The sequence below is a fragment of the Taudactylus pleione genome, unplaced genomic scaffold, assembly GCF_031769625.1.
Source record: "Taudactylus pleione unplaced genomic scaffold, aTauple2 ptg000276l, whole genome shotgun sequence".
Taxonomy (NCBI): Eukaryota; Metazoa; Chordata; class Amphibia; order Anura; family Myobatrachidae; genus Taudactylus; species Taudactylus pleione.
This window is the reverse complement of record NW_028284678.1, coordinates 588,944-661,032: the sequence shown is the minus strand read 5'-3', so window position 1 is coordinate 661,032 and position 72,089 is coordinate 588,944. Positions and strand designations below refer to the sequence as shown.

Below are 72,089 nucleotides of genomic sequence, written 5' to 3'. Positions count from 1 at the left end.
TATCCCTTCATATAAACCTTATACACACAGCCTGAAAGTAATTTTATACAATATGTTCAATAATTTTGTGGTTCAAACAAAGTTTGTGTACATACATGAAATTAATTTATGTTTCATATTAGGGGTGAGCGGGTTCGGATTTCTGAAATCCGAACCCCCCCGATCCGAGGCAGATCCGAGTCAGGCTCGACTTTTCCCGCCTGACTCGGATCTGAAATCGAGGCAAAACGTCATCATCCCGCCTTCCGGGTCTCGCGGGTTTTGGATCCTATATAAGGTACCCGCGTCGGCGCCATTTTCTCACTCGGCTGTGGACAGTGAAGAGGGAGGGTGGAAGTTAGGGCTGGCTGGGCTGTGTAGTGTAGTGTAGTGCAGAGTAGTGTTGTGCTGTGCTGTGCTGCGCTGCTGTTGTCCATAGGGGCTGTGTCCACTACTTCAAAGTCCATAGGGGCTGGCTGTGTTGTGCTGTGCTGCTGTTGTTAATAGGGGCTGTGTCCACTACTTCAAAGTCCATAGGGGCTGGCTGGACTGTGTTGTGCAGTCAGTTCTCCATAGGGGCTGTGTCCACTCCAAAGTACTGTGCAGTGTCCCAGTCCTAAAGGGGTGCTGTAGTGTTGTCCAGGGGGTGCTCTGTCCATCAGGGGTGCTCCCCCCAAGTGCTAAAAAAATAATATTTTCTGTGTTTGTGAATTGTGTGCGCAGTAGCCGCACGTGCATCAACAAAGTAGTGCCAAGCGTGCGCCTGTGTCATAAGTAAAGGGCCGGCTGGCTTGACCGTTAAAGGGTGCTGTAACCTCCAAAGTACACTCCAGTCCAAACCAAATAAAAAAATATTTTCTGTGTTTGTGAATTGTGTGCGCAGTAGCCGTACGTGCATCAACAAAGTAGTGCCAAGCGTGCGCCTGTGTCATAAGTAAAGGGCCGGCTGGCTTGACCGTTAAAGGGTGCTGTAACCCCCAAAGTACACTCCAGTCCAAACCAAATAAAAAAATATTTTCTGTGTTTGTGAATTGTGTGCGCAGTAGCCGCACGTGCATCAACAAAGTAGTGCCAAGCGTGCGCCTGTGTCATAAGTAAAGGGCCGGCTGGCTTGACCGTTAAAGGGTGCTGTAACCCCCAAAGTACACTCCAGTCCAAAACAAATAAAAAAATATTTTCTGTGTTTGTGAATTGTGTGCGCAGTAGCCGCATGTGCATCAACAAAGTAGTGCCAAGCGTGCGCCTGTGTCATAAGTAAAGGGCCGGCTGGCTTGACCGTTAAAGGGTGCTGTAACCCCCAAAGAACACTCCAGTCCAAACCAAATAAAAAAATATTTTCTGTGTTTGTGAATTGTGTGCGCAGTAGCCGCACGTGCATCAACAAAGTAGTGCCAAGCGTGCGCCTGTGTCATAAGTAAAGGGCCGGCTGGCTTGACCGTTAAAGGGTGCTGTAACCTCCAAAGTACACTCCAGTCCAAACCAAATAAAAAAATATTTTCTGTGTTTGTGAATTGTGTGCGCAGTAGCCGTACGTGCATCAACAAAGTAGTGCCAAGCGTGCGCCTGTGTCATAAGTAAAGGGCCGGCTGGCTTGACCGTTAAAGGGTGCTGTAACCCCCAAAGTACACTCCAGTCCAAACCAAATAAAAAAATATTTTCTGTGTTTGTGAATTGTGTGCGCAGTAGCCGCACGTGCATCAACAAAGTAGTGCCAAGCATGCGCCTGTGTCATAAGTAAAGGGCCGGCTGGCTTGACCGTTAAAGGGTGCTGTAAACCCCAAAGTACACTCCAGTCCAAACCAAATAAAAAAATATTTTCTGTGTTTGTGAATTGTGTGCGCAGTAGCCGCACGTGCATCAACAAAGTAGTGCCAAGCGTGCGCCTGTGTCATAAGTAAAGGGCCGGCTGGCTTGACCGTTAAAGGGTGCTGTAACCCCCAAAGTACACTCCAGTCCAAACCAAATAAAAAAATATTTTCTGTGTTTGTGAATTGTGTGCACAGTAGCCGCACGTGCATCAACAAAGTAGTGCCAAGCGTGCGCCTGTGTCATAAGTAAAGGGGTGGCTGGCTTGACCGTTAAAGGGTGCTGTAACCTCCAAAGTACACTCCAGTCCAAACCAAATAAAAAAATATTTTCTGTGTTTGTGAATTGTGTGCGCAGTAGCCGTACGTGCATCAACAAAGTAGTGCCAAGCGTGCGCCTGTGTCATAAGTAAAGGGCCGGCTGGCTTGACCGTTAAAGGGTGCTGTAACCCCCAAAGTACACTCCAGTCCAAACCAAATAAAAAAATATTTTCTGTGTTTGTGAATTGTGTGCGCAGTAGCCGCACGTGCATCAACAAAGTAGTGCCAAGCGTGCGCCTGTGTCATAAGTAAAGGGCCGGCTGGCTTGACCGTTAAAGGGTGCTGTAACCTCCAAAGTACACTCCAGTCCAAACCAAATAAAAAATATTTTCTGTGTTTGTGAATTCTGTGCGCAGTAGCCGTACGTGCATCAACAAAGTAGTGCCAAGCGTGCGCCTGTGTCATAAGTAAAGGGCCGGCTGGCTTGACCGTTAAAGGGTGCTGTAACCCCCAAAGTACACTCCAGTCCAAACCAAATAAAAAAATATTTTCTGTGTTTGTGAATTGTGTGCGCAGTAGCCGCACGTGCATCAACAAAGTAGTGCCAAGCGTGCGCCTGTGTCATAAGTAAAGGGCCGGCTGGCTTGACCGTTAAAGGGTGCTGTAACCCCCAAAGTACACTCCAGTCCAAACCAAATAAAAAAATATTTTCTGTGTTTGTGAATTGTGTGCGCAGTAGCCGCACGTGCATCAACAAAGTAGTGCCAAGCGTGCGCCTGTGTCATAAGTAAAGGGCCGGCTGGCTTGACCGTTAAAGGGTGCTGTAACCCCCAAAGTACACTCCAGTCCAAACCAAATAAAAAAATATTTTCTGTGTTTGTGAATTGTGTGCGCAGTAGCCGCACGTGCATCAACAAAGTAGTGCCAAGCGTGCGCCTGTGTCATAAGTAAAGGGCCGGCTGACTTGACCGTTAAAGGATGCTGTAACCCACAAAGTACACTCCAGTCCAAACCAAATAAAAAAATATTTTCTGTGTTTGTGAATTGTGTGCGCAGTAGCCGCACGTGCATCAACAAAGTAGTGCCAAGCGTGCGCCTGTGTCATAAGTAAAGGGCCGGCTGGCTTGACCGTTAAAGGGTGCTGTAACCCCCAAAGTACACTCCAGTCCAAACCAAATAAAAAAATATTTTCTGTGTTTGTGAATTGTATGCGCAGTAGCCGCACGTGCATCAACAAAGTAGTGCCAAGCATGCGCCTGTGTCATAAGTAAAGGGCCGGCTGGCTTGACCGTTAAAGGGTGCTGTAACCCCCAAAGTACACTCCAAACCAAATAAAAAAATATTTTCTGTGTTTGTGAATTGTGTGCGCAGTAGCCGCACGTGCATCAACAAAGTAGTGCCAAGCGTGCGCCTGTGTCATAAGTAAAGGGCCGGCTGGCTTGACCATTAAAGGGTGCTGTAAACCCCAAAGTACACTCCAGTCCAAACCAAATAAAAAAATATTTTCTGTGTTTGTGAATTGTGTGCGCAGTAGCCGCACGTGCATCAACAAAGTAGTGCCAAGCGTGCGCCTGTGTCATAAGTAAAGGGCCGGCTGGCTTGACCATTAAAGGGTGCTGTAACCCCCAAAGTACACTCAAAACCAAATTAAAAAATATTTTCTGTGTTTGTGAATTGTGTGCACTGTGGCTGCACGTGCATCAACAAAGGAGCAGCGCCAAGCGTGCGCCTGTATCCCATAAGTAAAGAGCCGGCTGGCTCATTTCTTAAAGGGTGGTGTAACCCACAAAGTGCACTACTCTCCAGCAAAAATAAAAAAAATATTTTCTGTGTTTGTGTGCGCCTTAGCCGCACGTATATATCAATATAACATAAATGGAGGACCAAACTTTCTCCGATAAAAATAAAATAGGGAAAGATCAAGAACCACTTCCTCCTAGTGCTGTTGCTGCTGCTGGGAGTTGTTCATCATCCCAGAGAGGAAGTAGGAACACCACTACTTTTACTAAACAATTGACCCTCCAACAGTCCCTAGCGATGAGGATGAAGTACGACAGCAGTCATCCTGAAGCAAAACGTATAACTGAGGCCTTGACTGCTATGTTGGTGTTAAACGTGCGTCCGGTATCCGCCATTAGTGCAGTGGGATTTAGACAATTGATGGAGGTAGTGTGTCCCCGGTTCCAAATCCCGTCTAGATTCCACCTGCATCCTCAAAGCAGCAGCGACAAGCATGCGTCTGTCTGTTAAAGGGTGGTGTAACCCTCAAAGTGCGCTCCACAAACAATAAAAAAATTCTTCTTCTTTTTTTCTGTCTTTGTGAATTGTGTGGGCTGTACCCGCACTTGCATCCTCAAAGCAGCAGCGACAAGCGTGCGTCTGTCTGTTAAAGGGTGGTGTAACCCTCAAAGTGCGCTCCACAAATAATAAAAATATTCTTCTTTTTTTTCTGTCTTTGTGAAATGTGTGGGCTGTAGCCGCACCTGCATCCTTAAAGCAGCAGCGACAAGCATGCGTCTGTCTGTTAAAGGGTGGTGACACCTTCAAAGTGTGCTCCACAAACAATAAAAATATTCTTCTTTTTTTTTCTGTCTTTGTGAATTGTGTGGGCTGTAGCCGCACTTGCATCCTCAAAGCAGCAGCGACAAGCGTGCGTCTGTCTGTTAAAGGGTGGTGTAACCCTCAAAGTGCGCTCCACAAACAATACAAATATTCTTTTTTTTTCTGTCTTTGTGATTTTTGTGGGCTGTAGCCACACTTGCATCCTCAAAGCAGCAGCGACAAGCGTGCGTCTGTCTGTTAAAGGGTGGTGTAACCCTCAAAGTGCTCCAAAAAATAAAAAACTATTTTTTTTATGTGTTTGTGACTTGTGTGCGATGTAGCCGCACGTGCATCAACACAGTAGCAGCGCCAAGCGTGCGCCTGTAATAAGTAAAGGGCCGGTTTGGACATCTGGTCCGGACTGAAGGACGTGCCAACAATTTCTGACAAGTCTACTGTCACTGCATATGATACTGTCCTCAAAGCAGCAGCGACAAGCGTGCGTCTGTCTGTTAAAGGGTGGTGTAACCCTCAAAGTGCGCTCCACAAACAATAAAAATATTCTTCTTTTTTTTCTGTCTTTGTGAAATGTGTGGGCTGTAGCCGCACCTGCATCCTTAAAGCAGCAGCGACAAGCGTGCGTCTGTCTGTTAAAGGGTGGTGTAACCCTCAAAGTGCGCTCCACAAACAATAAAAATATTCTTCTTTTTTTTCTGTCTTTGTGAAATGTGTGGGCTGTAGCCGCACCTGCATCCTTAAAGCAGCAGCGACAAGCATGCGTCTGTCTGTTAAAGGGTGGTGACACCCTCAAAGTGTGCTCCACAAACAATAAAAATATTCTTCTTTTTTTTCTGTCTTTGTGAAATGTGTGGGCTGTAGCCGCACCTGCATCCTCAAAGCAGCAGCGACAAGCGTGCGTCTGTCTGTTAAAGGGTGGTGTAACCCTCAAAGTGCGCTCCACAAACAATAAAAAAATTCTTCTTTTTTTTTCTGTCTTTGTGAATTGTGTGGGCTGTAGCCGCACTTGCATCCTCAAAGCAGCAGCGACAAGCGTGCGTCTGTCTGTTAAAGGGTGGTGTAACCCTCAAAGTGCGCTCCACAAACAATACAAATATTCTTTTTTTTTCTGTCTTTGTGATTTTTGTGGGCTGTAGCCGCACTTGCATCCTCAAAGCAGCAGCGACAAGCGTGCGTCTGTCTGTTAAAGGGTGGTGTAACCCTCAAAGTGCTCCAAAAAATAAAAAACTATTTTTTTTATGTGTTTGTGACTTGTGTGCGATGTAGCCGCACGTGCATCAACACAGTAGCAGCGCCAAGCGTGCGCCTGTAATAAGTAAAGGGCCGGTTTGGACATCTGGTCCGGACTGAAGGACGTGCCAACAATTTCTGACAAGTCTACTGTCACTGCATATGATACTGTCCTCAAAGCAGCAGCGACAAGCGTGCGTCTGTCTGTTAAAGGGTGGTGTAACCCTCAAAGTGCGCTCCACAAACAATAAAAATATTCTTCTTTTTTTTCTGTCTTTGTGAAATGTGTGGGCTGTAGCCGCACCTGCATCCTTAAAGCAGCAGCGACAAGCGTGCGTCTGTCTGTTAAAGGGTGGTGTAACCCTCAAAGTGCGCTCCACAAACAATAAAAATATTCTTCTTTTTTTTCTGTCTTTGTGAAATGTGTGGGCTGTAGCCGCACCTGCATCCTTAAAGCAGCAGCGACAAGCATGCGTCTGTCTGTTAAAGGGTGGTGACACCCTCAAAGTGTGCTCCACAAACAATAAAAATATTCTTCTTTTTTTTCTGTCTTTGTGAAATGTGTGGGCTGTAGCCGCACCTGCATCCTCAAAGCAGCAGCGACAAGCGTGCGTCTGTCTGTTAAAGGGTGGTGTAACCCTCAAAGTGCGCTCCACAAACAATAAAAAAATTCTTCTTTTTTTTTCTGTCTTTGTGAATTGTGTGGGCTGTAGCCGCACTTGCATCCTCAAAGCAGCAGCGACAAGCGTGCGTCTGTCTGTTAAAGGGTGGTGTAACCCTCAAAGTGCGCTCCACAAACAATACAAATATTCTTTTTTTTTCTGTCTTTGTGATTTTTGTGGGCTGTAGCCGCACTTGCATCCTCAAAGCAGCAGCGACAAGCGTGCGTCTGTCTGTTAAAGGGTGGTGTAACCCTCAAAGTGCTCCAAAAAATAAAAAACTATTTTTTTTATGTGTTTGTGACTTGTGTGCGATGTAGCCGCACGTGCATCAACACAGTAGCAGCGCCAAGCGTGCGCCTGTAATAAGTAAAGGGCCGGTTTGGACATCTGGTCCGGACTGAAGGACGTGCCAACAATTTCTGACAAGTCTACTGTCACTGCATATGATACTGTCCTCAAAGCAGCAGCGACAAGCGTGCGTCTGTCTGTTAAAGGGTGGTGTAACCCTCAAAGTGCGCTCCACAAACAATAAAAATATTCTTCTTTTTTTTCTGTCTTTGTGAAATGTGTGGGCTGTAGCCGCACCTGCATCCTTAAAGCAGCAGCGACAAGCGTGCGTCTGTCTGTTAAAGGGTGGTGTAACCCTCAAAGTGCGCTCCACAAACAATAAAAATATTCTTCTTTTTTTTCTGTCTTTGTGAAATGTGTGGGCTGTAGCCGCACCTGCATCCTTAAAGCAGCAGCGACAAGCATGCGTCTGTCTGTTAAAGGGTGGTGACACCCTCAAAGTGTGCTCCACAAACAATAAAAATATTCTTCTTTTTTTTCTGTCTTTGTGAAATGTGTGGGCTGTAGCCGCACCTGCATCCTCAAAGCAGCAGCGACAAGCGTGCGTCTGTCTGTTAAAGGGTGGTGTAACCCTCAAAGTGCGCTCCACAAACAATAAAAAAATTCTTCTTTTTTTTTCTGTCTTTGTGAATTGTGTGGGCTGTAGCCGCACTTGCATCCTCAAAGCAGCAGCGACAAGCGTGTGTCTGTCTGTTAAAGGGTGGTGTAACCCTCAAAGTGCGCTCCACAAACAATAAAAAAATTCTTCTTTTTTTTTCTGTCTTTGTGAAATGTGTGGGCTGTAGCCGCACCTGCATCCTTAAAGCAGCAGCGACAAGTGTGCGTCTGTCTGTTAAAGGATTACATCGGTGACAGCATCCAAGTAGGTATGTCAGACAGTCCGTACCTGTATTGGCAGGAAAAAGAAGCAATTTGGAGGTCCCTGTACAAACTGGCTCTATTTTACCTGAGTTGCCCCCCCTCCAGTGTGTACTCCGAAAGAGTGTTTAGTGCAGCCGGGAACCCTGTCAGCGAAAGGTGTAGGAGGTTGCTTCCACAAAATGTGGAGAAGATGATGTTCATAAAATGAATTATCAACTCTTCCAGGGAGACCAGCCTCCAGAACATACAGAGGGACCTGTGGTTGTGGATTCCAGCGGGGACGAATTAATACTCTGTGAGGATGAGGATGTACACAACACTGAAGAGGGTGAGGAATCGGTGGATGAGGAGGATGAGGACGTCATCTTGCCTCCGTAGAGCCAGTTTGTGCAGGGACAGATTAATTGCCAGCTTGTTTTGTGGGGGCCCAAACGAACCAATCATTTCAGCCACAGTCGTGTGGCAGACCCTGGCGCTGAAATGTTTGGTTTGTTAAAGTGTGCATGTCCTGTTTATACAACATAAGGGTGGGTGGGAGGGCCCAAGGACAATTCCATCTTGCACCTCTTTTTTTTCTTTGAATTATGTACTGTTTGGGGCCTAGTTTTTCAAACTGCCATCCTGTCTGCCACTGCAATGTCACTCCTAGATGGACCACGTGTTTGTGCCGCCCACTCGTATCTCTTAGCATAGTCATCCAGCTACCTCGGTGCAACCTTTTGGATATAAAAACACTATTGTGAGGTGTGAGGTGTTCAGAATAGACTGGAAATGAGTGGAAATTAAGGTTATTGAGGTTAATAATAGCATAGGAGCAGAAAAACCCACAAATTCTGTGATTTTAGCTGTTTTTATGCTTTTTTTAAAAAAAAATACAGATCCAAAACACAAAACCCAGAACCCAAAACACGGAAGGGTGGTTTTGGCAAAACCAATCCAGATCCAAAACACGAAGAAAGATCCAGATCCAAAACACAAAACATGAAAAGTGGCCGGTGCACACCCCTATTTCATATACACATTATACACACAGCCAATAGGTCATGTTATACTTTATTTTTAATAATTTTGTGCCTTAAACAAAGTTTGTGTACATTGAAGCATCAAAAAGCAAAGGTTTCACTATCTCAGTCACTCTGAAAATATTCCGAATTTCGGAATTTTTGTATATGGGAGACTCGACCTGTATCTATATATATATATATATATATATATATATATATGTTGTTTTTTTTTAACACAAAAACTAATCTGCCACTCCACCTGTGCAAAGTCATTTTCACCTGAGGGGCTAAATGAGTATGGGGGGGCATGTAGAAGTTTTGCCTAGGGTGCCTACAAGTCTAGCACCGGCCCTGCCTGGCCCCTATTACAATGAGCCGCGACGGGTTGACATAGCAATAACCCCGGTTAAAGCGGCAGTGTAAAAGGGTATCAGTAGCATAGCACAGTCAGAAACAGGCATCTATTGCTCCAGGACTAGCAGTGGGTGGAGGAGATGCAAAATTACACTTACACCCTGGAACAATAAGTCACAAGGTGGGATATTTTCTTTATTCCCAACATTGCTCATGCAATACATAAGAAAGTGTTCTTTGCTTAAAATAAATACGTTACACATATAATAAGCAACAACTTCTAAAGGTAATATAGGTCAATAATCCCCCTGTCTGATAGGCGTTCCCCGATGTGTTGCTGGTGATGTGATGTACTGATGTAGCCTTTGTAATAGAACATATTGAGTGCTGCTATCACAGAGGTCTATTACACCCAGGGGCGCAGAGAAGGGGGGGCAAGTACTAAATACGCCGCCGTGTCCGATGCCGCCCCCCCTTTCCCTCTTACCTCACAGCAGCCAAGGACACTCTGCTGTGGGGGGGAGCAATCACACTTATCGCGCCCCCCTGGCTTTGCGCCGGTCTGAGGAGCACACAGCATCCCCCTCCCCAGCGCCGCTACAAAAAGAATTTGAAAAAAAAAACAATTATCCTAAGGGTGTGTGGCCACATCTCCTGCGAATAGGCCACACCCTCTTCCTCGGGCCCTACACGGCTCTCTACGACCCTGATGGCACCTCTCTACCCGGGTTGGGTATGGGATCTTGGCGGTCGGGTTGCCGGCGGTCAGAATACCAAGAGCGGCATCCCAACATTCAGAATCCCGATACAATTAGGCAAATGTCCTAACCCACCTTTCCCGCAGCATAAGCCTAACCCTAACCCTCCTCTCCCGCAGCCTAACCCTCCTCTCCTGCAGCCTAACCCTCCTCCCTCCTGCAGCCTAATCCTAATTCTCCCCCCCCAGCAGCCTCCTAACACTCCCCCTAGTGCTTAACCCCTAACCCTAACTCTCCCCCTAATACTTACCGTCGGGATGCTGGTGGTCGGGATTCTGAGTGCCGGCATCCTGACTGCCGGGATCAGGGGCATAGGGAAGGTGGTTCCACTGGAGCGCGAGCTCCAGGTGCCTTACTTACCAGAAGGCCCCCTGAAGTCGGACTCCGGAGCATCTGTCAAGTATCTGACAGCCTGTCGGTCCGCAGCAGCAGGAGCAGCGTCCTGTCCTGCCTTCCTGCTGGTCTAGTGAGACTCCGTGGACAGAGGAGCTTGTGATTAGCCCTGATTGGTGGAGCTCAGCACATGTTCATCTGACCCCTGCAGGGGGCAGGGCTACAGCAGCATGTCGACCAGGAAGAAGCTGCTGGATCCATATTAAGGTAAGAGAGGTTATACCACAGTTATGTCTGTCACCCTCCCTGCCTGTATGTACTGTATGTGTGTATGTATGTATGTATGTATGTATGATCCTGCCTGTATGTGTGTGTGTATGTATGATCCTGCCTGTATGTGTATGTATGTATGTATGATCCTGCCTGTATGTGTGTGTATGTATGTATGTGACCATGCCTGCATGTGTATGTATGTGTGACCATGCCTGCATGTGTATGTATGTATGTATGTGTGACCATGCCTACATGTGTATGTTTGTATGAATGTGTGACGCTGCATGCATGTGCGTATATGTATGTATTGAAAACGCGATGTGTTCTATATTTATTTATAAAACCTTACTTGTTATAAAGGATAATGAAATAATTCACACAGATTCTAAAATAAATGACAATGCTTTTATTTTTAGACAGCAGTCTCATACATGTATTTTGCCAGTGCAGAGTTACAACAAAAAAACATAACACTTAGGTTATTTTTAGAGATGAGCGGTTCGGATTCTGTGGAATCCGAACCGCTCCGAACATTGGGGATCCGAGTCCACCCAAACCATGTTCGGGTGTTCACCGCCTGACTCGTATCCCCGTTCGGGGCCGAACGGCGGCCGCCTGATGTCGGATTCTCACTAGAGAATCCGACATCAGGTCTCCTCGCGTGTAGGGCAGAGCGCAGTGATAGCGCTCTGCCCTACACAGACACAGACACACAGCCGCCAGCGGCAGCTGTGTGTTTGTCACAGCAGCCAATGAGAGTCACACAGACTCTCATTGGCTGCTGCACGGAGGGAGCCGGCTGGAGCTCACACATGAGCTCCGTCTTCCGGCTCCCTCCGCAGCGTGTGACAGCAGAGCGGCCGGCGCGGGAGCGGGGAATCAGGTAAGTTTTATTTTTTTATTTTTTTTACTTGTCAAAGGTCCGGGGGCGCTACTGGGGGGGCCTGCTACTGGGGGGGCCTGCTACTGGGGGGGGCTATACTACTGGGGGGGTCTGCTACTGGGGGGGCTATACTACTGGGGGGTCTGCTACTGGGGGTCCATACTATTGAGGGGCCTGCTACTGGGGGGGGCTATACTACTGGGGGGGTTTGCTACTGGGGGGGGTCTGCTACTGGGCGTCCATACTACTGAGGGGCCTGCTACTGGGGGGGGCTATACTACTGGGGGGGGTTTGCTACTGGGGGGGTCTGCTACTGGGGGGGCCATACTACTGAGGGGCCTGCTACTGGGGGGGCCATACTACTGGGGGGGTCTTACTACTACTGGGGGGGGCATACTACTGGGGGGGCTTACTACTACTGGGGGGGCCATGCTACAGGGGGGGCCATACTACAGGGGGGGCTACTACTGGGGCAGCCTACTACTGGGGGGGGCCTGCTACTGGGGGCAGCCTACTACAGGGGGGGGCATACTACTGGGGGGGCCATACTACTGGGGGGCCATACTACTGGGGGGCCATACTACTGAGGGGGCTGCTAATGGGGGGCATACTACTGGGGGGGCCTGCTAAAGGGGGGCATACTACTGGGTGGCATACTACTGGGGGGCCTGCTAATGGGGGGCATACTACTGGGGGGCATTCTACTGGGGGCACTGCATAGGGGACCCTACTACTAAGGGGACTGCATAGGGGGCACCACTGCTGGGGGCATTGTGTAAAGAACACCGCTTCTGTGGGCATTGTGTAAAAGGGGCACTACTGTGGGCATTGTGTAAAAGGGTCACTACTGTGGGCATTGTGTAAAAGGGGCACTACTGTGTGTCGTAACATAAATAAGAGACACTACTTTATGGTGTAATGTGAATCAGGCCCTACGTGCGGTGTAATGTGAATAAGATTGTGCACTGTGACTCCTTGGGCCGTAGCCCACTATGTAAACAAGTACTGTGACTCTGCTGGCCGTACCCCACTGGGTGGGTGCACTACTTTTCATTTCTGCCACTGCTGTGTGGCAATGTGTCATAGATGTACTTTATACTGTGGTGTCTGTGTCGTTGTGCCGCTGCTCTGTCGCTTAGGAACCAGTCAGCTCACTGCAACCTTTGGCCAATAATGTTGAAAACAATATTATGAGCTGTTATATGGTCTAAATTGACTGGAAATTAATGTTATTGAGGTTAATAATAGTCTAGGAAGAAAAAAAAGACCAATTTATGTGATTTTAGCTTTTTTTGTCAATTTTTGTAAAAAAATCCAAATCCAAATCCAAATCCAAAGCCAGTCACCGCAGTTTGGCAAATCCAAATCCAAATCCAAAGCCGGACGACGAATTAGAACCAAATCCAATTCCAAATCCGGCAAAAATGGTCCGGCGCACATCCCTAGTTATTTTAGCAGCAGTAGGAATACTTGTAAAATAAATTTATGACACCCAGTGCAGCATATCAATCAGCCAATTTCATACATACGTATCAGCACCCGTACCCAGCACCCCTCAGAGCCTCGATGTGCTCTCTCTCTCCCTCGTCCTCCGACTGCTCCACCCCCTCCCTCTCTCTCTCTCTCTGGGGTGTATTTTTATACTATAACTCGTCCATATATCTAATACATCCAAAATGGCAAATATTAATGTAATATTCATACGTGCCAGACACTTAATTGGTTATGTGTCTCTTAACCAAAATATTGACACTTATTCTGTTATCTCTTTCTGTTCCCATGTCTTAATTGGTCATCTAGCCTTCACCTCTGACTATTGCAGACAAATGTTATCTTGATTTTAACTCTTTTTGTTTATAAAATCTGAGACTTGCTGTCTCCTAGTTTGGCTAGTTTACTCACATTATAACTGACACATATTTAAACCTACTAATCTTTATTTCTGAACCATTAAAATAAATGGCTGCTTCATCAATTCTAACTTATCCATATCTCCGCAGTTATACATGCCTGCATAGAAAAAAACACTAATCTCTATACACTTATTAGTACATCATTTAAGATACCATTGGATACAATATTAAACAAAATGACTGATGCAACAGAGACCCATTTATTTATTTTGAAGAGGGGAGGGTAGGCCTCAATCCTCTCCAGGCCTGCGACCATTCAACAAACGCGACCCAGCTGCATCTCACACAACTATACTAGTACTGAATATCATCTTAAACATTTCTATATATTCTTCATTGCAATAAAAATAATAGTGATATACATAAGCATGCATATATTCGTGAATTGCTGAAGGAACACGTACATCCATATATTCCTGTGTTATCAGTATGTATGTATGACCCTGTCTGTATGGATGTATATACGAATGAATGTATGGATGTAACTATGAATGTGTGACCCTGCCTGTATATATGTATGTATGTATGTATGTATGCATGTGTGACCCTGTCTGTATGTGTGTATTATGTATGTGTGAGCCTGCCTGTATGTGTGACCCTGCCAGTCTGTATGTATGTAAATATGTATGTGTGACCCTGCTATGGATGTGTATATATATATATATATATATGTATATATATATATATATATATGTATATATACAGTCAGGTGCATAAATATTGGAACATTGACAGAATTTTCATATTTTGGCCTCTATTCACCACCACAATGGCTTTGAAATGAAACAAACAAGATGTGCTTTAACTGCAGACTTTCAGATTTAATTTGAGGGTAATTACATCCAAATCAGGTGAACGGTATAGGAATTACAACGGTTTCTATATGTGCCTCCCACTTTTTAAGGGGCCAAAAGTAATGGGACTATCAACTCAAAAGCTATTTCATGGACAGGTGTGGGCTATTCCCTCTTTATTTCATTATCAATTAAGCAGGTAAAAGGTCTGGAGTTGATTCTAGGCGTGACATTTGCAATTGGAATCAGTTGCTGTCGACTCTCAATATGAGATCCAAAGAGCTGTCACTATCAGTGAAGCAAGCCATCATTAGGCTGAAAAATCAAAACAAACCCATCAGAGAGATAGCAAAAACATTAGGTGTGGCCAAATCAACTGTTTGGAACATTCTTAAAAAGAAAGAATGCACCGGAGAGCTCAGCAACACCAAAAGACCCTGAAGACCACGGAAAACAACTGTGGTGGATGACAGAAGAATTATTTCCCTGGTGAAGAAAAACCCCTTCACAACAGTTGGCCAAATCAAGAACACTCTCCAGGAGGTAGGTGTATATGTGTCAAAGTCAACAATCAAGAGAAGACTTCACAAGAGTGAATATAGAGGGTTCACCACAAGATGTAAACCATTGGTGAGCCAAAAAAACAGGAACACCAGATTAGAGTTTGCCAAACAACATCTAAAAAAGCCATTACAGTTCTGGAACAACATCCTATGGACAGATGAGACAAAGATCAACTTGTACCAGAGTGATGGGAACAGAAGAGTATGGAGAAGGAAAGGAACTGCTGAAGTGTTTCGGTCAATATTATATGCTCATATTCAGTCAAATGCTTCAGAACTCATTGGACGGCGCTTCACAGTGCAGATGGACAATGACCCGAAGCATACTGCAAAAGCAACCAAAGAGTTTTTTAAGGCTAAAAAGTGGAATGTTATGCAATGGCCAAGTCAATCCCTTGACCTGAATCAGATTGAGCATGCATTTCACTTGATGAAGTCAAAACTGAAGGGAAAATTCCCCAAGATCAAGCAGGAACTGAAGACATTTGCAGTAGAGGCCTGGCAGAGCATCACCAGGGATGAAACCCAACGTCTGGTGATGTCTATGCGTTCCAGAGTTCAGGCTGTAATTGCCTGCAAAAGATTTGTAACAAAATATTAAAAAGTGAAAGTTAGATTTAGGATTGTTTAGTTTGTGCCATTACTTTTGGCCCCTTAAAAAGTGGGAGGCACATATAGAAACCGTTGTAATTCCTACACCGTTCACCTGATTTGGATGTAATTACCCTCAAATTGAATCTGAAAGTCTGCAGTTAAATCACATCTTGTTTGTTTCATTTCAAAGCCATTGTGGTGGTGAATAGAGGCCAAAATCTGAAAGTTCTGTCAATGTCCCAATATTTATGCACCTGACTGTATATATATATATATATATATATAGCGGTTATATCATATAGCACACACTGGGGGGGGGGTTTTAGGGGGGGAGTGGGCATGGTAGCACGCTCGTGCTCCGGGCACCCTGGCCACATGCTACACCTCTGGCTGGGATGGTGACTAAGAGCCTGATTCAGTTTGGATCGCTATTGCAATCGCAGCTACTACTACGCTCACAGTTCAACTGCGATGATATGCTAATCCTTGCTAATTCATTGCGATCAGCACTGCACAGGGACGCCCACTTTACCTTACACACATCCGTAATACAAGGCAGAACAATGAAACCATCTGTACAATCGAGTACCATCGCTGCCTCATGCACAGTTGTATAAGCCCTGACCTTAGTCAGAAATTGCTAACTTCCACGCACGCTATGAGTCCTCAAGCTAAGAATGGCATTGCAGTGGTTAATTTATGGACGCCCCTGAAACGGCATGTGAACGCACTGGCACGCCTGTATTTAAGTCACCACCCTCCCCGTCACCACCCACAAACGGTACATCCTGTCAATCACTTTGCGATGGGTCTGTGTAGCTTTGTGATCGCGGTTTCGATCACAGTGGCCCACTCGCGAATGCGCTCTGCGATGCGTACGCATGCGCAGAACGCAACAATTGGCCGATTGCATGCATATTAGCAACTGCGATCCAAGCTGAATCAGGCCCCAGACCTAACTAGTGTAGTACATACTACAGTATGGTGATGCGATCCAGCCATGGAGCGGAGGTGCCACTGGAGAAGTAATATACTTCTCCACAGTAACCGGCTCTTGTGAATAGCACTAAGCAGAGAAAAGCCCTGTTTACCACAACACAGGGCTTTTCTCTACTCTATGAATAGAGTCCACTGTGCTCATACTGTAGTGCCGGAAACTGTAGAGGAGACTATCAAAAAACACAAAAGACTCCTCCTGTGTGCACGGGATGTAATTTATTATTGAAAGCGCTGTCCCTGTAGAAATTGTTAATACATAGTGGGGGTAATCATGTAATAAATAATTATTCCCACCATGTGGACTGATAATAATCACGCCACTGGCAAATTTATTGATAAATAGGCCCCTATATGCCAGTTTTGTCCTCCCCAGAAGAGACCTTTACCCCAATGTAGGGCTGGCCATCGACCATTGATGATTCATAATAATCGATGGTTGATGACCAATGTTGAATGCTTTTACCATCGATGGGGGAGAACCAGATGGTTCCCTCCCATTGATGGAACAGCCTAAATGAATATATATTTTTTTTTTTTTACAAAGTGTCTGGTCAAGGGACATAGCCCCGCCCCCAGGTTCTGATTGGCCCATGGGCCAGTCAGTCAAAGAACGTGGACAACCATCAGTTAGTGAAACCATTGGTGGCCACCCTTTGCATAGTTGGTTACCATCGATGACCACTTGCTATATCGCCATCGATGGCAACCACCGATAGCCATCCCTGCCCCAATGTCCTGTCCCAGCATTACAAAAAATATAAATATGCCAAAATATGCTGCGAGAAAGGGACACATTTCTGGATGCAGTTCTACGATTCTTTTAAAATATTTATTGCATAGCGGCTTTCATCCACTATACTACGAAATGCAATATATTTTAAGACAAAAAAGATATATATATAAAGTTTGTTTAGTTTTAGACTATTAAAAAGAAAGAAAATGCCTAGAAAATGTGGGCGGGCGGGCTCAGAACACCAAGTGCCTGGGAGATTACGGGGAAGTGACACAATGTAACAACATCTTCGTTCTGTTACGTTCTGTAGACGGAATCATCCTGTAGGCGGGGCTACAGCCACTCTCTACCCCTCCCCGCTCTGCTTCAGAACGTCTCATTCTATGACGTAAGGAACAGCGTGTACTTTCCTGGGGACTATACAAAGCCGGACTGCACCACTCGCCATGGAGGATAGGGGACGCCACCGAAGGTAAAACCCTTATCGTCATGTAGTGTTCCTATAGCCGATCACGCAGTATTTCCTTAACGTAGACGTTCTGTTCCTGTGATAACTGAGCACAGATCCTCGTTGCCCCCCTGTATCTGCAATGGTTTAGTCCGTTACTCGGCATCAGTGCTGTATGATGTAGGTATTGGCGTGGGCTCTACCATAATTGCTAGGGGAATGAGAAAAGGCAAAGGTGTGTGTTATGCTCCTGATACTTTTTTTGTTTGAACGCTGCTCAGTGCCTTAGTGCTAGTATGAAGCAGAAAAATATGCGACAGTGTTTACTGTATACTTTGTTGCTGTTGGTTTTAGACCCCCATCCCCCCACAAACTGTGAGATGTTGGTATGATCCAGTGAGTGAGTGATCGGGTAGGGGATGTCCATGCTGGTATAGTAATAGTGTTGTGGTGGGGAGAAGACAATCAGCGAGGTAGGGAGAGAAAAGCTGGGAGCCTGGGACCATCTACATTTACTATAGGCTAAAGTGAGTATATTCTCTGCTGAGATGGAATATGTATTTGTTACATTACATACATGGTCACAAAACAGTATTTTAATTAATTTATTGTCCTTTATCATCAGAGGTCGCATACAGGCATAGTGGTCATCTGTAAAAGTTTGTTGACTAGATTACAAGTTATAATATCTACCAATGTATAGATGTTTTAGAAACCAGTTTATAACAAGTTTACTTTATGTATTTCCTATTTTTTTGTTGCTTTGTTGTCTTTTGTTATTTACTCCAGTTGTGCTGTAAATAGGTGATAGCTCAGGGGTATAGAAACATCCTGGGGGAGGGGGGCAAAAAGAGTCCATTGTTATTATGTTTGATCTTGCTGTCTTTATAATGTTTTGGGTGTGAAATTTATTTTAGTAGTATGCTCTATAAGTTATAATGCAATTTAGGGAGATGTAAACTCTCAACTAGCCAACATGGTAGTGGTACACCTAAGGTGTAATCAGATTACTTGTAAATACTTTAAGGTCTTTATCTCTTATTACTCATGTTACATTAATATGTCTTTTAGATGTGCTAATTAATTACCCCTAACGCCACACAGCAATGAGTCTCCTCCATGCTTCATGGTTCAGTTTACCAACAAAGAAGGTCTGCCTGGGGCCCCCTGAGGCTACATTACTTCCTGATTTTGTTCCAAAGAAACAAAGGATTTAGCTAAACATTAATGTAACTTGTTGGAGCACATTTTCTAGAGGAAGGAGGATTTGATAGTATGCGGTACATCATAGACCCCAATTCTGTATACTTATGGATGGTTGTGTCTCCTGACTTATATAGTTTTTAGTTTAGATCCTGACCTATATCGTTTTTAGTTAACTCCATCCTGATTAGTACTAAAAGTATATCGTGAAGTTGAAAAGTTATTACAGTCATCTGTATCATATTTGGCATTGGCTTTTTTTTTTTTTTTTTTAAGTTGTCAAATATATTTTGGTCCTATTCCACCTTCTGAGGTTTTTGAGGTCATCGGCTTTTATGGCTAGAAGCATTGTACAAATTGAATGAAGTTTGGTTTTTGCATGTTTCTTATTATGTCATGGTTCATATGACTGCGAATAGTTGTGTGACTTGTGTTACTTATTGCTTTCATAACCTAGCGCTGTACTTGGGCTTGTTAAATCTTTTAACAATGCACTTTATTTTTCCCCTGCCTGTCACATGTGACAACATGACACTCCTGTGTCAAAGGCAAATGTGTATTGACTGCTCAGAACAAAAATATTTATTACTGTTCATTTAATAAGGCTACAAAATAAAGCAGTCCTCATATTTTTGCACTTGACATTCCCACGTACTGAGAACCCCCAGGCTGGTAGGCTGCTCTCAGAATCCATAACGTTGGGTTTTTCTCTGTTCAACCACCATAAAAGTCAGCTGCCCCCAGCCATTGGGACATGGTTCATTGACGCGGATGTGTTAGAGGCTGTTGGAGCACTGCTAGCATTTTACGCTTGATTATTTCTCCAACGAGCTGTTTGAACTTAGCCTGACTTGCAAATTATACTCCCTTGCTTTGATCACAGGCCTCATCTTGTCATGCACAATGTGACTCTATTGCCATAACTCCCTTACACTTTAGAAAGCTTCTATAACTTTCAGAGACTTCCAGCTGATCCGCTTCCTGTGCCTGCTATTAATATGAAAATGACTTTTTTTTTTTTTTCTTGTAGTTGGTTTGTCGTTTATGGAACTATTGCAGCATTCAGTTGTTTTATTTCTAATTGTGCACTTGTAGGGGGTAATTTAGCATCTCGTGAACACTATTACCTGATAGAGCAATGTGTTATGGTGCATACACACGGTCAGGTTTCATGAACGATTTCTGACAGTATTAAAATGAATGAAATTGTCAAAATCTGACTGCAAACACAGTCGATGTCAGAGATCGTTATCTGACATCTGGGAACGCGCGTCGTTCGTCAATGCATGCCCTACATGTCAAAAAATGAACGATTTTTACAATCCTTATCATTCATATCTGATAAGAAATCTGACCGTGTGTATGCACCACTAGTCAACGTGATGTCTACTGGTCTGACTGTAACAAGTAATGCATTGTATCTGTATTTTGCCTGTCTCTTTGTATACCATCACAGGATAGATGTTGCAACAAAATGAGCATAGAATAATGTCCCTCACTGCCTTTAAAAAACAAAACTTGAGGGTGTTACAGCATGTGAACCTTTAAAAATAGCACCTATTGGTAAAATATTAATGGGCCACAGATTAATAGTGAATATTCCTTATAAGAACATTGCTTCAGCCTCCGCATTTGGCAGATCGGACGTACGTACACTTTAAAAAAAAATGTTAATTCTTAAAATATTAAGAAATTCACTCCTAGTACAGGTTCAATATTGTATATGTGTACTATTTATTAACACTTTATAAAGCGCACACATTTTCAGCAGTGCGTTACAGAAAATATACCTACCAGTGTGGTTTTGGGTTGTGGGGGGAAACCGAAGCACTGGGAGAAAAGCCAAGCACACACGGGGAGAGCATACAAACTCTACACAGACGGGGCCTTGGTGGGAATCAAATCCAGGAACTCAGTGCTGTGAGGCAGCAAGCAAATCATTGTGCCACCAGGCTGCCCATAGTTGTTTGTGTATATTGCAATATTTTGTCATCCTGTTGGAGCAATTATTTTAGATGTAGTTGTCCTCAGTGTAGACTGTAGACCAGTGGGGGGGAAATCAATTAGAAGCGAGGGGATAAAGCTCCCAGAATGAGTGCCTGGAGCTATTCAATTGCCTGCGCTGTAACACCAGCGACTAACAGATTTATGCGCAAACCCTTCTGAGGTGCAAGCAGAAATCTGCGCTAGCTAGTGCCCCGGGACTAGCGCGGAGTTACCATGGGGGGAATTCAATTCAACGCGATGTTGAATAGCCGCGGGAGGGAGCTCCCGCAGCTATTCAATTCACTGTGCTGTGTGGTCGGAGAATGCTGGTTATTGCGCCATAACAAGGGTGTTAACAACATCTTAACAACATGTGCGGTAACTGTATCACGCCCTGCACTTAAGTGGGAAAATGCAGTTTACAGTGACTGAGGGCCTGATTCAGAGCCGAACGCTCTGACCAGAGCGCTCGCTCTGAATCAGGGCCCTCCTCCCTCAACTTGGAGCGGCCTCATGGACGCTCGCATAGCTGTGTGTTACCACCCACAGCTATAGCGAGCGTCCAGGATGATGGTCGCGATGGTCAAGACCATCGCGACCATCGGGCTTGCGACGAGACCCTGCGGTAGGGTCTCGCTGCCGCAAACCCTGGAGTCATTTTGGCTCTATCAGAGCCAAAATCACTCCCACTGACATCACTACTGATGTCAGTGGGGCCGGACTCAGACGGTAGGCATTCCCATGGGAACGCCTCCGTCTGGCAGCCACGCCCCCGGTACGCCCACCAAAGGGGGTGTGCTGTCACTCACCATCGACAGCACGCCCCCTTTGGTGCGAGACCCATAACAACGGCTTGGCCTTCGTTATTCGGGTCTCGCGCATGCGCACGACGGAGCTCCCTCCGTCATGCGCATGCGCAATTCGGCACCATCTACCCGCTTGCAAGCGGGTCAGAATCAGGCCCTGAGCTCCAGGCATTAGCTGCGGTAAACTGCATCTCCCGACTTAAGTGCCGGGCGTGATGCAGTCATTGTAATATGTCCGAGTGCTTATCCTGGGAGCTACACCCCCTTGCTTCTAACTGAATTCCCCCCAATATCTGTGATGGGTTTTTATTATCACGCCTGTAAAATGTCCCTTTTTATCCTATTTTCTGTGGCTCCCAGCAGCAGTTTTTATTTGTGCATCTTTTGAAGTTGCAGTGCTAGGGAGAGAGGGGGCCACCAGCATGTATTGGTATGTGGGTTGAATTCTGATTTCACAGGCCTAAGAATTTAATCAAAGCTCACACAAAATGGAGTTTGAGGTATAAGTAGGTTGGTCTAAAGCTGGCCATACGAGGCACTACAGCGCAGCCGTCCAGCAAACAGGAGCGTCTGCCCAATAATCGGAGCACTTCCAAACACTACACAATGTACAGAGGAAATCTCTGTTCACAGCCTAGAGTTGGTTGAACAATACTTGGGGTGATCGGGCAGGTTTGCAAACCAGAACGAAGGGTTCAGGCCGTGAGCGATCATCCTTCAGTACCGTACACGGAACGATAATCTTTCAAACCAGGTGACCTGGTTTGCCTGAATATCGTGTAGTGTATGGCAAGCTTGAGACTGCATAGAAAGCATTTTTGACACTCGGCACAACCAAACTAAACCCTATAACACTGCAGTAGCTGGGATTAGTTACCATTTAGATTAGAATGATAAATAATTTGGCCTAATATATTTAATATAAACTTGTTTTGCAAGTGTCACTTGCCTTTTAAAGTAATTAATCTGGGTACTATAGCTAACTGCGATATTTTATGGTGCACAAAGTAGGGCTTCAACCTAAACCACCTACTTGAAACTAAAGAAAAGACTCTTTACTGTCATGTGAAAATTGTTTAGGACTAGTCTTTTTTTTTTTTTTTTTTTTTTTGGTATCAAGTCTATGAAGTTCTTTAGACTGTATGCAATAGTGCTCTTTTGGAATTATTGAGTCGTGTGATGTACCTTTAGGAGCTGCTTAACTAGCGGGGCGTCTACTCCCGCGTATTTAGCCCATTAGTAGTAGTTATTTCAGGCCTGGCCAACCTGTGGCTCTCCAGCTGTTGTGAAACTACAAGTCCCAACATGCCTTGCCACAGTTTTGCTATTAAGAAATGCTAAAACTCTGGCAAGGCATGCTGGGACTTGTAGTTCCACAACAGCTGGAGAGCCACCAGTTGGCCAGGCCTGAGTTATTTAGTTAAGCGCTGCACTTTGTTGTGTTGTGCATCTATTTATGCCCCAATTAGTGAATAGGAGTGAATATACACAGAAAGAGCACTATATATTTGAGATATATTTATTGTATTTGGAGTCACAGTGCTCCTGGAGTATTAACTTAAACCCTATGCTCATTAAAGAGTATGTAAAATAAAAATAGCAAAAACAAATAGAGAAAACAGATAGTAAGGGCCACAATAGCTCAGGGATGGGTTAAGTTCAAGTCTATGAACACAATTGGTGTAAAATAAAGTTTTCATCAGGCGGAAGACCCTTCCCAGGCATCAACGGAGATTCCAGTTCCGAGCAAAATTGTTTTAATTAGGGGAAATTATTTAGAGTTTAAATAGAGAAGAAAAAAAAAAACATACATCGGACTATAAATAGGTAACTGGATGTAGTTCTCATCCCTACGTGATGCCTTCAATTAGCCAAAGCAGATGTGTTTGCTTAGGACCATTATGTGTCTTCCTTTGGTGATGTGAACATCTCTCTGTCTGTCTCAGGGGCACCATGTCTGAAGAGGAGCAGTTTGTGAACATCGACTTGAATGATGACAATGTCTGTGGCATCTGCAAGCTGGGCACCGACATGGAGACCTTGTCATTTTGCCACATTTGCTTTGAGCTGAGCATTGAGGGTAAGATTGACTTGTCTGGTCACATTTGCATGATATGACATGGATGAACTCCGTTCCTGTCCAGAAATAACTATTTGCAGAATTCTGTTGGACATATTTATTCTTTGGGGCTAACCTTTATTATGAATATCTTTTTTTTACTTTTTTTTTTATTTTAAAGAGGTGGGGTTTGTAGTAGATCGCACTTGAACATAAATGTGAATTTGAAATTTGATTTTTAATAGAAGATGTGAGTTTTGTTGCAGTCCGGAGTTTGTAGACCATCAGGCAGATTTACTAAGCTTCTGGAAAAGGAAAGAGGAGGTTTTGCCCATGCAACCAATCAGATTTTAGCTATCATTTTTTTTAGATCTAGTACTAGGTAAATGATAGGTGTAATTTGATTGGTTGCTATAGGCAACATCTGCACTTTGGTTGGTGCTTTATATATCTCCCAATCAGCTCCTAACTACCAGTTCACAGTCTGTGTTTGAAAAATGTCAGTAAGAAAATGATTGGTTGGTACTTTCTCTCTCCACTTATCCAAGTTTTGATACATCTCCCCCTTTTCCTTTTCAGAAGTCTTAGTACGTTTTCCCCACATGTGTTGTCTGTACGGTGTTTAGCTAATGGGGCCCATACATCAGCAATCAGAAAATAATTATTCTGTGTTTTTGTTTCCCCTGATTTTAACGATTCTCCAATCCCCCAATCTGTGCTCATACATTGCAGATAGATTTCGGTGATTTGCAGATCTTTTTCAGCAAATAACACACCTGCCACTTGCGAAAGGCTCATCATTTTACTAATAACGGTCATCCAATCGGCTGATCATTACCATACACTAGCAATCTACAGCCCCGGTCGGTGAAATCCAACATGTTGGACAACCTGACTCACCGACTCCCATCACTGTTTGATCGGAAATCTGTGAAGCTCATACGTTGCAATCATCTGCAAATTGGGGAATTGCCACAATTGATTGCCGATGTATGGGCCTCATAACATTTTGTAATTGGCTGTATGTATGGTGCTGTACTGCCAATTATTGTCCTCTGGTCAAAATGTAACGATATAACTGTAGGCAGCGTTACATATTTGTCCATTTTGATACCACCCACTCTCTCCCCTTCTAAACAGATGTCTGATAAAAAAGGAGTAGTGTTCATGGAGGTGGGAGTGTATGTTAGCACACACTAGAAACAGTCTTCCCTGGGAAGGCCGTGCCAAAAATAATGGGCTGTTCTGCTGACACAATTACAGATTGTGAGTACGCATATGACAGCACTAGCAAAACTTACAATAATTATATCTGAAAACTTTGAAAATGTATAAATAAAATGCAGAACATTATGCAGCAAGAAAAAATAAACTATATTTATTAAGTTGAGATCATTAAGATCTATTTAATATTTTCAACATCGGGCTGGTTTTTTATAACAAATAGGACGTGACGATTTAATAAGTGGAAGATCAGATTAACTAAAGTGCCCAAAGAGTCATTAATGAGTGAGAGCGGAAATAATCCTCAGAACTGTAGCGATATGTATATATGGATGTTGATTAGTCCCTCTGGTCAAATAGTTTTCGATGTAGCTGTGTTTTGTGCCTTCCTCCTGGTGTAGAAAAAGCAGTCTGGCTAACTAATGATACTACCCCTTTCCCACAGAGATTAGGACCAAGGAGCTTGCCGGGGCATGCCGGCTCGACCTGGGTCCTCTCTCTGTATGAAAGTGTCCACATGGGTCTAAATTGCCAGGGCTTCAAACCTGGTCGCGACCAGGGTTGAAGCCTCGGGTGGACCCTTTCACACGGAGGACCTGGGTTGAGCTTACAATTGCCCTGGTCCATTTGCTTGACCCGGCAGTTTCATGTCTTGTGGAAAGGGGGCTAGGAGCTGTAACCCAGGTCTGTGTGAAAGAGGTTCTATTAGGCGGGGGGGAGGTGAATTCAATTAACTCGTCCCTAGAGTCTAGAGGTTGGGTCTAGCACTGGACTCGCATATTTTTGCTCACAGTCCTTTGGGGCTGGGTACAGAAACCAGTGGTACCGGAAGTGTGGCAGTCCCTGCCCACGCAAGTATGATTATAGTAATATTGGAGAGTGCCGCCTGTGTTTCCCCACCGGTTTCTGAGAGTGACTGTCTTTTGTACATAATGCTGGGGATGACCAGAGGGGCTCTATCCATTATCTAGAGTGCCAAACGGGTGGTTCTCTGTGTATGTATTAAATATATATTTTTCTGTACAGCGTGTCTGTCTGACATGCGCAGAGAGAGACGGACAGTGGCGCATGCTTGCACCATGCGCAGCCCCATACTGGAAGCTCCATAGAGTAGAAGATGGAGGTCCTGATGGAAGATGAACAGGGGGACCCCATAGTCTACCTTGCAGCCTGGATTTTTGGAAAGGGCAGACAGGCAGACTCCCACAAGAGAATGATTTGGTGGTGGAGGGTAGCGCAAAAAGGGAACGAGAGGGAGGGGAAACTGAGACAGACCAATATGTGTGCTCACAACTGGGTGAAAGATGTGTCCAAAATACTAGTTTTCTTGTGAGTGTTTAAATACATATATTCAAAATGTATATTGAGTATGTATATAATTACCATAGATTAAATAACAAAAGTTTATTTATATAAGGTGACTAGAACATCTGAAACATCATCTACAATCTACACTTGGACTTGGTGCTTTGATTCTAGCCTATAGCTGCACTTCCCTACTATGGTGCTGATGTAAAATAATTTGTTCCTGCAGTTCCTGTGACTATATGTACATTGTCGTATGTCAAACTGGTGACCAATGTAAACTTGAACTGGCAGACTAAGCAAAGGGCTGTGCTATTCATTACACGTGCTGGGAAAGCACATTTATCACTAGTGCCGGAGCCGTATTGCCGTATAAGTGATGTGATTAAGCTGATGAATAACCAAATTACATAACCAACTGCCTCTGGCAAAACAAACTCGATGTGTGTGTTATATACTGTAGCTTCTGATTTTTAATCGCTTAATATAATATACTGAAACACACTGTGTAGTGTTTGATGGCGCTAAGCTTAGAATGGACCTGTCATCATCTCCTTAGCTCAGTATTATCAGTCTTTCTGTCAATCATCAAATAACTATTGTTTTTCAGTTTGTTAAAACGAAAAAGTTAATTCTAATAAATATCCAAGGGTGTTTTCAAAGTTTGGACCTAGAAGAAGGTCCTGTAAGAGTCCTCTTGATCAGGGGCCTATCTATAATGGGTACAGGGTGTGCCGGTCTCATGGGCCCCTGGGTCCAGGGGGCCAACACCGCACCCCCTGTACCCATATTTTTAATACTCTCCTCTTTGGAGTCCCATGTCGGCGTTATCAGCGCTGTAGAAATCACCTGGAAAATGGCCACCGCTGCCATTTTCCCGGCGTTTTGCATATGTGCAATAGGGAAGTCAGCGGGAAAATGCTACGGCATGCGTTGGGCACAGACTAGTGCCTAGAGCAGTGATTCCCAACCTCGGTCCTCAACGCACACTGTCATTCCTGGTTTTAGTGATATCCATGTTTAAGCATAGATGGTTAAATCATAATATCTAAGGTACTAATTAAGTCACCTGTGCTCAACTATGGCTATCCTTAAAACCTGGACTGTTAGTGTGCCTTGAGGACCGTGGTTGGGAACCCCTGGCCTAGAGTCTACTGCTGTGGTGCTACGCTGAATGCGCTGGCGCTGGAGAGATATAGAAGGGGGCCCCAGACGGGGACAGCACACTGTCCCTCTCCTCTTAATACTCCCCTGCTTTTGATGTTCCAAGTTCATACAAGTACAAGACTCGGGCGTGTTTACAATCAGTGACTGGAACTTGCTAACCTCCTTCTGTTCTCATCATGGTCACTGGAGATTACTCGGCTTCATGCCAGCTTCCTGTTTCCCACATCTTCTACCTACATGTTTCTTTATCCATCTCGCACTTGCTGATATCTCTGCCAACTGCAGTTATGCATTATCTCTAAAAGTCATTTCTTCCGTTACCATCCCCAAAGGCAGATAATAGTCATTGAGTTGTTTGATCCTCTGATGGATCATGCTAAATGTTTTACTGCCGCTCACACTGTTTCTACAAATGTCAGTCTGGAATAAGCCATTTGACGGAAGACCTTGTGAGTCTTGTTTTCTGACATGTCTTTATAGTCTGACACCGCTGAGAAATAGAATTCCCGCCGGTCATGTACACCGCTCCGGATAACGCGTTTGAGCGTGGGAGTAGCCGATGGACCACAAAAGCTGAATTGCACATTCCTCTGCTTGATTTGAGAAGTGATCGCAATTCCGAATGCGGTCTGATCTTGCGACTTTAAGGAAACTGCGTATGCCACGCGGCACTGCGCACGCAGCTTAGAGCATTAACAAGCGATTTGGTCATACATACAGTCAGGTGCATAAATATTGGGACATTGACAGAATTTTCATATTTTGGCCTCTATTCACCACCACAATGGCTTTGAAATGAAACAAACAAGATGTGCTTTAACTGCAGACTTTCAGATTTAATTTGAGATTTAATATTGAGAGTCGACAGCAACTGATTCCAAATGCAAATGTCACACCTAGAATCAACTCCAGACCTTTTACCTGCTTAATTGATAATGAAATAATGAGGGAATAGTCCATACCTGTCCATTAAATAGCTTTTGAGTTGATAGTCCCATTACTTTTAGCCCCTTAAAAAGTGGGAGGCACATATAGAAACCATTGTAATTCCTACACCGTTCACCTGGTTTGGGGGTAATTACCCTCAAATTAAATCTGAAAGTCTGCAGTTAAAGCACATCTTGTTTGTTTCATTTCAAAGCCATTGTGGTGGTGAATAGAGACCAAAATATGAAAATTCTGTCAATGTCCCAATATTTATGCACCTGACTGTATCTTGGTCCTTTCTTATTACCAGCTGGGCATTCCTATGTTGACACATAGAAAAAGCATGATGTGGGCTACTCAGGTGAGCATTGGCTAGGATCTTTCTGATTCAGACGGATCTCCTGCACTACTTTACGTGTGACCCTGTATTTGTGTGTATGTATTTGTGTACACACACACATAAACACACTGACAGGACACACACACACGTGTCAAGGGGATGTTATTGGATAGATGTGGCATAATCCAAGCAAGTTTTTCCAGCAGAAATGTTTTTCTTCCCACTAACTGACATTGCTGCTGTTTTTACCCACTAAAGTAGAGGTTCCCAAACTTTGCTATTACAGTCCAGGTTTTACGGATATCCATGCTTGAGCCCAGATGGTTAAATCAGATCGACTGAGGTACGAATTACAGCAAGTCACCGATGCTCAAGCATCCAGGTTTAAAGGATAGCCTTAAAACCTGGACTGTAATGGCGATTTGTGTTCCTGCCCATTGCCTGAGGGGGGGGGGGGGGGGGAGCAGGCAGACAGGTCCGTCGCGTGCCACTGCAATGCTGAAGATGTGGCCAGGACACCCGGGATGCAATGTTGTACTGGTACTTTCATTTGAGAGGAGATTTACAGCCTGTTTTACAGAGAGCTGCCCCCCATCCGGTATTCTGTATACAGCTACCTAGCCTGTAGTGTCATGTTACTCTACAGGCACAATCTTTGTAAGTGTATATGTTCATGGTATGTTTATTTTATAAGGAAACGCCTCATTATGAATTCTTTGCTTTTACAGAATAAAGAACTGTGAAGTATCACAGCTTGTACTGTTTAAAGGTTTTGTCGTGCCTTAAAATGATTGATTACAATTATTTATACAGTGCGCACATATTCCGCAGCGTTTATATAGCGCGCACATATTCCGCAGCGTTTATATAGCGCGCACATATTCCGCAGCGTTTATATAGCGCGCACATATTCCAAAGTTTTATAGAGAACATTTGGCTATTCACATCAGTGGAGCTTACAATTTATTCCCTACCACATGTACACACAGGGTTACATTTTTGTCCGAAGCCAATTAACCTACCAGTATGTTTTTGGATTATGGGAGGAAACCCATGCAAGCACGGGAAGAGCATTACACTCAGTGCTGTGAGACAGTAATGCTAACCATTACACCAAACGTGCTGCCCTGAAGTAGGCATGTGTGCTATAATCTATATTGTACTCTATTTATAAAATGACACACCGGGCACTAGATTCTTTCCTTAGGGATGTGCATTGAGGGAGAGCTACTTTACAGCACATAGAGAAGTTCTTAATTTTTTAAAATACACTTCACCGAAGAGGCGAGTGTGTATATTTTGCAGGTTACTGAAATCTCTGGCAGCATACGCTGTATAGTATACATTAAGACAAAACATATTTTTATTATTTTTTTTAGATCCATCTTCATGTGAATGTCACACTACTGTGATGATTAGTACTGTTTCTGCAGTGAAGTGTGAATTATGTGTATTACTACAGACAGCCAGACCTCCTACCTCATTGTATATAATCCAAGAAGGATGACCTTTCCCCTGGGATCGCTAAGTCTGCTGAGGATTTTCTCAAGGACAGGTGGCTCATTTGTGAGCAGTTGTAAATTCCAATGTCTTTTTTTTTTTTTTTAAGTCTGTTTACTGAACAACTAGATAACTGCATTTATAGGGCTGTCTAGACAAATATTCTACATCTGCTTTCTGTATGTTCATGGCATTCCTAATCTCCATTTTGTTGGACAGCTTGCCTCTGGCATTCCTAATCTCCATTTTGTTGGACCGCTTGCCTCTGGCATTCCTAATCTCCATTTTGTTGGACCGCTTGCCTCTGGCATTCCTAATCTCCATTTTGTTGGACCGCTTGCCTCTGGCCATCCTAATCTCCATTTTGTTGGACCGCTTGCCTCTGGCCATCCTAATCTCCATTTTGTTGGACCGCTTGTCTCTGGCATTCCTAATCTCCATTTTGTTGGACCGCTTAAAGTAGTTTCTGAAATTCTAGGCAAGCTAAAGTTCAGATTTCTCTCACATAATCGTCTTATTCATGTTATGTTCCCTTCACAGTATTACATCCTGAGGATCTTGTGATGGGAATGGGCTGACATAATGATGTTATTTGTATAGTACTAGTATGTTTAGACAGCACTAGGCAGAGATTGTTTATTCTTTTAAAATCGCTGCGGGAATTGCTTGATATCCTTGAGAGCACGGCCAGGCAGAGAAACAAAGCCCTATAATGGTGGCCATAGATGGTCTAGATCTGCAGCCGGCCCCAGCACTTTGTAACAGTCCCTGAATTGGCCACCTGTACCTAGCCAACTCCTGTGCGAGCCACCAAATATATCCCTCTGTCCCGGGGCCTGTTGCTCTTTTTCAAGGGCACCTGTTCTCACACGGTGATAGTTTCTCACGCGATGACAGTGGTTCTGTTCCAACTGTGTTGATTATTATGTCTAATGATGATCCAATTGGATTTGACTGGATTATCAGGCTAAGCTTATGGCCACACACATTATATTGCAGTGTGAGAGACCATTTCACGTTTGTCTGTTGCATGTAAAGAAATATAACATAATATCCAAAAACATTCTGGTAGGTTAATTGGCTTCTGACCATTTTACTCACCGGTGTGCGCTATATAAATAATTGTTATTAAATAATATTGTCTTGTTTGTCTATTACATCCCCTTGTACTAGGCATGATTGGACAAACATATATTTTTTGATGGCAGCATAATATGCCTCCCAGGCTGTAAAGCAGCCCTCTTGCCTTCAAAAGGGCCACACGTTACCCTTAATCTCCTTTAAGAGTAACAATATATTTAATAAAAGAAAATGACATCTGACTGTAATCATGATAAAGCTGCAGGGCCATATCTAATGGTGTACAACCAGCGCCTCTGTGCAAGGCTCTGTGGGCAGCACCATCGCGGTCCCACGGCCCCTGCGTCTGGCTAGCAGGGTGCCTAGAACGGCACTTTGCAGCAAGGAACACTGTGGCATTACTGCCCGTAGCATCCTTAGGACGCTACAGGCAGACACCCTGCCGTGTGTACAGATGCCAGGGGCGTCTTGAAGATGCTAGGGGACTGCAGCACTTCTGGCGGCCCCGCCCCCGATGCGAGATGTCTTGCTCAAAAGGAGTGGGGCCGGCACAGGGCCCTGTAAAGCAGGATGGAGCAGTTGCTGCAGTTGAAGGTTGGACGGGCCGTCTGTTGCCTATCGCTGGCCGCTTATTATGTGATTGACAATGTTGCAAAAACATTACTCAGTTAGTGTTCATTCTAGCACCCTGCACCTGTCACAGCCTGTGCAGTTCTTCTTTTCTGTCTGGGGTGTCTGTCTGCTCTGGTGCTTCTAGCTCACTCTGGTCTGTATCAAACCTAGTAAAGAGGACAAGTGGAGAAGTTCCCCATGGCAGCCAAAGCTTCTAGCTAGCATTTGTCAAGTACATTCTATTAAATGATCGTTACAATCTGACAGTCATAGTAACCAATTAGCTGCTACCTATCGCTTTATAGAATGTACTTGATTAAGGCGTCCATTAATTTATTGCAATTAACACCTGTATACAAACCATTAAGCTAGCTTAACACTATAAATAACGACAATGATACCACTGCATTGGTTTAAAGATCATTTATTTATTATAATCAATTTTAATTCAATAATGGTGGCAAAGAAAGACGCTATCAAACACCAGCTCTAGCCAATTGACTCTCTTAAAAAATTGAGGGACGACTAAAACGTCCCCCCCTCTATAACTGCATAACCTGCGCTGTGAAGGACTCACCACCCTTTACTAGCACAGTATGGACGCTCCGTAAGGAAACTCCCGCTGTCCTTCCACTGGGGTAGGACACACCTGCTGAAGGGAAAGTGCCCACAACAACCACTTAAGCCACATGTGGCCGCTACCTATTAGCGCCTTCCCGCCACAGCTAGGTTCTGAAAAAAAACAGAGCCTGCCACCCTCAACTAACACCTAACACCAACTGGACCTAGCCCCCTACTCAACCAAGAAGCAAAAAAATATCCTTAAGGAACACTCAGAAAGATGCACCCCATCTGACGTAAAATATTGCGGACTCTGTCAAGTCAACAATGAGTGTCTAACCACTACACCCCCGGAAGAAGCCACAGACCTAAAAACAGCCGCATTGATCTTTTTCCTAAATTTGTCTATGGCCACCAGATCCCTGGAACCTCTCCAAACAAACCTAGGTATCATCTCCGACCACACCACCTGAGCATCAGGCCAGTAGGAGACCACTTCTGCCGAGTCAGCCCTCACTTTTATAATAAGGTCGATACCTTTTACCTTCCCTACGTCATTGCCACCAAGGTGCACCACTAACCATTCTGGCCTCCCCTCCAAAGTTGTTCCTTCCTAAAAATTAAATCTAAAAACGCTGCCCACCTTAAACCTCGCACCCCTATCCATGTAACCCTACGTCCCCCCAACATCAATGAAGCCTTCCTAGCTAATGGATGCCTATCAGCCCAAAATATGTAGAAGTGACCCACAATCCACACTTGCTCCGCTGACGTATGGGGTGCTGTAAAAGAAGAATCCCTAAATTGTCAGTATCCTTGCCCATAAAACTAAATAACTAAAACGATTAAAGCAGAACTGAGTTAGTGACGAACAAGAAAAAACCCAAGTGAAGGAGAAAACTTAACTTAAAAACCTCCCGTGGACCTTGAAGTTCGGGCAATTGTAATTTAGGCCCCCTCGGAGGAAAATTAAAATTCCCTTCACATCCCCACTTTTTGAATGCTAGCCATTCAAAAACTGATGGGTAAGCAACGTTTTTGGGTTAGCGCAACATCAAACCTTATCACAACGAACATAATACTTAAAAGTCAAAGACTTCCAACGGCCCATCTCCTTGATGGCTGAATCTGGCAAACCGCTGGCCGCTGCGCAAGTAGCCGCTCCAATGCGAAAAGAGTGGGTGCCGTAGTCCTCAATCCCAACCTAACCAGACAACGCTTGAAAACTGCTGCAAATTGAAGTTTAGTAAGGGACAGGTAATCTGCATGCAATAAAAATTGCCCACCTACTGTAGGCCGCAACTGCAAGTAATGCCTAGCTATTCGCAATGGGCAAATCTCAGTTGCTACATTACTTTTAATAGACAATCATAGACCCTTTCCCATTTGATCCGTTTTTGAGCAAGGAATCCTACATAGAACTGCCTCCTCCTTCAACACAACGTTTTTAAAAATAAACCGGTATCCTCTGAACATTTGCTTGAAGCTACTAACTCACTAATTCTAAAGGCCCCAAAGAAAGCAAAGGAAAAAGCCAATTGAAACAACTGATTTCAGGATTACTAGCAACAATCCCAAATCAATGGGCCTACAAGAATCAGCCGACGACGGCCTTTCCCAAGCCCATCCCTTCTTGGCCTTGGACAAAACAAATGACTTAGTGGGATCACAAACCTGATTAACTCTGGACCTACCTTGACTATAGTGCCCCCATACGAATGCCAGCAAACAATCCTCAGCTGACTTACCCTCCTGTTGGTACCTACTACGATTTGCCTCCCACTCATGCCAAGCTGACGAATAAGCTTGCAGTGTAGACGGTGCCAAGGATTTCCATGCCAATTCCGCTATGCCTGATCGATAATCTGCCAGACATAAGGATGACATGTTAATCCAAAGGGTTGGGCTTCCGGCACCAAAAATCGAAACTTATCAAAGTTGAACCGGGATAAAGCATCTGCTATCTTATTATCAACCCCCGGCACGTGCTTTGCAATAAAATTGATATTAAACTGTAAACTCCTCCAAAACGAGGTGCCTTAAAAGCCAAAGAGCCTGTGGTGAAGAACAACGCTGGTTGTTAACTGCGTGAACAACTCCCAAATTGTCGCTCCGAAATACTATGCTCTGATTCGACAATTTTTTTGGCCCACGGTTCCATGGCCACAATTATTGGAAACCATTCCAACAAAAACAAGTTGGCTGTAAAACTGCGCGAAAACAATTCCCCTTGGAAAAAATCCCCGAGAACTGAAGAACCAGCCGCATCGGTGAACAACTGAATTAATGGATTTGATACCAGCCTGGAAGGCCAGATCAGTTCCAAATTGAAATTAATCAAAAACGAAGACCATACCCGTAAATCATCCTTTATCTCTTTAGACAATCATATGGTATGATGCGGCTTGACAACTCCCGCAATTGCCCTCTCCAGCTTCCGGCAAAAAACTTTCCCCATTGGAATTACTCTACAGGCAAAATTGAAGGAGCCAAGGAGGGGCTGAACCTGACTCAGCCTCACCCTCTCCTTGCTCAAGCATTCCTCGATCTGGGACAAAAGTTTTTGGACCTTGTCCGCAGGAATGCGGCAACAACCCACTTCTGTGTCTACCTAAATACCCAGGTAGGAAAGACAACACATAGGTACTTCTGTGTTGTCGTGTGTGATTGGGACCATAACTTTGAACAACGCGCGGGCTGAAAACAAAAGATCATGACAAACGTTACTATCTCTTGGGCCTATAAAAAGAAAATCGTCTAAGTAATGTGTTATACCACTGTGGACGGTGCCTGCTTGGATGCACCAATGTAGAAACGTACTAAATTTCTCAAAATATGCACAAGAGACAAAACAACCCGTGGGTAAACCTTTAAGTAAAAAAGGCTGTCTAACTTAAAATCGATGAGCCTCAGGGAATTGGGATGAAGCGGGGGTAGATGAAAAGCGGGCTCAATGTCCAATTTCGCCATCAGTGCCCCAGGGCTAAAAACCCAAATCAATTCAAGGGCTTCCTCAAACAACTGGTAACTAACTCTACAAGACTCATCAGGAATTGCATCAGTAACAGAGGCCCCCTAAGGGTAAGACAAATGCTGGATTAAGGGGAACTTCCCCGGAACTTTCTTGGGCGCCACCCCTAACAGAGAAATGCACAAGTTGGGTAAAGGTTCAGATAAGAAAGGGCCGCACATCCGGACCAAATTAATTTCCGCTTCCACCTTCTGTCTCGCCACCTGAGGTAACACTCTCGCTGACCTTAAATTCCTGCGTGCCACGACCTGTACAGAATCAATGGGCAAACTGAAACCTGAACTAAAAACCTGCCCACAAAAATTTAGCATCCTCACCCTTGGGGTATCTTACCAACCATCTACTCAATTCTGATAGAACCACTGGGGATGAAGACTTATTACCTCCACTACCCATAACCCGCTCAGACTGACCTTCCCTTGTCGTCGACTAGCACTCTTGAGCTGAGTGACCGGCTCCACAAATTCTAAATGAGTCTTGCCCCTGTGACACTTAGAATCATTGTATGCAAAGCATGTTCCCCATGCCACGTACCCAGGCCATGCCTTAGACGCAGGGGTGTGTTTTTTTTTTTTTTTTATCCTGGCCCTCAAACGGATTTTTGTTCTGCTGTGTAACCTCCAACCAAACCTCTACATCTTTGAAACCTAAAGGCATTTTCGTCGTACTCCCTCCAAAAGTAACCCCCCCCCCGACTTTATGAACATTTTGTGAACTAAAAATATGTATTTCAAAATGTTGGGATGTTCGTTGGGCTTTCTTTTCAGATAAGATGCTGAAAAAACTGAAAAAAAACCTTAAACAATGATGAAAACTCCGAAAAGCATTTTCACCCATGCCTCCCGCATTTTTAGCCTTTTCAAAAGCCTGCCTCATCTTATCCGTAAGCGTAAACACATCCACGTACTTCCCCATTTAAATCTTCTCCTTCATTCTTTTCCTTAACCCCCTAGTTACAGCTGTGTTCGTGCAATGTACCATCTCTGAATAAAGCGCGGGCTCTGAAGAAGGTCCTGCTACGGTTTTATCTCTCTGCTTTGCGCATCGGTTAGCTAAGAAAGCTGCAATCAACTTAGCTAATTTTTGTGGACGCTTGGGTGAACCAGAAGATTCACTGCTAGATGAAGATGCAGTTGATGAACTGACAGACGTCATATGGGAAACCGCATGCTCACCAGATCCAGATGGCCCAGGACTCTCCACCGCGTCCGCGTTGGTTGCCGTTACCGAACTGGATGAATCCCCGCTTAAAGCTATTTGCTCACTCGTCGTCTGTCTCTTCCTCCGCACTGCTTCCCCTGGTACCACCTGTATAGTTGAAGTGCTAGATACAACTTCGGAACCAGAAACAGGAATCTTTAATGCATTGACTTCCACAAGTTCTGTAGCGGTGGGGGGAGGGGGGGGTTCTGCACTGACAGGAACCGGGGAAACTGTAGTTATAGGGGGCGCGATGCAAGTTGCAATTGCGGGGTGGGCAGAGGGAGCGGCAGGGGAAGGGTTGGCCACTGACATATTACTCGCAGGTGAGTAACCAGGTAACCACGGACCCGGCGTCACATAACCTGATTGCCTGGGGTACGTGTATTGGCTCAGAGGGTGTTGCCCAGGGGTAAAAGCTGATTGCCAATATAGTGTCTGGCCAAAAACTGATACCGGCAGGGAATTTACTTGCAATGGCGCTGCACATGGCACAAAATTGTGGGCATAAAATTCTGTTGGACACCTGACGACCAAGTGGACTGAAAAGCAGCAGGGGAGGATACTACTGAAGGTAAATATGAGGTGACATGCGGGGACGCTGGCAAATGGAAATATTGCTGGTGTGTGCTATTTCCTGGAAAAACCTGTAACCCAGGTAAACCCGAAGGGAATGTACTGACGGCCAAGCAGGGCCGAAACTAGGATATCTGTCACCCGGTGCAAGGCAGCAATTTTGCGCCCCCCTCCCTTCCCGTACCTGGATTTTGTCCTTGCTCCTCCATAAGGCAGTGCATTACTCAGACGTCCCTGGTATAGTGACTTACATTATTCCATACTCCATAATGCCCATTACACATTATGCCACACACTGTAATGCCTATTACCAAAGTGCCACTTACATATTTGCCCGACACCATTTTATGCCCCACAGTAATGCTTCTAATTACTTTAAAATTACCTGCTTGTTGCCATGGGGTTCCATGCTTGTTGCCATGGGGTTCCATGCTTGTTGCCATGGGGTTCCATGCTTGTTGCCATGGGGTTCCATGCTTGTTGCCATGGGGTTCCATGCTTGTTGCCAGGGGGGTTTGAAGGGAGAAGATGCAGCTCTCAGCATCCTCTCCCTGCAGCGCCAGCGTTCCTGGCACTTCCGGGAACGCTGTGTGCATTGCGCTCTGCTAACAGACACTAGAGGTCTAGTAGGACCTCTAGCATCTCTCTCTTCCTTGGCGGCGGCCATTTTTTGATGGCCGTTTTCAGCAGAGTCCATGCGGACGGCTAGTCCGCATGGAATCTGCTGAAAACGGCCATCCAAAAATGGCCGCCGCCAAGAAAGAGACAAACACTTGAGGTTCAGTAAGGACCTCTAGCATTAGTCTCCTCTTCGGCGGCGGCCATTTTCAGATGGCAGAGTCTGCTTTTTCACCCCCCCGCAATCCCCTCCCGGTGCACGTGCACCTCTAGCCCCCCCCTAGTTGCGGCCCTGCGGCCAAGGACCTATTCCCAATGCTAAAGGCTGGGCTTGCATATTAACTGTAGAGAGTGAGCTGTGAGAGCTCACAACCTGAATCAATCCTGCATGGACTGCCACCTCTAAAATGGAGCCCGCAGCTTGCTGTGCAGCCTGAGGTACTACACCCACCCCCAAAATGGCGGCAGCTGTATCTAAAACAGTAGGCCCTGCGGAACTTGTAGAGGGGGCTGCTATATATGCCCTGCTGTGCGGGGTGAATGAGGCCTCCGCACGGAGTCCTGAGGGTCCCACGACCTGCTTCCCCATTGAATCCCCTAATGATGCGGCTGGGGATGCCAGTGCCCGGCGCTCGCGCCATCAAGGCCAGCCTGCCCCGCGAGTGCGGTAATCCCGCTAATCGCGGGAACCTCCGGGGGAGGCCGAGCAGCAAGGACCGTGGCTGATATGGGCGGTGTAGCTGGTGGGCAGTGTAGCCCCCCGTCCTGCCCACCAGTGGCAGGTAAAACCTCACCCACGCTGGGGGGGGCTGTAGGTGGCGGTCACCAGCGGGCGGGCCTCCTCAGCCAGGCGCCAGAGGGGGCGCTGACCTCTTTGGACGGGGCATGAGCAAGCAGATAGGAGAGGGCGCTGAGCAGGACAAAAGGAGGGGGGCAAACGGGTTAGAACAGTTTACTGGTCAAAGTGGGCTTGAACTGCGGTAAATAAGGTGAAAATAAAACAGGAGAATGGGAAGAATAAAGAATATAAGTGAGGGAAAGGAAGTAATAATGGTAAGAAAAAGAGGATTCAAGTGTGATAAAGGGCAGTAGGGTAGAATTGAAGAAAGGCAATAGGAAGAAAAAAGGAATTTGAAGAGGGATATTGTGAAAAAATAAAGTTTAAATATAGATGGAAATTCCTAAGGTAACAGAAATATGACACAGATTCTACTGACTTCCAAACTGAAAAGAGGCTGTACCATATTCAAATCTTTCCTTAAATAACCCCTTCAAAAGTATACGCGCCAAACTATACTCCTAGGCTAACTCTTTTAACCAATCAATACCACCTAAACAAATAATCTACCTAGCAACAGGTTCCTAACCAATTACAAAAAATTAAGCCACTTACATTGCTTTGTGCTTATACAGCCCTCCGCTCATTAAATGCTAGCTAAAAGCTGATTGGTTGCTATGGGAAACTTCTGCACTTGTCCACTTCAGTCTTTAGAAAGTTTGATACATTCCCCCCATTGTTCCTTATGACTCATTCTCCTGCCTGTTCACATTTAAAATGGCCCCTAAACCCCAGTGTGCTGACATCAGAATAGGCTCTGTAATTATACTTCCCGTGAACGTCGCTACGTTACGGGTATCTGCAGCCCACCCTGGTATGTACAGGTAAAGTGATCGCCTGAACTGGCCTATTGAAGCCATCGATGGGGCTTGGTGCACACAGGCAAGTTACAAGCCGTTTCTTGTTCAGAGATGCCATTTACTAGATCCCAGTTTGCAGAACACTTCCAAATGTGTTCACATACAATTACATCTGGGCATAGATCGAAGCATCCCATTTTGTACCTCATAACGCGCAGAAAGGGAGCTGCTTAAGTGGAATTTCACTCTCCTCTGCCGCGTGATCTCCAAATCTGCGTAATCAAGTTGTATAATAGGAAGTAACCAGAGAGGGCTACATTACACTGAGCAGGGCTAATGAGCTGAGAGAACTTTACCCTGTGGAAATGAAAGTGATTTTATCGGCGGAATATTTAGCAGCTTTGTTTTTCTATTTCAGAGATAACATTTACCATAGCACATTAACCGCTGTAATGTTCCCACAGCCAGACGTTCTGTTTCTCTCGGCGGATGCTTGCCGTGTTAGGTGTTTCTCTTCCCTCCACGCAGAGGAGCCCTGCTCTGTCTTCTGTGCGATATTGTACATAAACCGCTCGGTTTGATAAAAAGTAATATGGAACGTTAAGGCTGCTAATGTGGAAATTCCAATTTTATATGGATCATTTATATTAATGTTAACGTAGGATTAAATGTTCTATACAGTTGTAATATAACTATACATTGCCCTTAGTTTGTTGTTGTCTACACGGACGACAAATCAACATTAACTCCCCTGGTGGCCCAGTGGTCACTTACCTGGTCCCGGCTGCTGCAGCATCGTCTTCTCTGTCCCGACGGCCATGTGATGTGTGGTCCGGTAAGTATTGGAGTAAGTAACCCTGGACCTCATTCAGACCCGGTCGCAAGTGCTGAGCGCTCGCATCCGAGTCGATGTTTAGGCCCTGCGCACGCACAGCGGCCGCACTGCGCTTGCGCAAACCCCGGAGCGCGAGAGAAATTCTCTCGCTCCGGAGCTCACTACAAAAGGGGCGGCCGTTTTGTAGGCGTGGTGGGGGATCGTTTCACAAATGAAGGTGTTCCTTAAGGAGCGCCTGCCGTTTTGTGGGCGGCCGCACTGACAGCAGTGATGTCAGTGGGGAGCTTCCTGCTCGATCAGAGCAGGAAGCTCCCTGGGGCTGGCAGTTGCCGAGACCCAACATTAGGGTCTCGTCGCAAGCCCCGATGGTCGCGATGGTCTTGACATCAACCTGGTCGGTCGCTAAAGCTGTGGGTGGTAACCCACAGCTTAGCTAGCGACCAGGAGGCAGCACTTGAAAAGTCAAGAGGCCGCCCTCATTCAGAGCGAGTGCTCGCTTCTTGCGACCACCTCTGAAGAGGGCCCCTATCCTCCCCCCGAAGTCTAACTCTTCCGACGGCGCCTAACCCTATCTGATTGCTCTGGACAGTCCTTAAATCAGGACAAATGTCCTATGTCCGGAATGTTATCAATCCTGGACGGTCTGTGTCCGGAAATCACATCTCCGATTGGTCAGTCCTCTCCGTTCTCCTCTGTCCTACATCCTGTCAGAAGGACACTGCTGACAATTTTATTTTATGCTGTGGGAGCTGCTGAAATGAATGCATTATTGGTGTTTGGTAGCCAGCTCCTCCTCAGGGGATTCAGCCACCTTCTTATGTGTGTCACGCGATCAGCTTCGAGGCTTTTCTGCTTGATGTCCCTACCACACCAGCCTCCTGTTAGTCTCATCCTGCCCACCCCACCCTGTGTTGTGCACACCGCCGCTGACCATAGCACGAGATGGCTATCTCAAACTCTGACCCATCTTTCGCTCCTCCATCGACTGGTCCCTGTGAGCTGGTCAATGCCATGCACATAAGGAACAACCACTGATTTGCGCACCACGTACCAGTTTTTAGGATTTGTCTTGTGGGAGCTAGTAGGGAAGAGAGACCTGCCATATCCCAGCCGGTACCCCATCATAGACAGACGCACACTCAGGGGAGACCGCGTGATGCAGGTATACTATTAAGGGGTTAATGGTCTTTGCCACACAAGGTTCCAGAACTGCTAAAGTGTGTTAATATGCTCACATTCCATGATAGTAGAATAGCGTATGTGGGAAGCATCCACTCTAAAAAAAAATTTATTTATTTTTTAATTGTCAAAAAAACATAAAACACTGGTGCATGTGAGACATGGACGGTGTCATTGCTGCCGAGCAGGCTCGGGGTCAGTGGTATTGCTGCAATGCGGGTTATGACTTGCATGTGTGTGCTTCTTGTTTTTTCCTGTGGGGGCCAATGTGGGTTTTGTTGTTTCGGGTGGTGTGCACAGGGTGCTAGTAGACCTGTGGCCGTCCCTGCAAACGGGTAAGAGATGGGTGCGCCGTAATGGTGCGTGCTCCTCTGTGAACAGTGGAATATACACATTTAGTTCTGTTGACACATTGCTGGAGCATCTGCGACCAATTCTGCGTCAGGCTCCCTCTGTGTCCTCCGCTACCAATTGAAGTGATCCACAACTTGTCTTATGTCTAAGTTCCTGTTGCAATGTGTTATGAACACTCACTAATCAGCGTCCAGGACCAGAATGAAGTAGCAGTGATCACACAGAGAACGTTACTGTTATATATATTGCACACGGCTTCTTATTGGTTGGGGGTGGGATCCCAACAGTCAGAATCTCAATCCGTTGGGATTCCGTCACCGGGATTTTCATCGCCAACATCCCGACTACAGGGATGCGAACTACTTCCCCTTCTGATACCCATTTCCTAGCATTCAATACTAACATTGAAATCTGACCCTAGGAATACGAGGTGAATCTCTTATCTTTTTATTTTTTTTATTCTAGCTCTCTGGTATTGTTGGATCAAACCTTCTAAAGAGGATGTAGAAGAGTTTCCCACAGAAACCAATAAGCTTCTAAGTATCATTTTATAGAATGTATTTGATTAATGAAAGCTGGATGCTGATTGGGTGATATGGTTAGTTTCTCACGTGTCCTATTTAGAAGGTTACAGCTCCCCTTAGAGTTCAATATAAAAACAAAGTATCAGTCTTTTAGTATTTGGACTTTTTGGTACTTTCTAGCCTGAAACTTCTATTGTAACATAAAGATGGAGATTTCCTTTCCTAAGTTAGTCTTACGACATCAGTGCTTTTTATGCCTATTCTTTGTTTTTGGCTCTTCTGGCTGTAAGTCAGGCTGCACAGATGCTATCGCCACACCTGAGTACTCATGCGTCCCCCCAGATGATGAGAGCACTCTGCCAGCACAATTACTGCAAACAACAAGGGACACGTAAAGACCCATAACCTCTCCTACACTCTGTGCTGTTACCAGATGAGTCCTGTCATTTAAAGGAAAAGGAGCAAAGTTAACCGAAGTTTGACAAATTTTGTTCTAAATTGTCCATTTTACCATTAATAATTTAACGGACAAATAAACCCCAGATTATTTTTAGATCTGAATTGTGAATATGTTTAGTGTTACCTAACTACCAGAAGTTATGACAGAGGATTCGGGACAAAGTGTGCAAGAGAGTAAGGTGGTGATGTCACATTGGGTATGGTGCCACATACACTGGGGATGTGACCACTGCTGGACTGCCCCAAAGCTCTCTATGCCCGAAAAACACCTTTTCAGTGCCTCGCGCCACATTGGAGCGACCTCTACCAAATATCTTCATATCTGGACCAAAGTCCAGATCGGCAGGAACAAACCTGTCAATCGTGACGTCCCATCTAAAGCTGGACAGCCAGGAGGAACAGTTTTACCCTGATATTCCACCTCCTCTCCCCAACGGTATCTTCAACTACATCATCTGGCTGCGGTCAAGCTATTATTATGAGAACATGTTTTTAAAGTGAAATTCCAAGGATTTATTTATGAAATAAACCTTAATATTTACCAGCGGTTTTTAAATTGGCACTTTATTAACGGCAAGACACGATGGGTTTTGCCTTTTTGTACCGATACCTTTATCTGTTAGTAGTGAGATATGGGTTCAACATTTGGATGTTTTATTTTCCCCAACAACAAACTACTCACTAATATACTTGTAGTCAGGTATCCTGTGTCCTTTTAGCCCCCCCACGGATCACAATGGCCATGTTGGGAGCATTGTGGTTCGTTGTCAGATTAAACACATCCTTGTCTTTTTGATATTTAGGGCAGGTGCCATACATGTAGCCAATAATCTGGTACATACTGGCGATAATATCGCCGGTATGTACCTAGAAAATCACAAAGGACAGTGCTCCTGGTAAGAGCCGTCCTTTGCGATAGAGGGGCTTCCGGGTTTCCAGCTCTCATGCACGCTGCAGGGGGAGCTGGGGATCTGATTGGAACCCTCTCAGGGGGCATCCCGAAAATAAACCCATAGGCTAAAGATGACGTTACCCACCAGGACGAAGCACCGGTGCTTAGTACATATGACATGGGGGTTTTACAGCTTTTTTTCAGCTTAGTACATCCCGCCCTAAACAACTTAAAACCACTTTATGTACAAGACACTGAATCCCGTGTGGTTTGACTGCATTATTCTATAGTCCAATCTGTTCTCTTTACACAGGTATTTAAAAAAAAAATAATAATAAAACAATAAACAGAATGCTTGTGTAATAGGTGCCCTGGTAAGGTCCTCTACCTTGGTTAGCAGTGGGGAGATATCTTTCTATTGCAGCCATATAAAATGTACTCCCAGGGGCTCAGTTGGCAGTATTTGGGTACAGCGCTGAGGTCTTGGGTTCAAGTCCCACCTTGGCCCTAAATGTGTGGAGTATAAAGAGATTGCCGTATCGCATCATTTCCTGCTGGGCAATTGTCATTGTCATGCAAAAACTTACATTGTTTGTCGCTAACGTCCCACCATGAAACTGTGAGACCTCCACATCTTGGCTGATGTCATGTAGAGTGGAATATTTGGGCCAATTAAAACATTTTGTGCTCCTATTCAAGTTTCAGCCCTGAGAACCTTTTTAACATTGGCGCTGTTGTTGTCTTCAGTGAAAGCATGTTGAGTAGTGTTTAGTATTTCCTTACTAATCTGCTTAACCTAAATATCTGTTTGCTATTCCATATACCGTAAGAGCTCATTAGATTGGGAGAGCTTCATATAATCGCTAGAGAAAAACGCCCCAGGTAACCAAATCTTAAGAAATATATATAAGCCTTTTATATAGTGCCACCATATTACTCACCGACTAACGGAGTATTTATGAATATTGATGATGGTGAGAAAACGTACAAATATTCTTAAGCGCAACGGCTGTGCGAAAATACGCAAAAGCCTCAGTAGGCTTCTGTGATCTGCCAAATACACAGCATCGGAACACCAGCAAGTCCATCGAGGAGGCATGTAAGTATATTCAGAATGGCCGCCACATCTCCGCCTCTGAGATGTGCGTTGGAAGACGCAATCGCTGGCATCGGTACTCCCACAAAAGGAAAGTGACAAACCCACGTTTTGTGCAACAGTCCCCGACTCCTCCCCATAACTGTTGCGGCTTCCCACACACTGTGCCCGGAGCCACATGCGGCACATGCGCTGTTTAAAAAGAAAAAAAAAAAACATTGGACTGCTGCAAGCAAATCGATCCATCATCCGTCTCGGAATCTGCCCCTGTAACCCTAATGGCTTAACCCACCCCAAACTAACACACTTTCTTAAAGATCATAATTACATACATAGCCTGTTAGGGGGCTAAACTGAACTTGGGACATGAAAGAAACTAATAGATCCCTGTTTTTTTTCTTGTTTTCTCCAAACATACGAAACACTGCCAGCTTTTCACTGAACTTGTATTATAATTATAGTGAACACTACATTTCATAGTGATGACCAGGGACCAAGCCTGTGGCTTCTAGTGTCAGAAACTGTGTATGTGTACACACTCTTACTTGGTAGTATGCACGAGTCTTTGTCAATTGTCTGGTCGTGCACAGGTGACAGGGGGGGTGTGTAAGTATCTGGCATCAGGAGTCCTGTGCAAAGTTTTTGGAGGGTCTCAAATTGCATATCCATCCAAAATGATGATGTAAAACTTGTTTCTAGAGCCATCAAAGCTTTAGGAGTTGTGGGGAATTGTGTGATTTAAGGGCAGTGACAGCCGCTCTGCTTAAATTGGATTAGTGAAACTTGATGGAGCGGAAATACTAAAATCACGTCTAACCACTTACAACAAGACATGCACAAACATAATAGGGGTTAAGCAAGCAAGCGAAGCCTGCTGATTCCATCTTGTTAGTGTCATTCATTGGTGCAAATGACGGAGGCGGCTGTACACTCAAAAGTTCCTTGTGTGTGTGCTATAATATATATAATTTTCATTTATTTGTATGTATGCACACAGAATGCAATTTTCTTATCATAAAGTCTCTTTTGCAATGTTTATTTGTATATATTTATAGTAAATGTGAAACATGGCTAATTTGTAAACATTTGCTTGTAAATTAGTAATTCCGTGCTACCTTTAAGCCCTTAAGGTGGACTCACCACCTACACATAATATTCATGCAGCCTGTCGTTGTGGGCTCATAATTGTCACTGCTTCCTAAGGCTGAATATTAGTCAATATAATCTCATACTGTTGTAACCCCAACTTCATTCATTTATAGTTTTTAAGGCCGTGGATCACGTCACCAAGTTTTTTGCTCCTGTCTGTTGTCTGTTCCCAGGAAACATTTTGGCCAGTTTCATCATCTATAAACTGGACATTTCTTGTACAAATACCCCAATAAAATGTACTAAACGCAAAATATCCATCGCCTTCTATCGGAGCTACTCTCTTTGCTAATAGTGTGCAAGAGTTTCAGAACTTTATCAGCACAGAGGACATCAGAGATGAAGTATTGATCAAATTTAATTTTGAATCGACTTGCGGAAGTTTAACACAAGCGTTGCTAACCAGCACTTTCAGCTGTATTTGAATGGGGACAGGTAATTTGCTTGTGTTCATTTCATTGTACCCTTGTATATGGAGCTTATAGTGTCTAAAAGATGCTACCCACATCCGCTCCAAACTGCAGGGGTCTGTGGGGGAGATGTACTAAGCTCTGAAAGTGATAACCGACCAGCCACTCAGCTCTCAACTGTCATGTTACAGGCTGTGTTTGAAAAATGACATTTGGGTGCTGATTGGCTGGTCGGTTATCGCTCTCCACTTTATCTCTTTTTAGACCTTGGTGTATGAGGAAATATTTGGTTACATTACATATCCGTCTGTGATATTCTAAAGGTTTAAATATAAAAAAGAGGGGGGGGGGGGGTTGACATTTCAACACTAGTTTGTAAATGCGCCTCTCGTTTTGTAAAAGTTTTTTTTTTTTTTTCTTTTCTTAGCAACAACTTAAAATGTTTTACTAGTGCATTCTCTACCCCTGTCTGGTTTTCTCACATGTCCCTGGACAAGGGTGAACATGAAAACCAATCGGAAGCTGTGAACAAAAGCTTGCAGCTAGTGATTGGTCCTCCTACTTACACACCGCCTCCACGGCCATTTATAGATGGTTAGCTTAAATGAGTCATATATGATTTTTGGAAAAAAAAATAACTTTTTTTTAATTATTTTATTTTTTTGTAGGGATTCAGTAATAAGATGGCATAGTCAGCTTTTATGTTATACACATTATATTATTTAGATGTTTATAGGGTGAGCTATAGTATGTGCAATTATTTTTTGCTGTCTTCATGTTACTTCCAAGTTCTTATACTGCTCTTGCTAAACACAGAAACGGTTTATGTTTCGCTTAATCACCCGTTCAGGTTATTGGTTTCATGCCACACTTGGCGCCCTCCTTATGGATTCTGCTCAGTAACGAGTTGCTAAGCGACACAAAGCAATATTTTTTTTTTACATGGCAGAATTTTTTGCTAATTAAAAAAAAAATAATAAATTGAGAGCCAGAGAAAATTTGCTTTGGGTCTACTGAGCCACATTCCCCTGTATTGCCCCCTCCTCATGTTCCTCTGTACTCCAGGAACTGCCACAGTAACCTGAAGCCAGGAGCTGGGCCATTTATGGGAAGACAGCCTCTGCAGTGTGTGTGTGTGAGTTTATTTAGTAAGCCGGAACAGAATGAGGAAAATGAATGAAGCTCCTGATGCCAGCAGTACTGCAGCCGTCCAGTGCATTCACTTCCTGTCTTGACTGACTGAATCCACATGGACGGACTGAGGGCCTAATTCAGAGCCGGACGCTCTGACAGAGCGCTCGCTCTGAACCAGGGCCAGCCTTCTTGTTTTTTACAGCGGCCTCCTGGCCACTCGCATAGCTGTGGGTGACCACCCACAGCTATAGCGAGCGGCCAGGAAGATGGTCGCGATGGTCAAGACCATCGCGACCATCGGGCTTGCGACGAGTCCCTTATGGTAGGGTCTCGTTACCGCAAACCCCAGAGATTTCTGCTCCAACAGGGCTGAAATCTCTCCCACTGACCTCACGAGTGACGTCAGTGGGGCCGACCCCAAACGGAGGCGTTCACATGGGAACGCCTCAGTTTGGGCAGCCACTCCCCCGGCCCGCCCACCAAAGGGGGGTGTGCTGTCACTCAACATTGACAGCACGCCCCCTTTGGTACGGGACCCGGAACCGTCGCTATCCAGGTCTCGCGCATGCGCACGACTGAGCCGGCTCCGTCGTGCGCATGAGCTCTGGGCCACCATCGACCCGGTTGCGAGTGCTCAGCGCTTGCGACCGGGTCTGAATCAGGCCCTGAGTGCCCTCCACACTTGCTACAGTCTGGCCTTTGTAATGAGGCAGTTTATAACCTAAAGGGTCGTTACCAAAAATAAACACACACTTATTTTTTTATTAATGAAAAAAGATCTGCAGCAGCTCTTAGGAAAAATCTTAAATAAAGAAAATTTACTTGATCATGCCTAAACATTAATATTTATTATAGCCTACCGATATATCAACATCATCCCAGATGCAAAAAAAAAAAAAGATCGCAGCTAGTGTTATATATCATAACTTGTCTGACAATAGTAAATATTAAATAGAATTGTCTGTAATGTCAAAAAATGCAAAAATAAACAAGGGGATAATTAATTTGATATAGTGAGCCATAGTAAGGGGCCAGTCCCGAAATACACTACAGCCATACATTATGATGATGTTGCCTGTGTACTTCTATGGAACTTGCTTTCTCGCTCTCTTTTCTTCTCTCTCGCTCTCGTACTTTTAAAAGGCATGAGTGATATTCTAAATAGGAGAACGTTTTCATTATAAGCAGTCAGTTTGTGTAGTATAGAGTGGGGCTTATGTACAGTTCTGGCTGTGTCCGTATTAAGAAGCTATTCGGCTGCGGGGTGAAGGCAGTCAAGCTGTCAGCTTCTCTGCAGCCCTCGTCCATTGCCCACATAAGGATCGCGTGTGCCTCTGGTATGACATTCTAGCAGTATGCTCAGAGCTGGAGATGCACATTTCATGCCCGCGGCTTAAATCTACACACACACAAGAGAAACTGCTTTTTTTTTTTTTTTTTTCCACATTTCCCCCCCTCCCCCTTCTCTTTCCAATTTAGCACATAAGTTTGTTTCCCAGCTGACTGGTTCAGTCAGGAATCTGCCAGCTGCTTGTCTATTTTAGAAGTACAATACCACAGTGTTTTTAGTAGGCTTCTTTCATAGTAACACTTTGCATTTAATCCGTATCTCAGAAACCACCCTCTTACAGATGCGTCGCCCCCAGGTTCAAGCATTAAAGGGGTCCCTCGTTATCCGGTGACTGCTTTTGCCTTTACATCCACTCTCCTGCAATATTTACAAAAAAAAAAAAACATTTGGAAAAGTTTTTTTGCTTATTATACACCTACGTTAAAAAAAAAAATAAAAAAAAAAAATGTCACTCCGGTGCCTTCAGTACGAACGCCTCCTCCTTTAGGATAAAACAATGCTAACATGTATTTTTGGTACACAGTAGTGTTCATGCTTGATGCCTGAGTGACCTAATTTTACTTTCTATTCCTGTTTGTCAGACGTTTCATGTCCACCACTGTCCCTTGCTGTCAAGAATTTCAGCTCCTTTGCAAGATCAGCTAATAAGCATGAAATTAAATCAATCCTATATCCTATCTCTCTTCTGCAGTCCTACCTGCTTTTTGAACACCGGTTGTTCAAAGGAAAGTCTTTAAAATGAGAATATTTGGAAATCTTAAGTCCCAAACGCCACGCTTTTCATTTGCAAATGGCGATTCAGAGAGAGAGAGAGAACTTTACCTCTAATCTTCCTGAAGAATAAGATATTCTTTCATCATTTAGTTTGAAGCAAAGCCTAAAGTTGACATTTTCTTGTGTATATACGATGGTGGTTCAATAAGTAAGGTAACAAGACCTCTCGCGTGTGTAATGTTCTCTTTCATTCTAATTTCCCACCAGAGCAGATAGACCACTGCTTCCTCTCACGGCCAGAGACTGCGCCTATTATCAGTCATACTGTCGCAACATTAGTTGTAAGATGGCGGCCACACTCCGCCAACCGCACATGTGAGTTGTTACGGCGCCACCATTGGAAGGTACAGGACCATCCTAGTTACAGCCCTGACCCGGCACCAAGTGATTTTCCATCGTTTTGGACCATTGTGGAAGCACCTGGGTGGAAGGTGATTCGTAACCAACCAGTGAAGTTCAGCAAGCCGTCATGTCCTGGCTTCAGGCGCTTGGCACTGATGTCTTCTATGCCGGGATTGATTCATTGGTGTACCGTTGAAACAAATGCTTAGACCAATGTGGGGACTATGTGGAAAATTAATCTGTACCTAGGCCATACTATTAATTTATACGTATATGTACGAGTTGAGTAAATGTACGCAATGAGAGGTCTTGTTGCCTTATTTATTGAACCACCCTCATATATTCCCCATCCCATATCTACAATTAAATGTGTGAGGTCTTTGAGTAGGAACTTGCACAGTATGACTCCAGTCGTCCAGGTAATAAGCTTGGCATTTAAAAAGAGAACTGTCTGCCAACAATATTATATGGAATAAAAGTACTGTGTAATAATGGTAAATATGGATAATAACCTCAGGATTTTACGCAGTTTAAGTCCATGGTCTGTCATGTCAATTGCGCCAATATCGGCCCAAGAACGGACGCAGAGTCTGAATTTTGACTGCAAGAATGCCCATTACATCCCTGTTACGCTCCTTCAATTACAATTAGAGATGCTTGTGAAATGCGCACAACTCTTCATCGCCCGTACTTGTATGTGGAGCATGCACGCTACTTTGGAGTGCCGCTGCCTTGTGTGTGTGTGTGTGTGTGTGTGTGTGTGTGTGTGGCAAAAAAGTATTTGGACAGCCACCGATTGTGTAAGTTGTTGCACTTTAAAAGAGGAGAGAGGTCTGTAATTTCCATCATAGGTACACTTCAACTGTGAGAGACTGAGTCAGAACAAAAAATTCCGGAAATCACATTGTTTAAAAATCATACAATTTATTTGTATATTCTTGCGGAAAATAAATATTTGGACAAACAAAAAGTTTAACTCAATACTTTGTAAAGTGACCTCGGTTGGCAATTACAGAGGTCAAACGTTTCCTGTAGTTCTTGACTAGGTTTGCACACACTGCAGCAGGTATTTTGGCCCACTCTTCAATGCAGATCATCTCTAGATGTGTCATGTTTTGGGGTTGTTGCTGGGCAACACGGACTTTCAACTCCCTCCAAAGATTGTCTATTGGGTTGAGGTCTGGAGACTGGCTGGGCCAATCCAGCACCTTGAAATGCTTCTTACGGAGCCACTGCTTAGTTGCCCGGGTGGTATGTTTGGGGTCATTGTCATGCTGGAAGACCCAGCCACGTTGCATCTTCAATGCTCTTACTGAGGGAAGGAGGTTTTTCCCCAAAATGTCACGATACATGGCCCCATTCATCCTCTCTGTAATACGGAACAGTCGTCCTGTCCCCTTTGCACAAAAGCATCCCCAAAGCATGATGTTTCCACCCCCATGCTTCACAGTGGGTATGGTGTTTTTGGGATGCCACTCATCATTCTTCTCCCTCCAAACGCGGCATGTGGAGTTTATACCAAAAAGTTCTATTTTGGTCTCATCTGACAACATGACATTCTCTCAATCCTCCTCTGGATCATCCAGATGGTCATGGGCAAACTTTAGACGGGCCTGGATATGTGCTGGCTTAAGCAGGGGGACCTTCCGGGTGCTGCAGAATTTGAATCCATGACGACGTAGTGTGTAACCTTTGTGACTGTGGTCCCAGCTCTCTTGAGGTCATTGACCAGATCCCCCCATGTAGTTCTGGGCTGATCCCTCACCGTTCTCAAGATCATTGATACCCCACGAGGTGAGATCTTGAATGGAGCCCCTGGTCGAGGGAGGTTGTCAGTGATCTTGTATTTCTTCAATTTTTTAATAATTGCGCCAACAGTTGATCTCTTCTCACTAAGCTGCTTGCTTATTCTCGAGTAGCTCATCCCAGCCTTGTCTAGGTCTACAATTTTGTCCCTGGTGTCCTTAGACAGCTCTCTGGTCTTGGCCATGGTGGAGAGGTTGCAGTCTGACTGTTTGAGGGTGTGGACAGGTGTCTTTTTATACAGTTAACCAGTTCAAACAGGTGCCATTAATACAGGTAACGAGTGGAGGATAGATGAGCTTCCTATAGAAGAAGTAACAGGTCTGTGAAAGCCAGAATTCTTGCTGGTTGGTAGGTGTCGAAACATTTATTTTCTGCAAGAATATACAAATATATTGTTTACAAATCATACAATGTGATTTCCGGAATGTTTCGTTCTGATTCTGTCTCTCACAGTTGAAGTGTACCCATGAAGGAAATTACAGACCTCACTCATCTTTTAAAGTGCAACAACTTACATAATCCGTGGCTGTCCAAATACTTATTTGCCCCACTGTGTGTGTGTGTGTGTGTATGTGTGTATATATATATATATATATATATATATATATATATATATATATGGAATTGAGAGCAAGACTAAGTCGATGACGAAACGCGTTGGGGCGTGGTTTGGCGTTGCTTTCCATTACTGGTCGAATAGCCGACGGAGTCCCCGGAGACGTTCGGGTGATATTCAGGCTTCTTCATTTTTATTACTTGCGATGGTATCTGACCGCTGATTGTGGTACGCAACGAGTTTTATGTCCGCTGTCTGCAATAAAATCTGTTTTACAGTTTCATGCACTATGTGGCGCCCCTTCTTTCTTGCTCTCAATTCCAGATAAACCAATACCCGCTTGGATCCGGGTTTTAACGTGGGGAAGACGCCGGCCTGTGTGGTACCTGTGGCCTGTGCTATATCTGGCGTCTGTGACACAGATTTACTTTGTTCCAAAAATCCATCTATTTATTGGATTCTAAAAAACTTTTCACAGTATTATATGTGTTTATGCATTGATTGATTGATTTGCGCACTGAATTTACTGTATTTATATATATATATATATATATATATATATATATATATATATATTGTTTAGTTTTTCCATAGCTCCGCCCCAACCTATTTTTCCCGAAAAATAGCCCCATGTGCCCAGGTATATGGTGTATAAAATAAACTATGGAATTTAAATGAAAACAAAGTACTGTACTAACTTATCCCCAGTGCAGCCTTTATCTCAATGTGCCCGTGTTTTTCCGGTGTATTTGCTTTTTGCATGTGTTTCTATGTTTGAGTAGTTCTTGCACAACAGAAATAACATGTCTAGAAAATGTTAATATTTGTCGTTTTCTTTGTTACACTGGTGAATGGGAAAAAAATTGATTTTGTTTTCGCTTTTGAGATCTTATTTATTTAGCTCTTTTCTATGTTTTAGGTATCGCGAGGTCAGATCTTCTACACACCAGATCTTTGCGAGGACACAAGGATTGTTTTGAGAAATATCACCAGATTGCAAACCAGGACTGTCCTCGGTCCAAGCTGACCAAGAGTCCCTATGAGGAAGTCAAAACTATTTTAAGCAAAAAAATAAACTGGATTGTTCAGTATGCACAAAATAAAGATTTATACTCTGATTCAGACTGTTCCAAACCCTCTCAGCACAAGCTTTATAAATTCCGACATCTAAATGACAGAAGTCTGCATCCCCAGCATGATTTGCAGGTTCCCAAGTACTCGGAGAAGTGGTTAAATGCTGGAGCTTGCAGCCTATCTGGATGTGGACAGGGAATCTTAGATGAAGGCAACGCCCGAGAATTCAGCATGAGCGTGCTAGAGAACACCAACAACGCATTTTGCCGAAGCCATTTGTGGCCTAATGGTTGCAAAGAACATGAAGCGGATACCTCCAATCTTCAGTCTGGAACTAGTGTTCAGAGAAATCACCAGCATTACAGTAAGGAAGAAGGTATGTCATTAGTGTGTGTGTCATTACTCTATAGCAATCGTAATTGATGTATTCCAAAATGCACAGCCCTATTAAAATGCCTGTTATGTGCAGTCACTCTAGCTACGCAGCCTTCTCTATAGTATTCCCCTAATATGTCTATAATGCAGCACAAGCCTAGTGCAAAGGACACCACAAGGTCACATTTGCTGTGATGCCGTACAGCCTTCATTAACTGCCTTAAGATGTTTGCTTTGTCAAAATGCATCTCATGATTGACCGTAAGACTAATAGACAGTGACTGACTCTACACAGGAGATTTGTTTAAAGCTACGTCTGTAATAAATAGTAAGTGTGTGTGATTGCTGTAATAATTGTCGACCCATGCTGTAGACGCCAATTAGCTGGCAATATTTTATTTTTCTCAGAAAGTCAAAGGCATTTTTAAATATTCCTAGCTCACCCCCAGTGTCCTTATGTCCCCTTCCCTCAGTGGCAATAGATTCCACGGTGGCAGTAGCTCCCCCAGTTGCATTACCTTCACCTATGATTATAGGGCCAAATGAAGACTTTTTTTCCCCTCCTGTTGTCTATAGATAACTTAACCACCAGTGGCTATAAATCCCTTTGTGGCTTTAACCCACCACCTCGCTGTGGCTTTAGATTCTCCCTTGGGTATAGGTCCCCTCCTTCCCCCCCTTGTGGCCATAGATACCTCTCCAGTGGCACTTACATCTCCGAACCCACTCATGCAGAAAGGAGGGTGTCACAGGGACTGCAGGGATAAGACTAATAGTGCTCAGGGGTATCTGAAGTTCCCCTCTTTGCGCTTTTATTACTGGGGCATTTACTCCAGAGAGCCATTCACACAGCGTTCTGGAGCGCAGAATCATCAGTGATGTTGGCAGTCACAGACCACTACATCACTGCTCGCTGGGTAGGCGGATAAGAAGGAGGAAATCCATTCTGCACATGTATTTCCTCCTTTAGCCCCAGGGTGAAGGAGCAGAATGGCATGCCAGTATAAGCCCACCTGGCTGTAATCGCTTCATGTGACCGCACCAGTTAACTGATTTAAATCATGATGCTCTTGTACTAAATTGCATCCATCTATCTAAAGTTACCAGACTTCTTTAACCCGATAGTTTTTATAGTACCTTCCTGACCTACCTATACAGTGGGAGAAATTAACCAAACCTCTAACAAAGTCAAGCGCTCAGACAGTTTTCTTATGATATTTTGCATGGCTCAGACATTGGGTGGAGCCCTCATGTCTCGCCAGCACTGTGATTTGCATCCTCTGCTCCTGTGGTTACCTGTTAACATGGTGGAAACACAGATTTGTAACTTAAACATGAGCTGGCCCTCTTGACTATGTATGTATTTAATTAAGAGAGTTTCATAACAAGCTTACCTGTTCCGGCTCCCTGATCTTTAACATGTACCCTATAGTAGAGACAGCCATTTTGTGGACTGAGCCAATGTCCAGAAGAATGCAGTCTCAGTGACCTCACTTTTCATATTGGCTCAGTTCACAAAATGGCTGCTGCCACTGTGTGTGGCTGATGTATACACTTTTTAACCTGTTCAAATAGACCACGTAATGTTTCAATCAAATGCCATAATGTTTACTGTCCCATTGAATGAACCATGTTGGTGTGCATAGTTGCATGCCACTTTGTTATTACCATTTGTTTGGATACTTCGAATAGCTCAGGTTACCATGGCAGCAGTAGTTGATTTTTGCCTGTTTTCACCCACCCACTTCTAGTGAGTTTGATGAGCAGAGAAGAACTGGGAAGATTGAATGAACATCTCCAACGGCAAATCCAGGGTAAGTCTCAATATCCGATGACTGGCGTATTGTCTGGAGATCAGTAGGCTTCAGCCTCATATACATTGTCTGTCTGTGAGTAATTTATATACTGTGTGAGAGACATGGATAGCAGGTTTTTTTGTTTTTTTAAATTCAGAAATATTGCTTTAAGGAACTACTTGGCATTAAATCAATATGTCAGCTAGGGCTGCACAACACTAGAATGGCTTGTGCAGTAATCGAATATGCGGGATAAGTATAGGTTACAGTAAAGCTTATCAGTGCTTGACGGTATTAGAGCCTTATTTTTAGATTCCGCTTTGCAAACTAGAGTAGCTTTACCGGCATTAAGTGGAATATTTTACTGAGCAGAGCCATTTTGCAAAGCAGACAGCAATTCACGAAATAGAAAAAAAAAATGCTTCGCAACCCCTGCTCATAAGGTAGCCTTTTTAATTAAGTTCATATCCTCTTTTGGGAGATGCAAGAGAGGTTCTACATCGGTAATAAGACGAGAAACCCATGATCAATGTTTTTAAAAATATATATATATTTAAATGGCAGGAACTCATTGATGACAATAGATGTGTTCATTTTCACTCCTTTCCTTTTTTCTGTCTGACCTAGATGTATTCGAAGATCTTAGTTGCGTCTTGCAGGAAAAGGACTCGCTGTCCTCGGAGCTCCACGTGCGGCATGTCGCCATAGAACAGCTGCTTAAAAGCTACTCAAAGCTGCCGTGTATCCAGATGAGCCGGGCGAGATTGAAAGGGAGTATGACAATCAATAACTAATACATGAGAACTTCTCCAGCCTGCATTGAGAATCACCTAACCAGCCTCCAGCAAGAACTCATCCAACTGACTTTCCACACGAACCAGACTTCTACATTTTATTTAAACATTCTATAAATATAGTGTTAAACTCCAAAACGTCTTTGGCTGCTTTTGAGATGAAAACTCTAAAGCTGCTTTGTTTGGTAGCATTTGTACTCAACCTGTTCTTGTGTATGGCTGGGGATGCCGGGAGTTCCTTATACCGTAGGAGGAAGACCTAAAAAGACCACACAGAAGTGTCCTCCGTCGAGGAGGAATGTTCCTCTATCATTATATGCTAATGAAGAAGGTTCTTTTGTGAGTCCACTTTGTAAAGTAAGACCATGGTCTTATCAAATTCTGTACAAAGAGGCAATAAGTCCACCCTGTTGAGCAAATGTACGATATAGTTTTACATTTGAAAACTGGTCAGTATTGTGACAAATCATGCAGCAATTGGTGCCTATTTATCAAAGATTTTGGATTGAATTTGTCACACACTCCAATATCTTTGATATTTGTTAGACTTTTTATCTTGTTCTTCCAAAAAGCAGCCACTGTCTATTAACTTTAAAAAAAAAAAAAAAAAAAAAACATTTATAGACTAAACTGTTTTTGCTTTAAAAGTTTTTCTTGAGAAAAGATTTAAGAAAACCAGCTACTGTTGCTCAAAACGCTTAAGTTGTATTGCTAGAAACTTTTTCATGTTTAGACTTTATATGAACTACTGTCTTTTTACAAAGAGAAATATTTTGTATACTTAAAAAGCTGTATAAAAGCTTGGCTTCACGGATGTTTATGGCTTTGCACATTCTTATGATGTCTGACCAAGGATATTGTTAGCAAGTTATTTTCAGAAGCTTGTCTCAAATTTATACATTTTTTCGTTTTCCTTTCTCTTTCTTTTTTTTTTTTTTTTTTCTATGCACTAGTGAAGCAAAGGTTATTTTGGGAAGATGTAGCGTTAAGGTGTTTTATATACAGTATGTATATATATATGTGTGTATGTATGTATGTATATATGTGTGTGTGTGTGTAATAAATATAAAAATATATATATATATATATATATATATTTATTTATTTTTTTCCTGGTATCTCTATAAGGAGCCAGTCCAGCCCCACATAGAAAGAATCAAGCAGCACTCCAAAGGTATAGAAAACGATGTGTATTAAACGTTCATATTATACACAAAAGTAGTCGACGTTTCAAGGTCTCCGCGGACCTTGTCTTCAGGACCAATGGAGTGCCGCTTGATTCTTTCTATGTGGGGTTGGACTGGCTCCTTATAGAGATACCTGGATTATACCAAGAAGGCACCCTATTCATTGCAGCTATTATCTGCTATTTTTTTTTGGCTTCTTCATTGAGTGTATTAATACTTCACATACGAGGGGAAAGTCACTTGGATCCAACACATATTTTGGGTGTATAAGAGCAAGTGGGAGGTATCTTGTGCTAGGGTGTGAGTACATTTGCAGGTCAATATTTCTGTCTCCTTCTACAGTTAAAGAACGAGATGCGCAGAGATAATAAGTATTGGTGCTTTATAATTAAATTGTGATGAGCTCATCATGATATTCTATAAGTTAATGTTGCTATGCAATACCTGAAAGATCAAGGCAAAACTGCCAAATATTGTATTAGCGGAAGTGGTGGAGGGGGGGGGGTTGTATATTTATTACTGCTTGCATTGTGGAATTACTTCAATTCATGAAACTACCCTGGTGCCAGCCAAATGGTAGACATGTGATTTTATGTCCTGTTGTAAAGGATATATCTATAGGAAGGTTGCATGCCAAAGGTTGGGGCACCTTTGATCAAACTGCGTAGTTCACTCAAATTGTCAAAGAGACGTTAAAACAAAAACATTTACAGGGTACTTACTTAAATTTGGCACAATTCTGCAGTTATTACCCAATTGCCAAATTTAACAGGTCGAGGGGAAATGATTGTTTAGGTTTTATTTACTTTTCAATTTTATTTTTTAATTTTTTTAAAAAAAAATTTTTTCAAACCTGGTTCGAAAGCATCAATTCTAATACATAGCAATGTTTCACAGTATTAATATACAGGATTAAATTTTTCTTTCATTAAAACATTCATGCAAAAAGAAAACAGGTTTACACCAAAATAAAAAAGTTTAAACAAGAAAAAAAAAATTTCCAACCCTACCAGTAAGTGAAGACACATCTGTAAACATTTCTGGAGGTCCTTTGCTTCCTTTGCAATGAGATGTGAGTTGTGCTTTGCATATGTGACCAGTTCTGAGATTATTCCTTGTCTTCCAGATCTTTGACTTTAATGGTGGGTACACACCTGACAGATATATCGCAGATCGAGTGATCTGCAGATGATGGTCGTTCATACACACTGAGCGACCATCATCTGTGTCTTGCGGCGTGTCCCAGCGGGTGGGTGGCGTGTCCCGCCCCCCTCCTTGCGGCTGCTGCTGTGTGTGTACTGGCAGTCTGCAGACCGCCCGTACACATCTGCCGATGGACAGATATGTCTGTAGACATATCTGCCCATCAGCTGTGCAGCACAGCCAATGCGATATGTCGGTGAACGACGACATTCACTGACATATCGCGGGTACACACTACCCGATGGGCAGAAGATATCTGCCAGTGTGTGTACCCAACTTAACACTCCTCCCCCTCCTTCGCTTCCATGATGATTCTGTTGTTGGAAGCTGGTTATATACCTTTTATATAGCCATCCCCTGCTTTGTAGTGGTCAATTGTTTTTTTTTTTTTTTATTTCTAAGTCCTCTGTCTGCTACTTAGAGGATCATGGTTGTTGAGTGTAAAACACAGCATCCTGAGAATTTTGACTGGGCCAGAATATTTATTCAACTCTGCAGTTGCCCTCTCCTGGATTAAATAAAAACCTAATGGTACAGACACACAGTCAGATGAACGATTTTACCAACGATTTGAACGATTTTATAAATGAATGGAATCGTCCAAATCAGATGTCAGATATCGTTATCTGACAAGCGGGAACGCTCATCGTTGCAGGTTCACGTGTCAGATTTTCTTTCAGATATGAGCGATTGAACGATTTTTAAAATCCGTTATCGTTCAGATCTGGCAGAAAATCTGACAGTGTGTATGCACCATAACCAGTCAATCAAGCTTTTTTTTTTTTTTCCTTAAAAAGTAACCAAATCCACAGAAAGGGTGCCCAAACTTTTGCTCATGCCTTAAAGATAAAACTTAACCAGAGGCTGCCAAACCTACAATGCAAAAAAATGTGTAATAATGCTTTAGCATTAAGTTTTACTTTTTTATTTTTTAATAGCAAGCAAAACTAATTTAACTTGTGGGATTTAAAGGATATCCGTTTCACTTCTTTCCATCTTCTTTGTTATAGAAGTGAGCTTATGATTGAAGAGTTAACAGGTATTTTGGGCATCATAAAATAAATTATACATTTCTGAACCTTACCTATGTTATTTAAACAAATATTCTTTAGAGCTGCGTTTCTACCTGTTGTTAAATTTGCTCATTTGCTTCTTCCACTCCTTGGAGCTTCAGGATTTCAACACCATGGGTTTATGAGGCTGCAAAGGTGGGATGTAGCAGGAGGATCATTCAGAAAGCCGCATTTAAAGTAGGAAACTTGAACATTTTGCGGCTTAAGTGGTACTGCAGCTTTAAAGTGATGCTCTATTTTTCATTAACTTTTTTGTGGTTTTTAATATATGACTATGTGTTCTTGACTTGACACTGCACATAAAAATGTGACATCTTATGGACATGCAAATACTGACTATGCCTAATGTGCAACAAAAAATGTAATATGTATTTTTCCTTTTTAACATGAATTTTACATTTAGAAAAAAAATATGCATACATGTAAAATATATGCCGATGACCTAAAATATTGTAAATCTTAGATTTTTGATAGTTATTTCAAATGTATATAGATTTGTGTTTAAACAAATCTCTTTTCTATGGTGTTTGGCTGTGCTTCTTTTTAAATCAAGATATCTGTCAGTAAATTGATAAAATTGACTGATATTTTCATCACTGCCAAAGTAAAACCGTTAATGTAAGCTACTTTTTGTTTTTTTATGTTCATGTGCAGTATTTTTATTTTTATTTTTTGCTTCTATATTTAACTTTTTTAAACTATTTATTTTGTAGAATTAAGATGCAGGCATAACTCAAATGCAGTGTTTTAAAACTAAAATTTTCTTTAAGGTGTGTGTAGTAAATGTATATGATAGGAGAAAGCGTCTTAATGCGTTTTTTTTTGGTCTGGGTAAGATCCTTACACTGGTAAAAGCTGTGCTTTTTAGAAAGCAATTTGAATGACTATTGTAAATGTTTTTCATTTGAAAAGTAAAAACTATTTCTTTTAAGTCGATGTTTTACTTAAAACATTTAAGTTTAATTTTGTTTTATGTTGCAATTTTGTTTATTTTATTTTTTTCATTTTGTAATAAAAGAATTTAAAGTTTGATTTTTTGGATTTTTTTTCTTTTAATATTATATTATTATACCGATTTGAGGTTTCAGGAAAGCAGGATACATTTGCTATACTAATTTCATTAAAAAAAAAACTGTAAGAGTTGGCCAGATGTCCTGCACTGAACTAAAAGACCGTGGTGTCATTCATTCTTGCATTATAGCACTTTGGACAACTAACATTGGGCATTCAGCTAACCAGAAAAGCTCAGATCTGGCTGTTGCTAGTTTTATTTCCGATAACCAGTGAACTATAAAATCATCATAACCTCTGTCTGATGTTATCTGGCCTATGGCTAGTGTGCATGTACTGCATACATTTCTGCATATATCTGTGTTTTTTAATGCTGTGTGTGTGTGCGCATGTGGAGTGTGTTTTATATTTAGCTGTAGTTATGTTTGTTTTGTCTGAAAACTGTAAGTTAGCAATTGAGACCCTACTGGATTTAGTCAAAAGGTAGCTAGAACCAGTTGTTATATACACTTGTTTGGAGGATAATATTTCTATATTACATTACCACAGGAGGCTAATAACCTCCATTTATCCAGACAGAGCAGCAGAAAGGGTGGTGGAGCAGTGGGTAGAGCGGGCAGGCTGCAGAATGAGGTGACCCAGCAATATTTCAACTCTGCGACACATGATCCCGGTGCACGGTGTTTGGACACTCGTGGCAGCGCTGACAGTGAGTGGAATTATCAATAATTACACGTCTGTTGCGGGTATATGTTTGTTGTGATCCATTGTTCAGTACACGCTTGTCCCTGAAGATGGTGGATATCCCCGAAACAACATATTGGTTTAATAAAGGACTTTTATTTTTTTCATATGATCAAGCCTGTCGAGTGCTGCTTTTTCTACTTGGTGGGTGTACGTGTGTGTGTGTATGTGTATAAAATACATACATACATACATACATGAGATCCCCTTGAAGAAGTCCATTAGGAGACGAAACGCGTCTTTTAGAGATTTCCACATGTTGAAATAAAATATTTATATTATGCTGGGTACACACTACGTGATAAGTCGTTCAATACGCCGACGACCGACAAATAATGCATCGGCGGGTGTGCACAGACAATATGTTTGTGAATAACATCGTTATCACAGACATGGCTCACCTGTCCTGCAGCACAGCCGATGCCGATATATCGGTACATCTGGCTGTGTAAGGGCGGCTAGACGACCGTCTGTACACTTGTCACAGGGAATGCCGGTGATTGACATTTCAACTTGGTGAGCGCATTTAAATGCCCATCTAGTTGTGATGTCAGCGCTGACACATCAAGCGGCAGATTGGTAAGCCAATGCACACTTACCAATCTGCCGCTCGGTCTGCAGATCCCTGGGTTGGCAGATATGTCGCCCATGGATGTACTCCCCTCTAGAGGCTAACTAATTATCTTTCATGACTGCATATGTAATAGATTATTCAACTACAATTTTACATATCAGGATATATGTAGAAAGCATTATCAGAACAATTAACCAACCAGAAAACAATGTAAACGTTATCGCAAAAACGAGCTCTGTGATGTGCCGTTACACCCTGATCTTGCCTGGAAATAGTGGATTTTTGTACGCAGCCCTGCAAACAGAAATCTGCAGTCTCGGCTACCGTAAGTGCCCCATATGTGCGCAATTACTCGTGGACCAAATCGGTTCACCGCTAATTGAATTGGCCCCCTAATGTGATGAAGAGCACTTAAAGAGGCTGAGGAGACCATATTTAATTTAAAATTCTAGGGACTGAGACCACATACAATCCCCAGAATCACAAGTTATCTGCTCTACAATAATACCGTTACAATTTAAATTTGTGATGGTTTATTGGTGTATTATAGAAGTATCTGACCATACAGCCCCTAAACACCATGTATTCACCATACACCAGTAAACACCATGCATTTGCCCAAAGTCTCTACTGGCTACAGTAACACACTTGCCTAACTGTTTACACTAATACACAAACCCTCATATTATGCTGCTACAACCACACTATATAATCGGACTAACATATACAAATCAATACCCTGCACCGTGCTCCACTCTGTCCCGACTGCCACACTCCCATTCTGCTCTATCCCATCTGCCGCCCGCACCACACTCTGTTGCACCTCTCCCAACCCGCTCCTAGTGGCCGACCCTGTCCTCCTATCTGTCCAGTCTCCTCCGCACTGGGAGCCATTGGGGCACACGCATGGTGGAGACGGGACAGACCATAGCAAATTATATTGATTTTTTTTTTCTCGACCACCTCCCCTCCTTATTCTCTCCCTCCAACACTTTCCCTACCCCTCTCACTCTCTTCACCTCTACTTTTCCCTTCCCCACTTTCTCTCACCACCCCCTCACTCTATACTGTGCATCTATGACATGGGTGGGAGGAGTCATACCAACCGTTATTACATGCCAATGTGATGACCTTGTTTTTTTTCAGCAGTTCATTTTATTATATAGATATAACCTTTATTGCCCCTGGTTCTCCGCTATGTGTCATATCCCACCTCCAGTGGCTGCATCATATCACTCAGGGAAGCTGGTGCAGAGCATGCTTTACTGTTATGCAATTGTCATGTGTACCGCCCCTTGGACTTAGCTTCTGGAGCAGTGTCCAGTGACACAGTAGTGAAAACAAGCCTGAGGCTGGTCATCATAACAGTGGTGGGACCTCAATCTTGTGACCCAAGTGGTCCCAGTACTGTATACTCAAGTCCTTAGCATTATACCAAAGTTGTAAAACAAAAACTTTATAATTATTCTGCTTATTGTACAGATTTTTTGTTGAGAGAATTTGAAATGTCTCATATAGTGGTTCCCAACTCCCTGTCCCCAAGTACCCCTAACAGGTCATGTTTTCAGGACTTCTGCCTGTAGAAGCAGGTGAGATAATTAATGACCCAGCAGACTATATCTTAACTCACCTGCGCATGATTAAAGAAATCCACAAAACATGACCTGTTGGGGGTACTGGAGGACTTGAGTTGGTTGGTAACCACTGGTCTAATACAAAGATAAAATAGGTAGTCTGCCTTTAAAGCAGCCTTGACTGCCATATAGTCGAAGAAATGCAGCGTACATTTAAATCCCCACTCTCATCATGTCCTGATCAGCCCCGAGCAGGGAACGTCTCAGTGCACATTTATCCATGGAGATAGATCACTCCCTTTTTTGTGAGATTTTCTGTATGCTAGTCTCCTCATTTATGCAGAATTTCCTGAGGCCTTTTATCTATATTATAATTAGCTAAGGCAGACCAGGCTAATCTGTGATGGGTTTAACACATAATTAGGGTTAGGTCTCCCAGTGCTTGCCATCCTCAGCCTTTCATCCGTCTCTGGCCTTTTGTACGGTATAATTAGCACTTTCTGCACTTAGCCATTATCTTCAGAATATAAGGTTTTTATTCTCACCTGGCAATAATAAAGCTTAATATATAGATCGCTCTACATGCAAACACTGTGGCCACCCATTCCCTACATGAGTCATATTGCTGTGTCTGTTATTTCGACAAGATGAGGATTATGCTTCATAATACTTCATTCAGGCTTAACCACTGAATATTTGGTTTGCTGAAACGAAGACATTTAAATAGTATGCTGCTTATCAGTACGAATAGCTTTGCCTTAAGTAGAACTGAATATGCCCTCTTGGTGATAGCCCAGAATTTGGGTATTGCTAAAGAAGTATTACACTGGAAAAAGTAATCTATCCTGACAGCAGTGACATTTATGGAGTATTAGTCCCTTATGTCTGATATAGTTTTAACCCCTCACTAGCTGAACTCCGTGCTCTAACTTTCAGTTTCAAAAAGCAAAACGGCATTCAAATTATTACTGTAAACTTTTCATTCATATGGAGCCACAAGGGTTCCAAAGCACAGTGGATAGGGTAGAAACATACAACAATTTGCATGGGCACTGTCCAGCACATAACTTTGCAAGTATAAATAAATACAATGCTTAGGTTGCATAATCACATAAAGAAATGGGACCCTGCTTGAGAGCTTACAGTTTAAGAGAGTATATGTGGAAACAAAGAGGACGGATGGGCAGAACTGTGGGTTGCAGAGTTAGGAGGGGGTAGTTGAGAAGAGATTGGTCTCAATGGTTAAAGACCTATTTGGAAGTTGGAAGTAAGTCCATCTGCGTGTGGGAGGTCATGTCAGAGTTTGCAGATGCTACAGGAGAAATCCTGAAGATGAGAGTGGAAGAAGGTGGCCGGTCATCAGCAGAGCAAAATAAACAGGTGTGAGTGAAGTTTTGGACTGGAGAGGTAGGGAGGAAATGAGTAGTTAAAGGTTTTGTAGGTGAGTGAGAGGACTTTGAATTTAAATCTATGTGGGATAGGCAGCCATTGGAGTGACTGATGTAGGGCGGCAGCAGTTGTGGAGTGACAAGAAAGAAAAATTTGTTGGGGAGGATTTTGCAAAGCCAGAGATGAGCAGATTACAGTAATCCGGGTGACTAAGGTTGACACCAAGACAGAAAATAGAGGAGAGGGAAATGTCATCTGTAAGGGGACCTTGGTGAGGGGAAGAGGGGGGAGACAATGACATGTTTTACCATTTTCTCTAAGAGGAAATGACTGTGCATCCAGGAGATATCTGACAGAAAGCAGGCGAACACAGGTAGTTATGTGTGTCGTAGACATTTGAGACCAAAGTAGCTAATCAGCCCACTGAGGAAACTGGTGAAGAGGTAAAAGAGGAGGAGGTTAAGGATAGAACCTTGACTGATACTGGAGGGATCAAGGTAGGTAGGTTGAGGTGGTGTGGATACAGAAGGAGAACCAAAAGAGTGCTATATTAATGGAGTGGAGTATTTGGAGTAGAACATGGTGGCCAATGGTGTAAAATGAAGCCATCAGGTTGAGAAAGGCAACAATAGAGAAATTATCATTGGATTTGGCTGCGAGGCAGTTATCTGTAACCTTGGTTAGGGTTGATTAGGTGTAATAGAGGGCCAGAAAGCTAGATTGGAATGGTTCTTGGAGAGAATGGGTGGAGACAAAGGAGGGGAAGGGGATGTGGTTGTATAAAACATGCTCAGGATGCTTGGATGCACAGGGGATGGGGAGACTGGACTGTAATTAGAGGGATCTTTGAGGGATTTTTAAGAATGGGGGAGAACAGGGCATGTTTGAGGAGGAGAGGGTAGAGGACATTGATCCCTGAGAGAAGAGCGGGAGTGGGATCAGGAGTCTTAGCCACTTATGGTACATTGCATGGTTGTAACCGCTGCCAGCTGGGCTTTCACTGACATGGTTGCATCCCATGTGATCGTGTCCGCTGCTTCGGCCCTCAGTGATTTTAGAGATCTGCTCTGCACATGTGCAGAATGGGACGTCTCCTTCTTCACCGGCACTCAGGAAGTGATATTGTGGTCTGTGGCCATCAACATCACTGCCAAAATCACTCCCCAGAATTCTGTGCGAATGGCAGTCTGGGGCGCATACGCTGAAAAGTAACGTAGTCCCCCCTGAGCACTGAGATGCTGATCCCCCCCCAAAAAAAAATTGCCGCTAGGGAGTGGGGGGGTAATGACACTGGGGATCTGTTGCTGCTAGGGAATTTATTGACATTTGGGGGAAGGATCTAAATTTGTAGTGGGGACCTATGGGCACAGTGAGGGGAGGAAGGAGCTAGGCACCCCCGGGCATATAATTCTGATCTTATTTAAATATTAATAAAAAAAATTGGGCCTTTTTTTTGGGGGGGGGGGGGAATAATTATGTGGTTGAGGGACTAGATGTCATGGATGATCGATTACATTTTGCAATTAAATTGGGAGGTGAAGTGCAGTGAAAGAAGGCGAGTCAGGAGGGAATTAAAGGTGATAAAAGAGGTGGCAGGGTTTGGAAGACCAAAGCTATGAGAGACTTGAAGTAGGATTGTTTAGCAAGTGAAAGTGCAGATCTCTAGCAGGAAGTAATAACATTTAAATAAGCCCCTCTAGTGGTCCATCGAACCATGCCTAGGTTATTGCGAGGCAATGCTCCGTCCAGGCTCCTCAAATGAGTAGTCTCGCTTGTCACTTGTTTTTTCAGGTATAGTAAATATGTGCCCATAGAGTAATACATACAGTATTGCTGACTGAATTAGTGTCCAACCTACGTAGCCAAGTGAACACATACCAGATAAAAAAAAAGTACTGTCTGAGAAACACAGTGAACCTCCTATTTCAGGGATCACAGTCTTCTTTTAAGTCTACAGAGGCAATAATAAATTATATAGTGTAATTGCAAATTCCAGGGTTCTTTAATGTCCATATGTCGCAGGAGGCTGCAGCACAAACCCAGGAGTGGTATAGGCAGATAGAGCGGACCCGGAGTACTCAACACAGGCTAGAGCTTCTGTCAAGTGGCCAGAGCAGAAGGTAAGCAGATAGAGGGGTCACTGCAGGCGGCAGTAGATATGCGCAGAATAAAACGGCTGGATAGCTCAGGACACGCCTCCTACTACCATGTGGTCTAGGCCACGCCACCTAGTAACTTTAGTTTTCGTTTTTAGGAAATACATGTGCGTCATCCTTTTAGCATCCATGAAGTGACGGCTCATTGACTCCACCTCCATTGGTGTCACTGTCCACACATTTCTGTGTGCATTAGTTCCAAAGGTGTTTTAGCTCTGGACGTTGACTTTGGAAATGGGCAATGTGTTTGCTTACCCTTCACGCAATTTTCACAATGGTCTTTCTGGGTTGTTCACTGATATTCCTGTCACCATGCTGTCTAGAAGTTTCTGTACATTTTCATATCCTAGATGACCCAGTCTCCTATGCCATAGTTCCATAGACTGCTTGGAATCTGAAGCTGCCATATCATGATGCTCCTCAGTGTTTAAGATATACAGTTGTTGGCAGCGGGTTGCTGTTGCAGTTACAGTCCCTTTTGTATTGTGTGGCTTATGCATGCTGGTTGTGTACATGGCAGCGTTATAACGGTGGTGGTGCAATGGAACTATCAAGGGTTCACCGGCATCTGTAACGCCATCTCACTGTGAGTATACTGGAGGGGGCACATCCATCCAGCATGGAGGACGGAGCTGAAGATGCACGGACACACAGCACATGCCCAGTAGTGCACAAGGTTGCGTCTCCAGAAGTCCGGGGGTCCTTGTGCCCGGTCAGAGACAGTGCAGGGTGCCCTCTCCTCCTTTTTTATCCCTCTCCTGTTCTGGTCTCGGTGAGCTCTAGTCTCTTATATATTTACATGGACAGAGGCAATGTGGCTGTAAATAACATTCATATACACATAAGGTTTGCCAGTTCCAGCATATCACTACAAATAGGGAATTATGTAAAAGCATACATTTAAAATGATTAAGGGCCTGATTCAGCAAGGAACGCAGTTGGTTAACCACGACATCGGCCAATTTCTGCGTACTGCGTATGCATCGCATTGCACGTGCGCGAACTAGCCACTGCGGTTGGGACTGCGATCGCAGAGGCTACGCAGACCCATGGCAGAGTGATTGACAGGAAGTGGTGTTTGTGGGCGGTGACGGGGATGGTCGTGCGAATGCAGGCGTGTCAGTGCGTTGGGACGGCGTTGCAAGGGCGTGCATAAATTATCCACTGTGATACCATACGCAGCCTGAGGCCTCAAAGCGTGCGCTGAAGTAAGCAATTCCTAAGTGAGGTCTGACCTGCCTTACCTGTGCATATGGGTCTGATGTTACTGATTATTTCGCTGTATTGCCAAAGTGTACGGATGTGAGTAAGGGGAAGTGGGCGTCCTTATGTTAGGCTGCGATCGCAATGTGAATGCAAATATTTACATATCACCGGTGATATTAGCAACTGCGTTCCGTGCGTATAAGCAGAATAGCGATCCGTAGTAAATGAGGCCCTAATTAGCACAGGGATAAGGAGGTATTTTTCTGCAGCAATTATTAAAAAAACAGGTAATTGTCAACCTCACATATAGACAATATAAAAAAAACACTGTGCTATATATCATTGTTACAGGAAGCTTCAATAAAGATCAATATTGATATTAATACAATTTATTAAACATACATAAAAATATTGCAACCAAGTAGTCAAATATACACATTCACAAAAGCATATAAATGATTAATCTCATTATCAACCTGAATATTGATGGTAAACAATGATTCCAGGACAAAGGGCCTGATTCTGAGGTAGACACAAGTGGTATCGTTGCTGTGTCTTCGGCCGCAGCGGAGCAGAGAAGTTATGGTAACGCTGCAGGTGGCGTCTTGTGTAATGAGACGCCCACTTCCGGCTTCTCTGATCTGCTGCCTGCGTCTGAAGATGTAGCATCGGATCACTATCAGCAACATTGCGACGAATATGCTTGCAGTAAGTAAGACGCTCCTCCCCGTCACTGCCCCCAAAGGGACCCAGCCTGATTGACAGTAGCCGCAGCACATGTGCACTGCGGCTGCAGCCCAGTAAAGGAGCCATCAGACAGCTGTGACTCAGGGGGTCATTCAGACCCGCTCGTGAGCGGCAGTACGCTCGCAAGTGGGTCGATGTTCCCCCACTGCGCATGCGCACGACGGAGGGAGCTCTGTCGTGCGGATGCGTGAGACCCAGCGAGCGACGGGCTCTCCATCGCTCTGGGTCTCGCACCAAAGGGGGCGTGCTTTCGATGTTGATTGACAGCACGCCCCCTTTGGTGGGCGTGCCGGGGGCATGCCTGCCAGACGGAGGCGTTCCCATGGGAACGCCTACCGTCTGAAGCCGGCCCCACTGACATCACAAGTGATGTCAGTGGGAGTGATTTTGGCTCTGATAGAGCCAAAATCACTCCAGGGCTTGCGGCAGCGAGACCCTACCGCAGGGTCTCCGTCGCAAGCCTGATGGTCGCGATGGTCAAGACCATCACAACCATCATCATGGATGCTCCAAAAAAAGGTAGGAGGGCCCTGATTCAGAGCGAGCGCTCTGGTCAGAGCGTTCAGCTCTGAATCAGGCCCTAAATCAGCCCAAGTCCAATAAGTTTGATCCATATAAAAAATAGGGTCAGTACCGTGAGATATCTTAGTAAAGCACCTCAGGTAACTGAAAAGGAAGTTTAGCAGCCACAAGCAGTCTAATTAATAAGCAGACGAGAGCAAGTGTAGCAGCCGCCGCCAGGCACTTAGATTATAGGATGTACCATATGCTTAGAAGATCTCTGAAATCCACAGTCCTAATATTCCACTGCGTTCCCGTGTGAGGTGGCCAAGCCGGTGGGAGCCGCAGTAAAGGCTCATATCCACTACACAATAAATTGGCCGATTTGAACGATAGTGATTCGCCCGCAATATCGTGCAGTGGATATGCTGTCAACGGCCAGCGATGCGCGCTCCTGCTGGTCGTTGGCGCCGCCGCTCATCGCCCGAACCTGCTGTCCACCCTGATGATATCGTCAGGTTGTGCAGGTTCGGGGATGAGGGAGGGTGCCGGCACTGAATGATATCTTTTCAGTATGGGCTCAATATCCACTGCACAATATAATGAACGATAACGATATTGTTCAATTGTTCATTATATCGTGTAGTGGATTTGCGGCTTAAGATGGTCCATGGGCAGGGGCTGGCTGGCAACTTTTAGCCTGGGGGGAAAGTCCAGCGCTGGACCATAAACAACGGCTCATCCTTAACTAGAGATTGCGAGATCTCGCGCGCAGACCGACCGGCACAATTGAACAATGAGTGTCCTAATGACTCACATAGGGATGTTAGTTTCAATACATACACTTACATAAATAAACATCATAAGAGGAAAATAAAAAAGGGGATATTTCTCAGAAAAAGAGACAATTTAGGGCCCCGTTTAACAACGAAACATAACCCCTTTAGCAATTACTAAAGAGGTTATGGTCTCCATTCAGTATTTAGCAAAAAGTGGTAATCTTAGCTTATCGCTGTTTATCACAGTACCGCCTGCACCATCTATACCTGGGTATAGTGATGCGGTCCCCATAGCAGGCATTGCGGACCCAGCAAACAGCCTTTCCAGCTTCAGCGAAGCCTTGCAGGCTCTGATGTGCCCCTGGTAGGTGAAAGTGTAATGCGCATGTGCAGACTAACCGTCACACATTACACAACTGACTGACCGTCACACATTACACAACTGACTGACCATCACACATTACACAACTGACTGACCGTCACACATTACACAACTTACTGACCGTCACTGTCAGCCCAAGTATGTGTGTGTGGGGAGGGGTGGAGGGTAGCAGTCTGTCTGCAGTCCAAGTGTGTGTGTGTGGGGTCTGTAGGGCAGCAGTCTGCAGTCCAGGTGTGTGTGTGCATGTGGGGGGGTGGAGGACAGCAGGCTGTAGTCCAGGTGTGTGTGTGTGTGTGGGAGCGGGTTTAGCAGTCTGCAGTCCAGGTGTGTGTGTGGGGGGGGTGGAGGGCAGCAGTCTGCAATCCAGGGTTGTGTGTGGTGGGGGATGTCTGCAGTTCAAGTGTGTGTGGGGGGGCTGGAGGGCAGCAATCTGCAGTTCAGGTATATGTGTAGGGACTAGGGATGTGCGCCGGAACATTTTTGCCGGATTTGGATTTGGTTCTAATTCGTCGTCCGGCTTTGGCTTTGGATTTTGTTTTGGTTTTGGATTTTTTTACAAAAATTGACAAAAAACCTAAAATCACATAAATTGGTATTTTTTTTCTTCCTAGAGTATTATTAACCTCAATAACATTAATTTCCAGTCAATTTAGAACACCTCACAGCTTATAATATTGTTTTCAACATTATTGGCCAAAGGTTGCAGTGAGCTGACTGGTTACTAAGCGACAGAGGAGCGGCGCAACGACACAGACACCACAGTATAAAACACATCTATGACACATTGCCACACAGCAGTGGCAGAAATGAAAAGTAGTGCACCCACCCAGTGGGGTACGGCCAGCAGAATCACAGTACTTGTTTGCAAAGTGGGCTACGGCCCTAGGAGTCACAGTGCACGATCTTATTCACATTACACCGCACATAGTGCCCCTGATTCACATTACACCATAAAGTAGTGATTCTTATTTATGTTACGACACACAGTAGTGCCCCTTTTACACAATGCCCACAGTAGTGCCCCTTTTACACAATGCCCACAGTACTGACCCTTTTACACAATGCCCACAGAAGTGACCCTTATTCACAAAGCCCACAGTAGTAATGCCCCTTATACAATGCCCCCAGCAGTGATGTCCCTTACACAATGCCCCCAGTAGTGGTGCCCCCTATGCAGTCCCCTTAGTAGTAGGGCCCCCTATGCAGTGCCCCCAGTAGTAGTATGCCCCCCAGTAGTATGCCCCCCATTAGCAGGCCCCCAGTAGTATGCCCCCCAGTAGTATGCCCCCCCAGTAGTATGCCCCCATAAGCAGGCCCCCAATAGTATGCCCCCCATTAGCTGGCCCCTAGTAGTATGCCCCCCAGTAGTATGCCCCTCAGTAGTATGCCCCCCATTAGCTGGCCCCCAGTCGTATGCCCTCATAAGCAGGCCCCCAGTAGTATGCCCCCCATTAGCTGGCCCCCAGTAGCATGCCC

The 72,089-nt window shown here is 44.0% G+C and overlaps 1 protein-coding gene across 3 annotated transcripts; it reads left to right on the top strand.

Annotated features, from left to right (window-relative positions):
• Window positions 1–17,309: 17,309 nt before the first annotated feature.
• CUNH21orf91 (chromosome unknown C21orf91 homolog) lies at window positions 17,310–57,761 on the top strand. Of its 3 annotated transcripts, none has more exons than XM_088481677.1 (5): window positions 17,310–17,378; window positions 23,296–23,429; window positions 52,968–53,498; window positions 55,249–55,311; window positions 55,921–57,761. In XM_088481677.1, the coding sequence occupies exons 1-5, from the start codon at window positions 17,353–17,355 to the stop codon at window positions 56,085–56,087; spliced, it is 921 nt and encodes a 306-aa protein (XP_088337803.1). In that variant the 5' UTR covers window positions 17,310–17,352; the 3' UTR covers window positions 56,088–57,761. The 3 variants fall into 3 exon arrangements, with proteins under 3 accessions (XP_088337803.1, XP_088337804.1, XP_088337805.1); XM_088481678.1 differs by lacking the exon at window positions 17,310–17,378 and adding an exon at window positions 17,521–17,534; XM_088481679.1 differs by lacking the exon at window positions 17,310–17,378 and adding an exon at window positions 17,807–17,881.
• Window positions 57,762–72,089: the final 14,328 nt, after the last annotated feature.

Excerpts from the sequence above, each read along its gene's own strand:
- CUNH21orf91 (XM_088481677.1), top strand. The coding sequence starts at position 17,353 with ATGGAGGATAGGGGACGCCACCGAAG. Across the intron at positions 17,379-23,295 it reads GATAGGGGACGCCACCGAAG|GGGCACCATGTCTGAAGAGG; the intron begins GTAAAACCCTTA and ends TGTCTGTCTCAG. Across the intron at positions 53,499-55,248 it reads GCATTACAGTAAGGAAGAAG|TGAGTTTGATGAGCAGAGAA; the intron begins GTATGTCATTAG and ends ACCCACTTCTAG.